We start from the raw sequence: 72,089 nt of genomic DNA, 5'->3' as shown, positions 1-72,089 counted from the left end.
CATTAAAACCAAAGTACATACATAGTTCTCATCTAACAACATATATATATCTCTCCAGAGCATCTAATTAATTAAACCATACATTGAAACTATGTAAAACATTTCAATGCGAAAACAAATGCGATCATAATCGCAACCAAGGTAACAATTGATCCAACGGCATAATGATACCAAGCCTCGGTATGAATGGCATATTTTCTAATCTTTCTAATCTTCAAGCGCATTGCATCCATCTTGATCTTGTGATCATCGACGACATCCGCAACATGCAACTCCAATATCATCTTCTCCTCCTCAATTTTTTTTATTTTTTCCTTCAAGAAATTGTTTTCTTCTTCAACTAAATTTAACCTCTCGACAATAGGGTCGGTTGGAATTTCCGGTTCACATACCTCCTAGATAAATAAAATCTATGTCACATTGGTCAGCATAATTTTCATAAACAATAAATGAACCAATAGTTATAAAGATAATATATACCACATTCGAATCATAGACAGGACGAGGGCCGACGGGGGCGGATACCAAAACCATCGCACTATATAATAAGAAGGAATAATAAAAGTAACAAAATTAGACAAGTATCTATCTAAAGTAAGATTTTTTTCTTTCTTTCAGAAAGAAGATAAGAACAAGAGGCTCACCACGGTGGTGCTGGCGACGAGATCGGCACGGGCGATCGACGGCGGTGAAGACGGGGACGGGACATGACGGATCGCTAAACCTAGACAAATCTCGGGGAAAATGGAGCTCGGAGGTCGAGTTTCGAGAGGAGAAAGATTAACTAGTGTGGCTCAGACATTTCATCGAACACCTCATGTGCATAGGAGGTGAGCTAGAGCACCCAAATGCCCTCCCCTCGCCGGCCAGAAAAAACAGAGCACTGTGGAGTGCTCTGCCGTGGTGATGGGGTATATATAGGCAACTCATTTGTCCCGGTTCGTGGCTGGAACCGGGACTAAAGCCCAGCCTTCTGTCCCGGTTCATGCCAAGAACCGGGACCAATGATTGTGGGCCAGGAGCGAGGCCCATTAGTCCCGGTTCGTGCCTCGAATCGGGACAAATGGTTCCATACGAACCGGGACCAATGCCCACGAGGCCCCGGCCGGCCCCCGGGCTCACGAACCGGGACGAATGCCCCCATGGGTCCCGGTTCGTGACTGAACCGGGACTAATGGGCTTGCCATGCCCAAACGAAAGCCCTGTTTTCTACTAGTGACTCCAGTACTTTGACCATGAAAATTATTTTTTGTATGAACCATGGCAATTTTAAGTGCATGTATCATGGCAATTTTAGTTTATGGTTCATGGCAAGTCTAGTTTCTTAATTCCCCCTTTTATAAATGTCAAAATTTATTTTTAAATGTAGAAAAAAATAGCTGAAACATATCATGGCAACTTCAGTGTAAACACCATGACAATTCATGTGCAATAGACATGGCGACTTTTAACCCAATGTTTTTTTCGTCGAAACATGTCAACATGGGATCTAGTTTCGAAGATTTCATCGCGAGGGATTTAATGGTGAAGACGAATCTTCAATCAGATTTTTCATTTAAGAGATAAAATATTTTAAAAACTGAAAATCCAAAAGATTCCCACATGCATGCATGCGGTGATGTGGCGTAGTCTGTGTGTTATAGGGCATGTGGACGGGTTTTGCTCCCACCACACGTGTGGGCGTTAGCGTTGTCCTATATTTATAGATCTGGGCGATGAAGTAGGCGATAATTGTTTGAGAGAGTACTTGGAAAATTTCTATTATAGCTCAAAGACCATATACGCCCTCCTTGCATCTCCTGCCACGGTCAACATGAGTTTTGTATGCATTCATCATAGAAAAATGTTTCCAATTTATGCAAAACAAAGCAAGTCCTTACAAGGTAATTGTGACTAATATAATTACTTACATGTTGCGAAAGTATCTGACTACCGCTCCCCCAGTCTTCATGTCACTTAGCTTCCTTGGAGGAAACCGATCATACTATTCGCAAAAAAAAAAAAGGAAGCCAATCATACTGCCCGGTTCCACTTGGGCATTTCCGTTCCTGAACATCATTAGCTGGCGTTGAGTGGTCACATTGGCATTACGTGATCATTCAAGCCTGCATTTCTACTAAGGCATGTTTGTAGTCCCTAAGTGTTTAGGTTAGGTTGTTGAAGCATCGTCACCTCGACGAGATGGCAAACACACTAAGGATATGTGTAGTTCAACTCGTTGGTAAAAAAAGGTGTGGCTCAACTCTTCATCTCGGACTTGTAGGAAAATATGAGCCTCGAGGACCATGGTTTATAGTTAGTCAGGATCCTGAGATTGGTAATCTTTTTGGTGAAATGTTTAGGGTTGGTTCAAGGAGTATGTTGGTGTTTTGTCGTTGCGAGGTACCCCTTTTGTACTATTATGGGAGACAACGGGAATGGGACACTTCGATAGACCAAGGAAGTTGTACTACAGAGTGTGTTACTCTGGTGAGACATTGTTTGCTACTCTCCCGAAACCGTCAAAAAATCATGTGAAATCACGTAGGCGGCAACAGTGATATTCATGTGGAAAAGATGTACAACAACTTGAGGACTTGCAGATCTCTCGAGTGTTTATTCCTCATTGCAATTTTCTCCCAAAAAATAGGAGATGCTTATTTCTCGTGAGCACGTACGCCAAGTGCCACCGGCCCAGTGACGCGCGCATGGTATTCGACAATATGCCCGTCCAAGACCGTGTTGCCTGGAACGTGCTCGTTGTGCAGTACGTGAGGAAATGGCTCATTGGGGCGGCCATGCTAATGGTGGTTCAGATGCAGGATGACGATGGGGTGTGGCGTGACTCCGTCATGCTTGTGTCCGTGCTGCCCGGCTGCGCTGACACACAGAAGCTTGGGGTCTGGCGTGAGGTGCACACTTTTGCTTTCAGCAACACTAAGGCTCTGTCATAGTTCAAGACGATGGTGGGGGAAGGCGTGGATGTGATTGACATATCACCTGCTAGGCATGCTCGCTAGCATGTCTTTCTCCACACCTTCACCTCCCTTCTCAAGCTCTGCACACAAGACGCCTTCGTGCCAGTTACAGTGCAAGCCCCCGCGTCGGGGCGCTTGCCAAGAGAGAACTAGATGAGTTGGTGACAAACCTAAGTCTGGACTATGGAAAAAGAAAAGGCGTCCCTTGCCCTCCATATATAAAGCATTGGTTACACGTTCGTAAAAATCATCCCACAAAATCGACAAGTGATAAATAGTTTCACCAACCACATCTTTTTTTTTGCGGGGGAAATAGCATTGTATTACTCAATCACAACATCATTACAATCCATCGATGCTATCTCCACTACTTCAACTGGACCATCTCCTAGCCAAGTCATGGTCCTACCTTGGGTTCTAGCAAAACTAGCTAAGCAATCACCAACCACATCTTACATGACTCACAACTCAGTTTTAACATGTGCATATATACGCAACCATCATGGTGAGCGGTTCTCTTCAGGCTACACGAGTCATTCAGTATAACCCTCATAACAAAATTTTCTCGTACACCCTTTAATAGCAACAATGCAAGAAAGAAGAAATAGAAAAAATAATGAGAGGCTTGCTTAGCTTGAGAATAGGAGACACCAGGAATGAAACACTTTGGATCAAACTGGAGAAGCTTGCTCCTATCAGCAATGCTTCAGCATCACACCATTCTTTGCTCACGAGCTGGATGAAAAACACTTGGAGATACATGCAAGAAGGAGTCGTCGTAGACACATGCATGTTTTTGGTCATCCCCTCGTGAGAAAAAGAGTCAATTACACCATCGTTGCTAAAACTTGGCACGAAAAATCACTTTAGTGCCAAAACTTGCGGCATACATTGAACTGGTACTACAATTTGGCTCTGACATGCATATACGATGCAAATGATGGTTGTATACTGACACAGTGCTGACTTTGCACGCCAAATGGTGAGAGACCCAATGTCAGCGAGTTGATTTGGCATGTGGCCTGCTATTTTAGGGAAAACCAATGAGAATTTTTTTTCCCCCGCATAAAAAGGCCCTGATGCCTGTCGGCCCGTCTGTCAGCGACCAAATTATTATGTGCATTTTTCCCCCGCATAAAAGGCCCCGATGCGCAGCGTGAATGACCAATTGCCTAGTCAATGCAAAAAAAAGCTGTTTTTGATCAACCAGCAAACGTACGCTGTCTATCCTTGGTCTACATTTCAATGGGGTGGTAAACTGGAGACCATACGCCCCATTTTTCACTATTATTTTATTTAAAAAATATATCTATATAATCGTATGTTATAAATAAAATATATAGAAAAAAATCTTGAAGCATATTAATGTAATATATAAAAGTGCTCATCCTTTAAGAATTTTTTGAAAGGATATAAATGTGTTAGTGCTTTAAGACATTCCTATATGTTTAATAAATGCTTATATAAGTTTAAAAATGTTCACAATTAAAAAAAATACTCATGTAGTTATAAAAGTGTTCATGCTTTAAGAAACATATATTCACATGATGTAAAATAGTTAGTTTCGATTCGAACCAGCAGCATGTAGCCATCAGGTGCACGTGGCCACCACCCCACCCAACAGCGTTACTTTTCAGAAACTTATAAAATACATGTAAATTACAATATTTTGTTTAAATTAAATATATAATACATTATAGATCTATTAACATATTATTTCATAATTTACCCATATAATAAAATTATAATTAAAAAATATGCATGTAATAATTTTCATATATAATAAAAATTAAAGGTAATTATATATATAAGTAAATAAATATATATTTAAAATGATCATGCTTTTAATAAAATAATTATTTAATATATAAAAGTGTTCATTTTTAATTTAAAATTTATCATATTGATACCACGTGATTACAATTTACATATAATTTATAATTTACTTTAAAAATTTACAGTGCAAAATGGGCTGTATGGTCTCCATCCTGCTTAAGGCCTGCTAGGAATGTTATAATTTATATACATTATGTATCCAGGTAAAACAAAATGTTCTTCTTGGTACATTTGTTAGGCACACACCGCTCCATGCTGTAAGTCACGTGTTCGAATCCCAACGGCCATCAATTTTGTAAATAATTCGTGGGTCACGCATCAACGGCTTTTTTTGGAGAGAAAAAATTGTAAAGGATTTTCTACAAAATAACTGGTCACACGGCCTATCTCAATCGTTTAGAGGCTGATAGCGGTGCCGTGCCACATGGCGCGCCTAGTCAGCATCATCTCCATATACAAACGTGATTTGCACCGTATATGCACATCAAAGCCAAATTGTAGCATCAGTTTAATGTATGCCACGAGTTTTGGCACTAAAATAATTTTTCGTGCCAAGTTTTAGTACTAGCGGTGTAATTGACTCTGAGAAAAATTATGACGGGATAATAACCCGAGAAAAAGGGGGAAAAGATGTTGTTCCCGGCCTCGTCGCCATCCCCTCCCGGCGGCGGGCAGGCCGCGTCCGACCACCACACGCGCCTGAGGTCCACGGCCGCGCGTTCTGACCTGCCGGGAGCGCTCCCCGCGTACGCTGCCATGTCTTCTTCCTCAACGTCCATGTCCACTCCTGCCCCATCCTCCGCACCTTCACCTCGCTTCTCAAACTCTGGTCGGCGCACGCGGTCTCGCCATGGGCCACGCTGTCCTCCACGGCCAGCTCACGGCACAGAGACCAGCGGAGGCGGTCACGGCGATGGCGAACACGTACGACAGGTGCCGCCAGCCTGGCGACGCGCGCATGGTGTTCGACAATATGCCTGTCCCAGACCGCGTTGCCTGGAACGCGCTCGTTGTGCAGTACGTGAGGAATGGGATCACTGTGGCGGCCATGGCGTTGGTGGTTCAGATGCAGGATGAGAACGGGGAGCGGCCTGACTCCGTCATGCTCGTGTCCCCGGCTGCGCTGACGCCCAGGAGCTTGGGGTCTGCCGCGAGGTGCACGCTTTTGCTGTCAGCACCACTGAGGCTCTGGCATAGTTCAAGACGATGGTGGGGGAGGGCGTTGATGTGACTGATGTGTCTGTATTGTCAGCATTGTATGCTTGTGGCAAGCTTATGTATCTTGATGAGGGGAGCTATTTGTGAGAATTGGACTGGAGCCAAATGTGTCAGTGATGAACCATGTGCTCCCAAGTGCAAGATGATCGACCTTGCTGTCGGCTGCCCAGGTATTTGATGAGTTGGGCTACAATTCACGGATCTCATGCCGTATTCTCGGCTTCACGCGGAATGGAAGGATGGATGATGCGTGGAGGCTATTCTCCAGGATGCAGATGTAAATGTGAAACCTGATTCGTTTACTCTCGCCAGTCTCATTCTCGCCGCTGCAGACATTCCAAACCCATAGCAGGCGAGATGCCTATGAATCCTGACATTAGTGTTTATGGTGCAATCTTAGGCAGTTGCAAGTTGCACATGAATCTAGAATTGACAGAAGAATCAACAGAGAGGATCTTTGAGCTAGTGTTAAGAAGAGGGTGTGTATCATGACCTCCTAGCTAACCTTTATGAAGATGCTTCAATGTGGAAGGATGTTGGAAGGATGAAAACTGCTATGGAGAAGAAATGCCTCTAAAAGACTCCTGGATGGAGTATTGTGCAGCTCAAGAATCAGATCTGTGCCTTCTATTCACGAAGCACAAATCACTAGCAGACAAAGGATATTTATGCAAGGTTTGCAACGCTATAGAGGAAATTAAAGTGTGATATGTGCAAGACACTGATTTGATACATGATGTAGAAGATGATGTCAAGGCGCAGTTACTCAGTATTCACGTAAAAAGCTTGCGGTCGAATATCGGCTCATTCGCACAGCCGCTAGTACAACAATTCACATAAGGAAGAACCTTCATTTGCACAGCTCCTGGTACAACAATTCAGATATGGAAGAACCTTCGAGTCTGTAACGACTGTCACAATGCATTGCAACCCAGCTAACAATCTCAAGTGACAGGATGGGAAGTAATCATGAGAGTTATTCAATGATTTCACCATTTAAAGGATGACAAATGTTCATGTGGTGACTGCTGATAGTGAAGTGTTGAAAGCAGTCCGAATATGGATTTTGAGATGATACAACTTCACACAACTAATATACAAGTAAGACTAAGATTTGACTATCACACTGTCAGGTGAAATTAACTACTTCCTCCGTCCCATAATGTAAGACGTTTTTTGACACTACACTAGAGTCAAAAAACGTCTTACATTATGGGACGGAGGGAGTAGTTGTTATATTAGGGTACTTACCTTATCCCTTGCCCTCCACATGTAAAGCATTGGTTACGTTTTTTTTTTGGGGGGGGGGGGGGGGGGGGGGGGGGGGTTGGGGGGCATTGGTTACGTTCTGTAGAAAGCATCTTATAAAATCAATGGTTGATAAATAGTTTCAACAACTTCACCTTATACGACTCACAACTTGTACACATGATATATATACACACAACCATCAGGGTAAATGGTTCTCTTCACAAGTCATTGAGTTACACCACATTGGTTACGTTCTGTACAAAGCATCTCATAAAATCAATGATAAATAGTTGCACCAACTTCACCTTGTATGACTCACAACTTTTATACATGATATATATACGCAACCATCAGGGTAAATGGTTCTCTTCATGCTTCACGAGCCATTGAGTTACACCCATAACAAAGTTTCTCCTACACCCTTTAGTAGCCAAAATGCAAGAAAAAAAGATAGAAAAGGAGAGCCTTGAGAATAGGAAACACCAGGAATGCAACACTTCGTATCAAACCAGAAAAACTTGCTCAATTAAGTGATAGTTCAACGCCACACCTGTCTTTGCTCTCGGACAAGAAAAGTCGAGGTTTTTTTATGAGGAAGAAATGCAGCAATACATGTAACTTATTATTCCTTCTGCAGTATGCCCGTGCGAGACATTGTTGCCTGGCGACACACACAGGATATTCGAGAATATGCCCATGCGAGACCGTCTTGCCAGGAACGTGCTCGTTGTGGGGTGCAGCTTGACTCCGTTATGCTCGTGTCCATGCTGCCTGTCTGCGCTGATGCCCTGGTGCTCCGTGGTGCTGTCGATGAACTCATGAATGCCACCACGACGATCTTTGACGTGTACTGCAAGCGCAGGCGGTGTTTGATTGGAAGCTGGGCAAGGACGCTGTCCTGGAACGGGTAGTTGCTCAATACCCACAGTGGGAATCTTGCGGTTGCATATGGGCTCATTCACACAAATCCTGGTACAACAATTCAGATAAGGATGACTCTGTAATGACTGTCTCAATGTAACCAAGCTAATAGTTCTAGTGACAGGGAGGGAAATAATCATGAGAGGTACAACTTTAAGGACGGTAAATGTTCATGTGGAGACTACTGGTAGTTAGGTAGTGTTGAAAGTAGTCCGAATATGGATTTCGAGATGATAGTGAATACAAGTAGGATTATTAGATTAGACTATCACACTGTCAGGTGAACTTAACTAATTGGAACATATATTAAGGTAGTTATTGAGTTTTATCAATGGCACACATCTATTCTTGATGATCACACTTTTAAGCTGCTGATGAGTCTGAATGGGATTGTACGGTGTACTTTAAATCTAAGGATCCCTTCCCACTCTTAATTTAGTTTCCAACTACTATTTTTTTCAGATGTAATTGATGGATATGGCATCTCTCTTTGGTTCAGATATTAGAACTTGGTGCTGATGGCGTTGACTTCTGCCTGATAATTGTGGCGATGAACTCCAATGCCACTTTAATACAGAGTATCTCTCACCTTAAATCCTACTATTAGTTTGAACCATGCCAAATCGACAGGTGGCCAGGAAACTTCTTTCATAGGTTTACCAACTGAATATAGCTCCTCATTTTTGTATTTCAGAGACCCTAGCATGTTCTCTCCTGCATTCAGGACGCTAAATTGTCCAAAGGTTACTTTGGTAAATGATTCTTTTTATGATTTGAAATTTTGAAAAAAAGAAGTAAAATCAGTATAGTGAAATCGTGAAGTCGTGAGGTTGAAGTTGAGATGGATGGAAAATATCTTCTACAGTTGATTGTAATGATGCATGGTGGTTCATAAAAAACTTTTCTGTCGAGTCCAGCCGTGTGTTTCATTTTACTAGTGTGATTCTCTTGTTTAGTGTACACCATAGTTTAAACATGCACATATTTTCATATATGTAAAGTGTGCGGGTGGGGTGGCATGATTTGCTCGGCCTCGTCGGCGTCTCCTCCCACGAGCGGACATGTTACATTCGACTGTGCCCCACACTTTGACCAGCCAGGCGTGCTCGCCAGCATGTCTTCCTCCGCACCTTCACATGCCTTCCAAGCTTTGCCCACAAGACGCCTCCATACCGAGCTGCAGTGCAAGCTCTCGCGTCCGGGCGCGCTTGCCAAAATACATAAGTTAACCAAGAGTTAATTAGGTGAGCTGGTTCTCAAATCTGAAATGACCAGCATATGCCTGGACTAAGCTTAAAATAAAAGGTATCACTTGCCCTCCATATAAAGCATTGGTTATGTTCTGTGAAAAACATCTCAATAAATCGACTAGTGCTAAGTAGTTTCACCAACCGTACCTCATATTACACACACGCGCACGCGCAACCATCTGGGATGAATGGTTCCCTTCATGCGTGGCGAGTCTTTGAGTTTCACCACATAGCTAAATTTCCCTTTAATAGCAACAAAGCAAGAAAGAAGAAACAGAAAAGGAGATCCTAACTTAGTTTGAGAATAGGAGACACCAGGAATGAAACACTTTGGATCAAACCAGAAAATCTTGCTCACACGAGGGATGTTAGAACGCCACGCCATTCTTTAATCTTGAGCAAGAGAATCCCAAGTTCATGTCTGCGCAGGAAATGTAGTATAGCATGCAGGAACTGATTGTGGAGACACATGCAATGTAACTTGGAGATTCGTGGATTCATGTGTGTGCCTTGACAAGTTCTGATGCGATCGTATACCGATGGCAGCGGATCATCCGATTTACCCCAGCAGTATTGCTGAATGGAAGATCTTCGTGATTTCCTGATCTTGTTCACAACTTGGGTAAATCTGGTAGCATCATAATGTCGCCATCCTCGACAACATGCATAGAGTTGGTTACTTAAACGCGTAGAGTTGCATTTTAGGGTGTTGAACCGATGTGAGGTTTGTACAAAACATATTTTTATCTATCTAGTATCAAGGCATCAAAAGATCCAGACGCAAGTTTCTTTTGCTTTATCTGGGAAGAAAAAGTTGTAAAACGATAACCCGAGAAAACTGAGAAAAAAAGATGTTGTGCTCGGCCTCGTCATCTTGTATGCTGTAATGGAAATGAAGAACTGTAACAACATTCCATGTTTTTCTGTATGATATTTTTTCATTCCCCATTTTGTTCAAGGATTATCTCAAAATAAAATGGGTAGACATTGGCATGTTTATAATTGAGTATACATTGAACACTTAATTGTTCTATTGGAAAATTAGTCTACTTGGAAGCCAAGGATCGCTTTTCTCTGAATGTAGTTTCCAACTACTGTGCTAAATTTTTTTTCAGATGCGATGGATATGGCAGCTCTCTTTGGTTCAGATATTATAATTTTTGGTACTGATGGCGTTAATTTATACCTGCCAATAGTAGCAATGAACTCCACTGCCACTTTGAGTGTATTAATAGATGTAGTTCATCAGGCTTTTTGATGGCCATGTTGGCTCCCCTCCAGCCAAATCAGATACTCCACGGAACATAATGATAGGTATGCCAGGAGGCGCGCTGTTGTCTGTTAAACTAGTTAGCAAGTTCACTTAATTGTAGTGATATCTTAAATTTCGTGATTGAACCGAAATGATGCAGCGAAAATGTTGGCAGATGTCTAAGCAAAACCTGTGAGAGATAAGATATAGAACCCACCATCACCACAACTGCGCTCTCCTCATTTAACGTTGACACCCCAATTTTTTTCTGAAAAGGAACTACCCGTATGCAGCATTGCCTAAAAACATGTCGGTTGGCGCTCCTTTAGCCCATGAATCACTTGTGGGGTTTTTGGTAAGCAGAAAGTGTCATTACATCTTTCGAGGTTGACCTACAGAAATTTCACAATTGGTACAAGTTTTCGGAATAAGCATGTACTTGCTATACTGCTTAAATACAGACTATCTCTCACCTTAAGTCTGCTATTTTGAATCATGCCGAATGTACAGGTAACCAGAAAACTTCTTCCACAGGTTTACCAACTGAGTATAGCTCATCATTTTTGTATTTCAGAGAGACAGAGACCCTAGCATGTTTCCACCTGTATTCAGGTCGCCAAATTGTCCAAATCTTAGTTCTGTAAATGATTATTTCTATGATTTGGACTTCTGAAAAGAAAGTTAAATCAGATTGGAAAATATCTTCTACTAGATTGTAATGACACTGACACATGGTGTTTCTTATAAAAATATTCTGTGTCGAGTCCAGACGTGTTTATATTTTACTAGTGTGATTCCCTTGTTTAGTGTACACCACAGTTTAAATATGCACATTTCATATATGTAAATCGTGCTGGTGGGTGGGATAATTTTCACAGCCACATCGTGTCTCCTCCCACCAGCCGGCATGTTGCATCCGGCCCCTCGACTGTGGCCCTGCACTCTGACCTGCCAGGCATGCTCACCCTCATGTCTTCCTCTGCACCTTCACCTCCCTTCACAAGCTCTGCCCGCAAGACACCTCCATGCACAGCTGCAGTGCAAGCTCTCGTGGCGGGGCAGTTGCCAAAGTACATCAATTAACCAAGAGAGAACTAGGTGAACTGTCTTGACTAAGCTTAAAAGAGAAGGCATCCCTTTAACTTCATTGGTTACATGTAAAAAACATCTCATAAATCGACCAATGAATTACAACTTATGTACTCCCTCCGATATATATTAATTGAAGCACATTTAGTATAACTTTGTACTAAGTGTACATTAATTAATTTGGATCGGAGGGAGTACATTATATACACACGCATCCAGCAGGCTGAGCGGTTCTCTTTCATGCTTCGTGAGTCATTGAGTTTCACCAGATATATAGCTAATTTTCTCCTATACTCTTTAGTAGTAAACATGCAAGAAATAAAAAATAGAAAAGGAGAGGCTAGTTTAGCTTGAGAATAGGAGACAGCAGGAATGAAGCACTCTGGATCAAACAAGAAAAACTTGCTCGAAGTAGTGCTGCATCCACGGCACACCATAAGAAATGTAGATAAACAAGGGGAATACGTGGAGATATGTGCACTATAACTAGGAGATACGTAGCAAAATCGCCATCTTGGTTGACACGATCAAGCCTTGCCGGGCTCCGATTTGCTGCCTTTGTCTGACCAAGTCCCAGCTACAATAGTCTGACTTAGCCACTGCAAAGCATTCGATCGGAAAAGAGTGGCCCAGATCAATACTTCATCGGCTCAGCAGTTCACCCTTTGCTTCTGTAGATGATGCACTGTAGCGGCATACTGGTGCATCGATCTGGAGCGTTGGTTGGGAATCTGACGGCTCGCGGGTGGGCTAAGGTAGCGGCGCTGTAGCGTGGCTGACTTGGCCACGGCAAGTCAGCAAATCCGGAGCGAGCCTTGCCACACTTGTTCGGAACAAGACGTTGCGCTGGGCTGCATCGCCTTCTCTTCTCGGTGGCAAGCATACCGCCTTACTCAAAAAGGCTTTCGTCCCGCTTTATAAATAAAGCAAACCACCAAAGCACAACGTCCAACAACAGTCACAACACACATTCACACACTCACACACGTCGCACGCAAAGTAGCACAACATAAGGTTCAAAGGTTCCGTTGATGGCACAACTCAACAAGCCCAAAGAAAGAAGAAAAAAGCACAGGCGGCGACGATCTGAAGTGAGGACACTAATCCGGCTCCGGTGGTGGTGGGAGTGGCGGCGCCAAGCGAAGAGCCATCGCACGAAGATGGGAAATGATGGTGTTGATGGCTTCTCGATCTCATGGGCGGCTAAGCGGTTGCCAAAGCTGCAAATAACCACACATTTTAAACACCGCGTCAGTAGCACGTCGAAAAGGTACCTGCTGAATGACAAGCTTATTCCAAATTGTCCATAGTGTCCATGCAAGCACCCCAACCATCAGCCACCTAGTGTGGCGCATAGATGGTGGAAAAGCCTGGAGTTCGGAGAAAGGTCGGGGGAATTGGTGTGGCACCAAGCGTCGCCGACCACTTCGCGGAAACAACTCCAAAGGAATTGCGCGGACACGCAAGAGAAGAAGATGTGGTTCGACTCTTCCTCCGTCGCACAGAGCGGACATATGCCATCCCCAGGGCCATTTCGTTTGAGCACCTCGGCACCGGAGGGGGTGCGGCCTCGTATCCATTGCCAGAGGAATATTCAAATCTTCAGAGCGGCTCGGGTCCTGGAGTCTGCGCGATGGCCTGGTAGAGGGATTTCGTGGAAAAGCTACCCGATGGCACTAGACGCCACGAGAGTCGGCCAATCGACTGTTCCACATCCGCCTCATGTAAGGCGATGAAATCTAGGACGTCCTGCCAGGCGATCGCATCCATAGGCCCAAATGGCCTCCAGAATGCGAGGCACCCTACGTCAATAAGGGCCACCTCAACCGAGATCCTAGGCTCGACCGCGATGGCGAACAGGTCCAGGAAACGCGCAGCAAAGGGGGCCTTTCCGGCCCAGCAATCAAACCAGAACAAGGTGGACGCGCCAGAGCCAACCGTGATAGAGGTCCCGATGCGAAGGACCGGGAGAAGCTGGATGACGGACTGCCAGAACTGTGATACGCCGGACCGCTGGTAGAAGGCGAGGGGTTGGCCATGCAAGTACTTATTCTGAATTATGCGCAACCAAATGCCAACCTCCCCATTGGCAATCCTCCAAAGCCAGCGGGTGAGCGGAGCGATATTCATGCGTTTGGAGGACATGATCCCAAGCCCACCCTGCTGAAGAGGCTTGCAGACCTTGGTCCAACGAACCATATCGTATTTCTGCTTATCACCCTCGCCTGCCAAGAAGAACCGCGCCTGGACCATGGCAATCTCATGATGAAGCGTCTCGGGCAGGCTATAGAAGCTCATCATGAAGAGGAGTATGCTGGACAGGGAAGAGTTAATCAGGACAGTCCGGGCAGCCTTAGACAGCCATCTACCCTGCCACGGCTCAATACGATGTTGAAGCTTGTTGACCGTCGGTCGCAACTCCGCTACCGTGAGGCGTGTGTCGCTAATGGGGATCCCCAAGTAGGCAGTGGGAAGGTGTCCACCTGACAATCGAGGCGGTCAGCTATGCTCTGGGCCTCGGAAGGGGAGTAGCCCAAAACCATGACCGCACTCTTCTGGAAGTTTATCTAGAGGCCCGACATCGTGCACCACGCGCGCCTGAGGTCCATTACCGCGCACTCAGACCTGCTGGGAGCGCTCCCCACACTTGCCGCCATGTCTTCCTCCACGACCCCATCGTCATCTCTCCTAAATTCCTACATAGGCAGTCGCGGCGACAGAGGTGGCCAACATGTACGGCAAGTGCCTGCATGGCGACGCAAGCATGATGTTCTACAATCTGCCTGTGCGACACCAGGTTGCCTGGAACACGCTCGTTGCGGAGAGTGTCCTGACTCCGTCATGCTCGTGTCCATGCTGCTGGCATGCGCTGACGCCCAGGCCGTTAGGCCCTTGGGGCCTGCCGCGAGGTACACGCCTTTTTGATTAGTGGTGGCTTTGATGAGCTCGTGAATGTCTCACCTGCGATCTTTGACGTGTACTGGAAGTGCAGGGCGGTGTTTGATCGGATGCCACTATGACATCCTGGAATGGCACAGTTGTTCAATACCCACATTGAGAAGCTTGCGGCTGCAATCTGCATACAGGCCCAGTCACACATCTCCTGGTACAGCCATTCAGGTAATGAAGAACCACCGTCCGTCACCATTTGAAGGATGGGCAATAATCATGAGAGATATTCAACGATTTCACCATTTCAAGGACGGAAAATGTTGGTGTGGCGACTACTAGTAGTAGTGAAGAGTTGAAACCAGTCTGAATATGTATTTTGAGATGATACACCTTCCCACAGGTATATACAAGTAAGGCTATATAAGACTGGAGCATCTCACTATCAGGTGAACATAATGAATTGGAACATATATTAAGGTACTTGCGGAGTTTTATCTGCGGCACACATCGTGTGTCTATACTAGAATGGATTTTCTAATGATCTTTGAATGGGCTTGTACCACACTTTGTTGCAGGTCTAGCGGTTGCTTTTTTTTATCGACACTTCATGGCTAAGATTATGAAGTATTCCTTATGTTCGGGTTCTTTGGTCCTGTTAAGAGTTTAGTTGCTAAGTTTTTTCAAACACCTAGCACCTCATCTAAGTACTTATGCATTGAAAGAGGCCTAAGGGCCACTTCTATTGGACCAAGGCGCATAGTAATTTCTCACATTAATCCTCCCATCCCACTCCCAGTTCGGCTAATTGTTGGCTTCATGCATTGTGAGTACTCTTCGGGCCGGCCTCACCCTCCTACTGCTCCGACGATGGGAGCCGCCACGACCTCTCTGGCTCCTCCTGCTGCCGGCGTTGCTCCCGCCCGTCGGCCGCCGCCATCTGCGCGCGGCCTTGTCGCGCCCTCCCTCGCCTACCGCAAGGCTGACCCAACCGTGCAGGGACGAGTGGTCTCGCGCAAGATTGCGTCTACGCCCGAGTTGCCGGCATGAATACCCATGGTCTGCGTCTACACCTCAAATAGAATAAAATGTATGTACTTGACCGGGTTCACAATGCATGAACACCCATGGTGTGCGTTTCAGTATTCAGCCATAAACATGTTGTCAACCATTCTTTCGACTGACTAAGAGACCATGTTTGAGGGGCGGTCAGTGGCACCTCTATATGCTCAAATTCACTCAGATCAACCCCAATCTCATTTGTTTGGACAATACCAGGACCATTGTAAAATATGAACGTCACTACATCGGACATCTCGGCTCACCTATAAAATTATTTAACATGGACATACAATTGTTAAACAGCATGACAAACTTAACATATTCACACTCCTAAATTTTAACAAGTACATATATTACGTAATATTAAATGAGCAACTAAAAATATTCACACACCTAAAAATATTTACTGAACTAAATATATTACGGGTATTACCAGAACAACTTCAAATATTGATACAACTACATGTTTGACATCTAAATATACTAGTAAAACGCCCGTGCGTTGCCACAGGCTTTAAAAAAATACTTGTTGCATATACAAAAGATAGGTAACACCTGGACGCCCTTTTATGCAGGTGCTAACTAAATAGCATGTCCGGTCGTCTCACGGAGCATGTCCATTGTTATTATCCATTAATTGTCCCTAGTTACATGGTATAAGGAATACTTTCTCACAAGATGCCATGTACACAACAAAAAGGAAACGAAGTAGGTACTATTATGCATCTGAACCATATTGACTACTAACGTGACCTGTGTTAATGAATCTGGAAAGGCAGCAACTTGTTCAAAAATTCAAAGGGCGTTATAACAAGCTTGACGGTCGGGTGCACACACTCTCGAAGGCGACCTGGGAGACGTTGATGCAAGTGATGCCGCCGCCGGCCACGTCCTACGGGGGAAGCTCCACCATGTGTCGCTAGTTATCACACCTAACCTCAAGGATCTACAACATATCAACACACAACATATACTCAAATCAGTAAATCGAAGATCAGGAGCCCACATGAGTGACCTCAAGAATCGGGGGCGATGAAGAGTATGCATATCCAGTTCAGGTGGATCCAACTTCCAGAATGCTAAATATCTAAAAGGTCACTAATATCAAAGTTCATCAATCAAACATGTATCAAGTGACCGAGTTCCAAATCATCTACTCCCTCCGTTCCTAAATATAAGTGTTTTTAGACATTTCAAATGAACTACAACATACAGATGTATGCAGACATATTTTAGAGCGTAGATTCACTCATTTTGCTCTGTATGTAGTCAATTATTGGAATCTCTAAAAAGACTTATATTTGGGAACAGAGGGAGTAATCACTTGCAAACTCTACCATGTGACTGAATACCATGTCTCAAAGATGCACAACTGGGCACAGTCACAAGTAAAGGGTGAAGGCACCGTTGTTGATGCCCCAAGCTTGAAGTCGTGGAACGAGTAATACTCTGCTCCTCAACACTTCACACACCAACATAATCTCACCATGCATGCTAAAGAACTAGCACCAGTCTCTCTAATGGGCTAATGTCATTTTTATTCAGACTATATGTTGTTCCTCAAGGCGATGGGATACTATCCCCAAAGGAATTTCAACTTCTGACCACGCTATGACAAAAGAGTGATGGGGAACTAGGGACACAAGCAAAGGCGTTTAGCTAAATTGAAGAAATCAAACAAAAATCATTGGGTGGGGAAGTTAATCTGGTCTTGTAATGGAAGATATTTACCTAATCAAACTAAAAAACCATTTTCAAAGATAATTAGTCAAATCCTAGATTACTTTCGTCAACCAAATCAAGAAATGCATGTTTGCAGGAGGACACAAGAAGGGAAGAAGAATGTCATACCTTGTAGGGGAAGAGCAACGAATCGACAAGTTGTCATCGGTCTTGGAGGAGGACCAGAGCACGTTGTCTTCTCCACTCCTTCGCAAGGTTGCGCCTCACCCTCCCCAAAACAAAACAACCTACGTACTCCCCTTTAATAGTATAGATTAAACTGTTGATTATTCCAAAGAGTAATAATCATAATAAAAAATACTAACCAGAAGGAAAAACAACAAAAAATAATCTTATATAATGCATTGCATACCTGGTTGATATGGAGCCGCTGGCAAGAACAGTCTAAGAACTGTGATATTTAGTTTTCACTCATATAAAACTTATAGGCTAACAAATAATAAGTAATACATCATGTCCAAAATAATTGGCAAATCATGTCAATTTCAAAAGGGAGCACCGTCAATACAATACGGACATTTGCATTTGCGCTCTCCATATGCATGACTGGCATGCCACAGAACATCCATCAAAGTTTGGTAATTATATTCAACCATTTTCATATAAAGCACATTATTATTGTTGGAATTTATTATTAATGTCAGGTTCCATTGGATAAAATAATCTCAACACAGTCAAAAAGAATATGTTTAGAATGGGTAGCCTCTATTAAGTAACAATATAACTTCCAGCACATAGTAGTGGGCTAGTTGGTGAAATAAGCGGACCAAACTGCATGGAGATTAGCCATAACTGAGAAGTGTTAGTGGATGTGGTCAAAACTCAAGAAGGCCCATCTTCGCATTCCTTTAATCATTTTGAAGGTAATTCTCTGGTACATCAATCCAGTCGCCCTAATAGAAGCCCATATATAAAAGTGTGTTCTTGTAGATATGAGCAGAATAACTGGTTAGTAGTTGTAGCTAATTCCAAGAGGGAGATTTAATAAAAAAACAGAATAAATATATCTAAGTTTTTTCCCTTCAGATATCTAATTTTAGCTTGACAGTGAGCAGTATGGTAGGCTTCTTGCAAATCTCAAATCCGTGCTTTCAGCATGAAGGATTACATTGATGTAGGCAAGCCAGCAAATAGTTGGTTATATGTGGCTTCAAAAATGAAAAATCATGACAAGCATTGCCTAACCTCTGAATTAGCTCCCCAGATGCTTCTTGTAAAACGCATCAGAAGCCTTCACAATGTCCTGGATAAGGAAAACACAAACCCTACAGTATTTCCTCGATAAAAGGAAATGAAAAGGGAAAAGATTGTGGGTAAGGTCAGTTCAGGGAGGGACGAAACGAAAGAAACGATATACGGACTGCCCTTTAATAGTACATATAGAACATGATTACCCGCCCGTCTTTCATTAGACTCAATCTGGCTTCATGCGGTGCACATCATAGTTTACTTCATGTTTCCAATCTAAAATCACTAGTAGGAAAAGAGGCTTTTACCCCGGTTTGTAAGGGCCTTTTGTCCCGGTTCTCGAACCGGGACTAAAGGGTCGTTACTAAAGCCCTAACTCTTTAGTCCCGGTTCTTACACGAACCGGGACAGAAGGTCCTCCACGTGGCCGCTGCTGCCAGCCCAGGCAGGGGGGCCTTTGGTCCCGGTTGGTGCCACCAACCGGGACCAATAGGCAGGGCCTTTTGTCCCGGTTGGTGCATCAACCGGGACCAATAGGCATCCACGCGTCAGCAGCTGGCAGGAGCTGAGGTTTTTGTTTTTTTGAAAGGGGGTGGTTTTGGGGTTTTGGGGAGTTAATTTAGGTGTTTCATATATTGTGTTAGCTAGCTAATTAATAGAGAGAAGTGTCCTCTCTCATCTCCGTGCTTGGTCGCCGCTACGTACTATATGCGTATGGAGAGGAGTAGACACGCTAGCTAGTAATCAAATGAAGGAAACAGAAGATCGTCATGGACATATGCATACAGAGAGAAGTGATATCGACCACCTCTCCTTCTCCGAGATATTGGTTGAACAACAAGTTCTCGTATATCTATCCGACACTACCGGCTACATATATGTTGGGGAACGTAGTAATTTCAACAGTTTTCCTACGCACACGCAAGATCATGGTGATGCATAGCAACGAGAGGGGAGAGTGTTGTCCACGTACCCTCGTAGACCGACAGCGGAAGCGTTATCACAACGCGGTTGATGTAGTCGTACGTCTTCACGATCCGACCGATCAAGTACCGAACGCACGGCACCTCCGAGTTCTACACACGTTCAGCTCGATGACGTCCCTTGAACTCCGATCCAGCCGAGTGTTGAGGGAGAGTTTCGTCAGCACGACGGCGTGGTGACGATGATGATGTTCCACCGACGCAGGGCTTCGCCTAAGCTCCGCAACGGTATTATCAAGGTGTAATATGGTGGAGGGGGGCACCGCACACGGCTAAAATATCGTATATCAAGTGTTTAAGAGGTGCCCCCTGCCCCCGTATATAAAGGAGCAAGGGGGAGGCCGGCTGCCCTAGGCGCGCCAAGGAGAGAGGGGGGAGTCCTCCTCCTAGTAGGAGTAGGACTCCCCTTTCCTAGTCCTACTAGGAAAAGAGGGGGGGGGAGGAAAGAGAGGGAGAGGGAAAGGGGGCTGTGCCCCCCTCTCCTAGTCCAACTAGGATTCCTCCTGGGAGGGGGCGCACCACCTCCTGGCTGCTGCCCTCTCTCTCCCCTCAAGGCCCACTAAGGCCCAATACTTCCCCGGGGGGTTCCAGTAACCCTCCGGCGCTCCGGTTTAATCCGAAACTTCTCCGGAACATTTCCGGTGTCCGAATATAGTCGTCCAATATATCAATCTTTATGCCTCGACCATTTCGAGACTCCTCGTCATGTCCGTGATCACATCCGGGACTCCGAACAACCTTCGGTACATCAAAACATATAAACTCATAATATAACTGTCATCGTAACTTTAAGCGTGCGGATCCTTCGGGTTCGAGAACTATGTAGACATGATTGGGACACCTCTCCGGTCAATAACCAATAGCGGGACCTGGATGCCCATATTGGCTCCCACATATTCTACGAAGATCTTTATCGGTCAGATCGCATAACAACATACGTTGTTCCCTTTGTCATCGGTATGTTACTTGCCCGAGATTCGATCGTTGGTATCTCGATACCTAGTTCAATCTCGTTACCGGCAAGTCTCTTTACTCATTCCGTAATACATCATCCCGCAACTAACTCATTAGTCACAATGCTTGCAAGGCTTATAGTGATGTGCATTACCGAGTGGGCCCAGAGATACCTCTCCGACAATCGGAGTGACAAATCCTAATCTCAAAATACGCCAACCCAACAAGTACCTTTGGGGACACCTGTAGAGCACCTTTATAATCACCCATTTACGTTGTGACGTTTGGTAGCACACAAAGTGTTCCTCCGGTAAACGGGAGTTGCATAATCTCATAGTCATAGGAACATGTATAAGTCATGAAGAAAGCAATAGCAACATACTAAACGATCGGGTGCTAAGCTAACGGAATGGGTCATGTCAATCACGTCATTCTCCTAATGAGGTGATCCCGTTAATCAAATGACAACTCATGTCTATGGCTAGGAAACATAACCATCTTTGATTAACGAGCTAGTCAAGTAGAGGCATACTAGTGACACTCTGTTTGTCTATGTATTCACACATGTATTATGTTTCCGGTTAATACAATTCTAGCATGAATAATAAACATTTATCATTATATAAGGAAATATATAATACTTTATTATTGCCTCTAGGGCATATTTCCTTCAGTCTCCCACTTGCACTAGAGTCAATAATCTAGATTACATAGTAATGATTCTTACACCCATGGAGTCTTGGTGCTGATCATGTTTTGCTCGTGGAAGAGGCTTAGTCAACGGGTCTGCAACATTCAGATCCGTATGTATCTTGCAAATTTCTATGTCTCCCACCTGGACTAAATCCCGGATGGAATTGAAGCGTCTTTTGATGTGCTTGATTCTCTTGTGAAATCTGGATTCCTTTGCTAAGGCAATTGCACCAGTATTGTCACAAAAGATTTTCATTGGTCCCGATGTACTAGGTATGACACCTAGATCGGATATGAACTCCTTCATCCAGACTCCTTCATTTGCTGCTTCCGAAGCAGCTATGTATTTCGCTTCACACGTAGATCCCGCCACGACACTTTGCTTAGAACTGCACCAACTGACAGCTCCACCGTTCAATGTAAATACGTATCCGGTTTGCGATTTCAAATCGTCCGGATCAGTGTCAAAGCTTGCATCAACGTAACCACTTACGATGAGCTCTTTGTCACCTCCATAAACGAGAAACATATCCTTAGTCCTTTTCAGGTATTTCAGGATGTTCTTGACCGCTGTCCAGTGATCCACTCCTGGATTACTTTGGTACCTTCCTGCTAAACTTATAGCAAGGGACACATCAGGTCTGGTACACAGCATTGCATACATGATAGAGCCTATGGCTGAAGCATAGGGAACATCTTTCATCTTCTCTCTATCTTCTGCAGTGGTCGGGCATTGAGTCTTACTCAATCTCACACCTTGTAGTACAGGCAAGAACCCTTTCTTTGCTTGATCCATTTTGAACTTCTTCAAAACTTTGTCAAGGTATGTGCTTTGAGAAAGTCCAATTAAGCGTCTTGGTCTATCTCTATAGATCTTAATGCCTAATATATATGCAGCTTCACCGAGGTCTTTCATTGAAAAACTCTTATTCAAGTATCCCTTTATGCTATCCAGAAATTCTATATCATTTCCAATCAGTAATATGTTATCCACATATAATATCAGAAATGCAATCGAGCTCCTACTCACTTTCTTGTAAATACAGGCTTCTCCAAAAGTCTGTATAAAACCAAATGCTTTGATCACACTATCAAAGCGTTTATTCCAACTCCGAGAGGCTTGCACCAGTCCATAAATGGATCGCTGGAGCTTGCACACTTTGTTAGCTCCCTTTGGATCGACAAAACCTTCCGGTTGCATCATATACAACTCTTCTTCCAGAAATCCATTCAGGAATGAAGTTTTGACATCCATTTGCCAAATTTCATAATCATAAAATGTGGCAATTGCTAACATGATTCGGACAGACTTAAGCATCGCTACGGGTGAGAAGGTCTCATCGTAGTCAATCCCTTGAACTTGTCGAAAACCTTTCGCAACAAGTCGAGCTTTATAGACAGTAACATTACCATCAGCGTCAGTCTTCTTCTTGAAGATCCATTTATTTTCAATGGCTTGCCAACCATCGGGCAAGTCAACCAAAGTCCATACTTTGTTCTCATACATGGATCCCATCTCGGATTTCATGGCTTCAAGCCATTTTGTGGAATCTGGGCTCACCATCGCTTCTTCATAGTTCGTAGGTTCGTCATGGTCTAGTAACATGACCTCCAGAACAGGATTGCCGTACCACTCTGGTGCAGATCTTGATCTAGTTGACCTACGAGGTTCAGTAATAACTTGATCTGAAGTTTCATGATCATTATCATTAACTTCCTCACTAATTGGTGTAGGTGTCGCAGAAACTGATTTCTGCGATGATCTACTTTCCAATAAGGGAGCAGGTACAGTTACCTCATCAAGTTCTACTTTCCTCCCACTCACATCTTTCGAGAGAAACTCCTTCTCTAGAAAGGATCCATTCTTAGCAACGAATATCTTGCCTTCGGATCTGTGATAGAAGGTGTACCCAACAGTCTCCTTTGGGTATCCTATGAAGACACATTTCTCCGATTTAGGTTCGAGCTTATCAGGTTGAAGTTTCTTCACATAAGCATCGCAACCCCAAACTTTAAGATACGACAACTTTGGTTTCTTGCCAAACCATAGTTCATAAGGCGTCGTCTCAACGGATTTCGATGGTGTCCTATTTAGAGTGAATGCAACCGTCTCTAAAGCATAACCCCAAAACGATAGCGGTAAATCAGTAAGAGACATCATAGATCGCACCATATCTAATAAAGTACGATTACGACGTTCGGACACACCATTACGCTGTGGTGTTCCGGGTGGCGTGAGTTGCGAAACTATTCCGCATTGTTTCAAATGTAGGCCAAACTCGTAACTCAAATATTCTCCTCCATGATCAGATCGTAGTAATTTTATTTTCTTGTTACGATGATTTTCAACTTCACTCTGAAATTCTTTGAACTTTTCAAATGTTTCAGACTTATGTTTCATTAAGTAGATATACCCATATCTGCTCAAATCATCTGTGAAGGTGAGAAAATAACGATATCCGCCACGAGCCTCAATATTCATCGAACCACATACATCTGTATGTATGATTTTCAACAAATCTGTTGCTCTCTCCATAGTTCCGGAGAACGGTGTTTTGGTCATCTTGCCCATGAGGCACGGTTCGCAAGTACCAAGTGATTCAAAATCAAGTGATTCCAAAATTCCATCAGTATGGAGTTTCTTCATGCGCTTTACACCGATATGACCCAAACGGCAGTGCCAAAAATAAGTTGCACTGTCATTATCAACTCTGCATCTTTTGGCTTCGACATTATGAATATGTGTATCACTACTATCGAGATTCATTAAAAATAGACCACTCTTCAAGGGTGCATGACCATAAAAGATATTATTCATATAAATAGAACAACCATTATTCTCTGATTTAAATGAATAACCGTCTCGCATTAAACAAGATCCAGATATAATGTTCATGCTCAACGCTGGCACCAAATAACAATTATTTAGGTCTAAAACTAATCCCGAAGGTAGATGTAGAGGTAGCGTGCCGACGGCGATCACATCGACTTTGGAACCATTTCCCACGCGCATCGTCACCTCATCCTTAGCCAATCTTCGCTTAATCCGTAGCCCCTGTTTCGAGTTGCCAATATTAGCAACAGAACCAGTATCAAATACCCAGGTGCTACTGCGAGTATTAGTAAGGTACACATCAATAACATGTATATCACATATACCTTTGTTAACCTTGCCATCCTTCTTATCCGCCAAATACTTGGGGCAGTTCCGCTTCCAGTGACCAATCTGCTTACAGTAGAAGCACTCAGTTTCAGGCTTAGGTCCAGACTTGGATTTCTTCTCCTGAACAGCAACTTGCTTGCTGTTCTTCTTGAAGTTCCCTTTCTTCTTCCCTTTGCCATTTTTCTTGAAACTAGTGGTTTTACTGACCATCAACACTTGATGCTCCTTTTTGATTTCTACCTCCGCTACCTTTAGCATTGCGAAGAGCTCGGGAATTGTCTTATCCATCCCTTGCATGTTATAGTTCATCACGAAGCTCTTGTAGCTTGGTGGCAGTGATTGAAGAATTCTGTCAATGAAGCAATCATCCGGAAGTTGAACTCCCAGTTGAATCAAGTGATTATTATACCCAGACATTCTGAGTATATGCTCACTGACAGAACTATTCTCTTCCATCTTGCAGCTATAGAACTTATTGGAGACTTCATATCTCTCAATCCGGGCATTTGCTTGAAATATTAACTTCAACTCCTGGAACATCTCATATGCTCCATGACGTTCAAAACATCGTTGAAGACCCGGTTCTAAGCCGTAAAGCATGGCACACTGAACTATTGAGTAGTCATCAGCTTTGCTCTGCCAGACGTTCATAACTTCTGGCGTAGCTCTTGCAGGAGGCCTGGCACCTAGCGGTGCTTCCAGGACGTAATTCTTCTGTGCAGCAATGAGGATAATCCTCAAGTTACGGACCCAGTCCGTGTAATTGCTACCATCATCTTTCAACTTAGCTTTCTCAAGGAACGCATTAAAATTCAACGGAACAACAGCATGGGCCATTTATCTACAATTAACATAGACAAGCAAGATACTATCAGGTACTAAGTTCATGATAAATTTAAGTTCAATTAATCAAATTACTTAAGAACTCCCACTTAGATAGATATCCCTCTAATCATCTAAGTGATTACGTGATCCAAATCAACTAAACCATGTCCGATCATCACGTGAGATGGAGTAGTTTCAATGGTGAACATCACTATGTTGATCATATCTACTATATGATTCACGCTCGACCTTTCGGTCTCCGTGTTCCGAGACCATATCTGCATATGCTAGGCTCGTCAAGTTTAACCTGAGTATTCCGCGTGTGCAACTGTTTTGCACCCGTTGTATTTGAACGTAGAGCCTATCACACCCGATCATCATGTGGTGTCTCAGCACGAAGAACTTTCGCAACGGTGCATACTCAGGGAGAACACTTTTATCTTGAAATTTTAGTGAGAGATCATCTTATAATGCTACTGTCAATCAAAGCAAGATAAGATGCATAAAGGATTAACATCACATGCAATCAATATAAGTGATATGATATGGCCATCATCATCTTGTGCTTGTGATCTCCATCTCCGAAGCACCGTGTTCGTGATCTCCATCTCTGAAGCACCGTCATGATCACCATCATCACCGGCACGACACCTTGATCTCCATCGTAGTATCGTTGTCGTCTCGCCAACTAATTGCTTTTACGACTATCGCTACTGCTTAGTGATAAAGTAAAACTATTACATGGTGATTGCATCTCATACAATAAAGCGACAACCATATGGCTCCTGCCAGTTGCCGATAACTCGGTTACAAAACATGATCATCTCATACAACAAATTATATCACATCATGTCTTGACCATATCACATCACAACATGCCCTGCAAAAACAAGTTAGACGTCCTCTACTTTGTTGTTGCAAGTTTTACGTGGCTGCTACGGGCTTAGCAAGAACCGTTCTTACCTACGCATCAAAACCACAACGATAGTTTGTCAAGTTGGTGCTGTTTTAACCTTCGCAAGGACCGGGCGTAGCCACACTCGGTTCAACTAAAGTGAGAGAGACAGACACTCGCCGGTCACCTTTAAGCAACGAGTGCTCGCAACGGTGAAACCAGTCTCGCGTAAGCGTACGCGTAATGTCGGTCCGGGCCGCTTCATCTCACAATACCGCTGAACCAAAGTATGACATGCTGGTAAGCAGTATGACTTATATCGCCCACAACTCACTTGTGTTCTACTCGTGCATAGCATCAACGCATAAAACCAGGCTCGGATGCCACTGTTGGGGAACGTAGTAATTTCAACAGTTTTCCTATGCACACGCAAGATCATGGTGATGCATAGCAACGAGAGGGGAGAGTGTTGTCCACGTACCCTCGTAGACCGACAGCGGAAGCGTTATCACAACGCGGTTGATGTAGCCGTACGTCTTCACGATCCGACCGATCAAGTACCGAACGCACGGCACCTCCGAGTTCTACACACGTTCAGCTCGATGACGTCCCTCGAACTCCGATCTAGCCGAGTGTTGAGGGAGAGTTTTGTCAGCACGATGGCGTGGTGACGATGATGATGTTCCACCGACGCAGGGCTTCGCCTAAGCTCCGCAACGGTATTATCGAGGTGTAATATGGTGGAGGGGGGCATCGCACACGGCTAAAATATCGTATATCAAGTGTTTAAGAGGTGCCCCCTGCCCCCGTATATAAAGGAGCAAGGGGGAGGCCGGCTGCCCTAGGCGCGCCAAGGAGAGAGGGGGGAGTCCTCCTCCTAGTAGGAGTAGGACTCCCCTTTCCTAGTCCTACTAGGAAAAGAGGGGGGAAGGAAAGAGAGGGAGAGGGAGAGGGAAAGGGGGCTGCGCCCCCCTCTCCTAGTCCAACTAGGATTCCTCCTGGGAGGGGGCGCACCACCTCCTGGCTGCTGCCCTCTCTCTCCCCTCAAGGCCCACTAAGGCCCAATACTTCCCCGGGGGGTTCCGGTAACCCTCCGGCACTCCGGTTTAATCCGAAACTTCTCCGGAACACTTCCGGTGTCCGAATATAGTCGTCCAATATATCAATCTTTATGTCTCGACCATTTCGAGACTCCTCGTCATGTCCGTGATCACATCCGGGACTCCGAAAAACCTTTGGTACATCAAGACATATAAACTCATAATATAACTGTCATCGTAACTTTAAGCGTGCGGACCCTTCGGGTTCAAGAACTATGTAGACATGATCGAGACACCTCTCCGGTCAATAACCAATAGCGGGACCTGGATGCCCATATTGGCTCCCACATATTCTACAAAGATCTTTATCGGTCAGATCGCATAACAACATACGTTGTTCCCTTTGTCATCGGTATGTTACTTGCCCGAGATTCGATCGTCGGTATCTCGATACCTAGTTCAATCTCGTTACCGGCAAGTCTCTTTACTCATTCCGTAATACATCATCCCGCAACTAACTCATTAGTCACAATGCTTGCAAGGCTTATAGTGATGTGCATTACCGAGTGGGCCCAGAGATACCTCTCCGACAATCGGAGTGACAAATCCTAATCTCGAAATACGCCAACCCAACAAGTACCTTTGGAGACACATGTAGAGCACCTTTATAATCACCCATTTACGTTGTGACGTTTGGTAGCACACAAAGTGTTCCTCCGGTAAACGGGAGTTGCATAATCTCATAGTCATAGGAACATGTATAAGTCATGAAGAAAGCAATAGCAACATACTAAACGATCGGGTGCTAAGCTAACGGAATGGGTCATGTCAATCACGTCATTCTCCTAATGAGGTGATCCCGTTAATCAAATGACAACTCATGTCTATGGCTAGGAAACATAACCATCTTTGATTAACGAGCTAGTCAAGTAGAGGCATACTAGTGACACTCTGTTTGTCTATGTATTCACACATGTATTATGTTTCCGGTTAATACAATTCTAGCATGAATAATAAACATTTATCATGATATAAGGAAATATATAATACTTTATTATTGCCTCTAGGGCATATTTCCTTCAATATATACAATAATTATCTCTTACAATACAATCTCCTAATTAAATTGTAGGAACACAGGGTCCACATAGTATTCTCCGTTTTCAGCGATCACGTGGTCAAGGAAGAATGCCGCCAATTCCTCTTGAATTCCTCGCATACGATCTGGTGCTAGGAGTTCATCCCGCTTCCGAAACATCTAATTTGAAGAAGGGGGTCAATACATATATATATGAATAAATGAAACTCAACACAAATGATCGTAATAAAATAAAATTGTGAATATTATTGCTTACGCACTTCATATTGTTCTTCAGTGTAGCCCCGCTCACAGGTCGTGTAGCGGATGGACTCGCAAACGTAGTATCCACAGTAATTATTCCCGGGTTCCTGCCACAACCACTTTACAAGAAATAGAGGTCAATCAAACTGATAAGCAAGCATGCTAAATGGTGATGAAACTAGCGCTTGAATCACTAGGATATGCGCGGAACATGCTACTATAGTACTTACTTTCGGGTGATTAAATTGCAGCTTCTTCGGCAGTTCCGGAGCTTTTGTGGTGAATTTTCTCCAAACCCTGCCAGACAAAGAAAACAATTACTTGATATTAGGAAATGAACAAAGTTGCTGATATGGTGGATAATGATCGATTTAACTTACTTCTCGAGCATTTGAGTCATGTTCGCATAGTCCTGGGGATCTTTTCGTCTCGAGTCTAAGACGGTTACTACTCCCTGCTCAAGCTTAATCTCTAGGAGAATATAGTGGAAGCTGCACATGCATGCATAAGTCATCAATTACATTACCATAACCTGGACTAATAAGGGAAACCGAATATGCACAAGACAGTAACACTCACTTGAAGTTGTAAGGAAAGAGTATTATATCTTTGTTTTGATTTAATACCAACGATTGTAGCAAGTTGGCCTCGGCTTCTTTGGGATGTTTTTCAACCGTATATGCATCTATGAGATTTGTGTTAATGAACCCAATATCACCGATTTGTCTTTTCTTCAATTCGGCGATCTTCAATCTGCATAATATAGTGAGGATAATTATAAATACATGCAATGAAAGAGCTGACCTATATAGAGAGACTTAATGACAGAAGTAGTACTACTTACAGACAGTAGCATGTGATCGTTGTTTTATCGAGGGCCTTTTGATTGTAAAACTGGAAGAAATCCTCAAATGGAACATTCAGCAGATCAATTCCAACGAGGTCATGCTCCGGTTTAACTCTCAGCGTCAAAGTATTCATCCCATCAGACTCTCTGCAGGTTTTCATGTACCAATCATGTAGTCTTCGCATCATCGTTGTTAGAGATTTTTCATCTTTGACGAGAGGCTTCCCGTAATGGTATTTGTGTTCGTCCACCTCCATGATTTCATAATGTACATCGTCGGGCAGGTAATCTCCAAGATTGCTATAACCGGGCACCATACTCGGATCATTAGCGACGATGTCTTTTGACACCTTGAGCGGGGGCACGATTGGTCGCTTGTTCGCCGAGCTAGGCAATTTTTTTCCCAGCTCGTCGTTCTTTTAACTTTGATCACTGACAGTACTTCCCGATCGCTCCGCTTCGGCATATGTCTTTGCAAGAATGCGCTCATAGTTGCCTCTCGGCGGAGACTTTGGTGGTTTTGTCAGGGCAGCCAGAGTGCGCTTTGCTTTCACCGGATCTACCTTCTCCTCCGGAGGTGGATGTTTCTTTGCTTTCGCCCCTTCAAAGAAGTTTGTCACTTCGGCTCGCACGATCTTCCTGGTTTCCTCCTCGGTCCTCTCGTATGGTAACTTCTCTGGAGTCTTCAGAGAAGGACCGAATCTGTATTGCCTCCCGCCTCTGGCAGCTGTACTGCTAGACGCCGGCAGAGCAGACGGAGCGGCTGCGGCTATCTTCTTTCCTTGCTTACGAGGCGGAGGAGAAGGACTACGACGCGCCGGAGCAGCCGTAGCGGCGGCGGGTCTCTTCCGCCCTTGCTGATGAGGCGGAGAAGGAGGAGGCTGGGTGCTCTGGCGCGCCGGCGCTGGCGGAGAAGGAGGCGGAGTGCCGCCACGTGCCGGAGAAGGAGGCTGAGTGCCCTGATCACTCGCCGGAGGAGGAGGCGGAGGAGGAGGCGGAGTGCCCTTACTCGCCGGAGCCGTCCAGTTCGGAAGCTTGATGAGCTCCTTCCGCCATAGGCATGGAGTCTTCAGAGCAGAACCCAGCCGAGTCTCCCCTTCACCGGTAGGGTGGTCAAGCTGGAGCTCCTCAAATCCCTCCGTTATTTCATCCACCATCACCCTAGCATATCCTTCTGGAATCGGCCGGCAGTGGTAGGTTGCGCCGGGTTCAGGAGGTAAAACAGAGCCAACAACCGCCTTGACTTTGAAGTTCTGCCATTCCGCCATAAGGTGGCAATGTTGAGACTCCGTGATAGCATCCACGGGGTAGCTAGCAGGAGCCGCATGCTCCAGCTGAAGCAGCTCGGTGGAAGCCACGCTGCTTCTCCGCTGAGATGGCGGTGTAGCTTCGGGGGCAGTTTCGGCATGTCGATTGCCGTCTCGTTCCTCTAGCGCTTGAACCCTTTCGTGCAGCTTCTGAATTTGGATTTGCTCCACTTTTTTCCTCCTCTCCTGGCTTTTGTAACCACCCGCGTCCGGAAAACTAGCCTTCCACGGAACGGAGCCTGGCGTGCCTCGTGTCCGTCCAGGGTGCTCAGGATTCCCGAGGGCCATTGTGAGCTCGTCGTTCTCTCTGTCTGGAACGAACGTCCCTTCCTGCGCTGCACCGATATATTGCTGAATCTTCTTGACTGGTATTCTCAAAAGCTCGTTCGTCCAACGCACCTCCCTGATACAGGGTCCAAGGTTCCGCCAGCCCCGAAGAACCAAGTCCGGCAAAGGTCTGTCCAGTTCATTGTCTGTGGTTCGATCCCTTTTTCAAGCAGATCATTCTCAGCCTTGGCCCACTTAGGTCGGGCTTTGAGGTAGCCACCTGACCCCGTGCGATGGTGAAGCTTCTTCTTTGCAGCATTCTTCTTGTTTGTCGCTGACATCTTCTTACTCTTTTTCGATGTCTTGTGGGCCACAAATGCGGGCCAGTGATCTCTGATCTTCTCATACCGGCCGATGAATTCTGGTGTCTCTTCTTTGTCGATAAACGTTTTCAGCTCATTCTTCCACCTCCTGAATAGGTCTGCCATCTTCTTAAGAGCATGAGACTTGATTAATTGCTCTATAACTGGCTTCTCCGGATCCTCCTCTGGCGGTAGGGTGAAATTTGCCTTCAGCTCAGTCCAAAGATCATCTTTCTGCATATCATTGACATAAGACACCTCAGGGTCTTCCTTCTTAGGCTTATACCATTGGTGGATGCTGATCGGGATCTTGTCCCTAACTAGAACCCCGCACTGAGCAGCAAATGCATCCTTTGTCCGGATGGGTTCAATCGGTTGGCCGTCGCGCGCGATTGCTGTGATCTCGAACCTTTCATCCGAGCGCAACTTTCTCTTCGGGCCTCGTCTCTTTACCGCAGTTGTGCTCGATCCGGAGGGCTAGAAAAAAGAAGAAAGACGAGTGTTAATTAATATGTGTACATACCAAAACAATGAATGCATCAATTAGCTAGTCAGCACAGGCTTAACTAATATATTTACCTGGCCGGACTCTGTTCGGTCACCGGAGCCGTCACCACGGGCTCCTTCTTGCACCAGCATTGGGTCACCGGAGCCATCATAATCATGTCTTTCCTCCTCCACTCTTCGATCACCGTAGCCTGCTTCTTCACCCTGTTCTTCCAGACCATCATTGTCGTTAAGATACGACAAGATATCACCTCCGGCTAAGATTATGTCCCCCAACACCTCTTCTGCTTGCTCGTCTCGTCCGTGCTCCATTGTTTCTGCAAATATTACAACATGGCAATTATTACACAAACATGACAGCAGGTGGATATATTAGTGCAAACATAGACCTAGCTTATTCCGGATTTGGGGTGGCCTAGGCAACGCTTCAAGGGTAGGGGCGCGACGGGAGGGGGTAGGAGACCGACATCGTTTTTTCTAGGGTTTGGGTGTCCTCGAGAGTTTTGGTCGAGCGAGAGGGCCGGGGGGTGCTCCCGTGGTATAAGTTATCACGGTCGAGAGGGGGTATAAATATCGACCGTCCATCATGTCGAAGTTATCTGGGAGGGAGTTATATATATCGACAACGACGACATACATACATGGGAAAATAATGTTATCGGGGAGGGGGTATATCGACCCCCCCCCACGTGTTGAAGTTATCGGGAGGGGTTTATATCGACAACGACGACATACGTACATGGGAAAATAATATTATCGGCGGGGAGGGGGTATATCGACCCCCCTCGTGTTGAAGTTATCGGGAGAGGGGTATATCAACGATGACAGACCCGATAAAACATAAGAAAACGAAGAAGAAATAAAAAGAGGAGAAGAAGAAAAGGAATAGAGGAGAAGATCGAAGAAAAAAAAGAAGAAAAAAAGACTATTTTTTCTTCTTCTCTTCTATTCCTTTCTTCTTCTCCTCTTCTTCCTCTCCTCTTCTTCTCCTTTCTTCCTCTTCTTATTTTCCTTTTTATATGAACATATCATCATATATATGAACATACATTTTCTTTGCATATGCATATGAATATACATTTTCTTTGCATATGCATATGAACATACATACATACATTTTTCTTTCATATGAACATACATACATACATTTTCTTTGCATATGACCATACATACATTTTTCTTTGCATATGACCATTCATACATTTTCTTTGCATATGCTTTGCATATAAACATACATACATATGAACATACATACATACATATAAACATAACATACATACACAAAAAATTCTAAAAATCTGCCTAAAAAATTCTAAAAATCTGGCTAAAAAAATTATATGAAAAAAAGCATACATCATCCATCCATCCATATAATGAACATATACATCATCCATCCATCCATATAATCAACATATGCATATGAAAAAAAATTATATGAAAAAAATTATATGAAGAGGATCGAGGGGACAGGGAGGAAAGGGGGTCGCCGGAGCCGGACCGAACGGGGAGGAGGGGCGGCGTCGAGGCAGGGGCGGCAGTGGGGGCGGGCGCCGGCGACGACGACAATGGTGGGGGCGGGCCGGGGCGCAGGGGCGCGACCGTGCGTGCTCGGGGACGGGGCAGGGGCACGGGGCGGCGGCGGCGTGGGCTCGGGCGCGGGGCAGGGGCACGGGGAGACGGGGATGGCGGCCGGCGGCGGCGACGGCGACGAGGAGCGCGCGAGCGATTTGGGCAGCCTAGCGGCGGGGGCAACTGGCGAGGGAGGCGAGGGAGATGTGAAATTTTCACAAGTCCTGGTTATATAGCAAGGGCATTGGTCCTGGTTCGTGGCACCAACCGGGACCAATGCCACCCTTTAGTCCCGGTTGGTGCCACCAACCGGGACCAAAGGTCCCTTTTCAGCAGCGCAAAGGGCGGGAAGCGGCGGCCTTTGGTCCCGGTTGGTGGCACCAACCGGGACTAAAGGGGGGCATTGGTCCCGGTTGGTGCCACGAACCGGGACCAAAGGCCTCTTGCTGCCCGCATCGCGGCCAAAAGTTTAGTCCCACCTCGCCAGCCGAGGGGCGCCCGCACCAGTTTAAAAGCCGCGGCGCGGCTGCTGTTTCGAACTCCTCTCTATAGCAAGCTTCTGGGCCTAACTTTGGCACGCTGCCCGTTTAGCCTCCTAGCCCTTCTGGGCCTGTATTTGCAAACCTGAGGGTTGGAAGGCCAAGCGGGCAACGCCCCAATATTTTTTTTTGCTGTATTTAGTTTTTTTGTTTTCTTTTTTGCTTTATTTATTTTGTTTTGTTTCTACTTACAACAAAAAATTTATTTATTTTATTTTATTTTGTTTCTAATTAATTATTTATTTTACTTTATGATAATTCTTTTTGCTATTAAAGTTTCTATCAAAAAAAGTTCTTTATGATTTGTTTTGCTGTATTTAGTTTTTTTGTTTTCTTTTTTGCTTTATTTATTTTGTTTTGTTTCTACTTACAACAAAAAACTTATTTATTTTATTTTATTTTGTTTCTAATTACTTATTTATTTTACTTTATGATAATTCTTTTTGCTATTAAAGTGTCTATCAAAAAAAGTTCTTTATGAAAATTCTTTTTGCTTTTAATGATTTTGAACAGAAAATACTTCGATAATTTTAGTTGCATCAATTTTATATGATTTTAGTTTCAATAATAATAGAGGTTTCTTATAATGTTTTGAACAGAAAATACTTTGTTAATTTTAGTTTCATAAATTTTATTAAAGTTTATTTTATTTTGTCGAAACACAAGAAGTCCGGAGTTGTGATAAGTTATTAAAAATAAAAAAGAGGCGCAATGCTCGTTGATTTGCTTCAAGCCTTTCAGAATAGTGTAGACTGCACTGCACATAGCTCCATGCAGTCTACCTTATTCCTCAAGGCTTGAAGCTAAGCAACGTGAGCATTGCGCCTCTTCTTCATCGTCTCTGCACTCAGGGCTTATAAACCGCTCGTAGTGCCTCTCAGCTAGCGAGGTGGGACTAAAAAACTGCTTAGTAAGAAACTCTAGTACCGGTTCATGCCACGAACCGGTACTAAAGGTACTCGTGGGGCCACAGCCTCATTAGTACCGGTTCGTGGCACCAACAGGGACCAAAGGGTGGAATTGGTCCCGGTTCGTGCCACCAACCGGGACCAATGGCCTTGCACAGCGGCGTGGTAGTGAGTTTAGTCCCACCTCGCTAGCTGAGAGAGAGCCGCACCTGTTTATAAGGTGCGGTGCGCCTGAGCTGTCGAGCTCCTCTCTAAAGCAGGCTTACGGGCCTAACCTCTCTGTACATGCCTGTGGGCCTACTGGGCCTTCTGCGGGCCTGAATCCTGGCTCATGGATGGGTTTCTAATCGTATTCAGGCCGTGGTGGCCCAGTAGGTGGCATAATTTTTAATTTTTGGCCTGTTATTTTTCATGCATTTACTAATTATTTTGAGCTATAAGACCCTAAAATTGAAAAGCATTTCAAATGAACTCTGAAAAGGTTGAAAGTTGGCATGGTATCATCATTTCATCCACATAGCATGTGCAAGAAAGTTGAGAGGGTTACGGCAAAAACTAGATGCACTTCTTGTACAAAATGGACAATGGTATCATACTCGTCTATTACAAAGTTGGCATGGTATCATCATAATAGTTGCGGGAGAAAGTCTTCACTTTTTCTTTGCTTGTGTCATTTGCTTATTGCGGCGTAACCATGGATAATCTTCATCGTTTATCAGGATGCTTGGGTCAGCCTTGACTTTGAAGGGAGGAATTTCATGAAACTTTTCATAATCTTCAGACATGTCTGTCTTGCCCTCCACTCCCACAATGTCCCTTTTTCCTGAAAGAACTATGTGGCGCTTTGGCTCATCGTATGATGTATTCGCTTCCTTATCTTTTCTTTTCCTCGGTCTAGTAGACATGTCCTTCACATAGATAACCTGTGCCACATCATTGGCTAGGACGAACGGTTCGTCAGTGTACCCAAGATTGTTCAGATCCACTATTGTCATTCCGTACTGTGGGTCTACCTGTACCCCGCCTCCTGACAGATTGACCCATTTGCACTTAAACAAAGGGACCTTAAAATCATGTCCGTAGTCAAGTTCCCATATGTCCATTATGTAACCATAATATGTGTCCTTTCCCGTCTCGGTTGCTGCATCAAAGCGGACACCGCTGTTTTGGTTGGTGCTCTTTTGATCTTGGGCGCTCGTGTAAAATGTATTCCCATTTATCTCGTATCCTTTGTAAGTCAATACAGTCGAAGATGGTCCCCTGGACAACGAGTACAACTCATCACAAACAGTGGTGTCGTCTCTAAGACGTGTTTCCAACCAACTGCTGAAAGTCCTGATGTGTTCACATGTAATCCAGTCGTCACACTGCTCCGGGTGTTTCGAGCGCAGACTGTTCTTGTGTTCATCGACATACGGGGTCACCAAGGTAGAGTTCTATAGAACTGTGTAGTGTGCTTGAGACCAAGTATATCCGTCCCTGCATATTATTGAGTCCCCCCCTCCAAGCGTGCCTTTTCCAGTCAGTCTCCCCTCATACCGCGATTTAGGGAGACCTATCTTCTTAAGGCCAGGAATGAAGTCAACACAAAACCCAATGACATCCTCTGTTTGATGGCCCATGGAGATGCTTCCTTCTGGCCTAGTGCGGTTACGGACATATTTCTTTAGGACTCCCATGAACCTCTCAAAGGGGAACATATTGTGTAGAAATACGGGCCCCAGAATGACAATCTCGTCGACTAGATGAACTAGGACGTGCGTCATGATATTGAAGAAGGATGGTGGGAACACCAGCTCGAAACTGATAAGACATTGCGCCACATCACTCCTTAGCCTTGGTATGATTTCTGGATCGATCACCTTCTGAGAGATTGCATTGAGGAATGCACATAGCTTCACAATGGCTAATCGAACGTTTTCCGGTAGAAGCCCCCTCAATGCAACCGGAAGCAGTTGCGTCATAATCACGTGGCAGTCATGAGACTTTAGGTTCTGGAACTTTTTCTCTGGCATATTTATTATTCCCTTTATATTCGACGAGAAGCCAGTCGGGACCTTCATACCGAGCAGGCATTCAAAGAAGATTTCTTTCTCTTCTTTCGTAAGAGCGTAGCTGGCAGGACCTTCATACTACTTCGGAGGCATGCCGTCTTTTTCGTGCAAACGTTGCAGGTCCTCCCGTGCCTCAGGTGTATCTTTTGTCTTCCCATACACACCCAAGAAGCCTAGCAGTTTCACGCAAAGGTTCTTCGTCACGTGCATCACGTCGATTGAAGAGCGGACCTCTAGCTCTTTCCAGTAGGGTAGGTCCCAAAATATAGATTTCTTCTTCCACATGGGTGCGTGTCCCTCAGCGTCATTCGGAACAGCTAGTCCGCCGGGACCCTTTCCAAAGATTACGTGTAAATCATTGACCATAGCAAGTACGTGATCACCGGTACGCATGGCGGGCTTCTTCCGGTGATCTGCCTCGCCTTTGAAATGCTTGCCTTTCTTTCGACATTGATGGTTGATCGGAAGAAATCGACGATGGCCCAGGCACACATTTTTCCTGCTTTTGTCCAGGTATATACTTTCAGTGTCATCTAAACAGTGCGTGCATGCGTGGTATCCCTTGTTTGTCTGTCCTGAAAGGTTACTCAGAGCGGGCCAATCGTTGATGGTTACAAACAGCAAGGCGTGCAGGTTAAATTCCTCCTGTTTGTGCTCATCCCACGTACGTACACCGTTTCCATTCCACAGCTGTAAAAGTTCTGCAACTAATGGCCTTAGGTACACATCAATGTCGTTGCCGGGTTGCTTAGGGCCTTGGATGAGAACTGGCATCATAATGAACTTCCGCTTCATGCACATCCAAGGAGGAAGGTTATACATACATAGAGTCACGGGCCAGGTGCTGTGATTGCTGCTCTGCTCCCCGAAAGGATTAATGCCATCCGCGCTTAAACCAAACCATACGTTCCTTGGGTCAGCTGCAAACTCAGCCCAGTACTTTCTCTTGATTTTTCTCCACTGCGACCCGTCAGCGGGTGCTCTCAACTTCCCGTCTTTCTTACGGTCCTCACTGTGCCATCACATCAACTTGGCATGCTCTTCGTTTCTGAACAGACGTTTCAACCAGGGTCATCTCGTCTGATCTTATACCGCAATGCACCGCATACCGGGCATGCGTTCAGATCCTTGTACGCACCGCGGTAGAGGATGCAGTCATTAGGGCATGCATGTATTTTCTGCACCTCCAATCCTAGAGGGCATACGACCTTCTTTGCTGCGTATGTCCTGTCGGGCAATTCGTTATCCTTTGGAAGCTTCTTCTTCAATATTTTCAATAGCTTCTCAAATCCTTTGTCAGGCACAGCATTCTCTGTCTTCCACTGCAGCAATTCCAGTACGGTACCGAGCTTTGTGTTGCCATCTTTGCAATTGGGGTACAACCCTTTTTTGTGATCCTCTAACATGCGATCGAACTTCAGCTTCTCCTTTTGACTTTCGCATTGCGTCCTTGCATCGACAATGACCCGGCGGAGATCATCATCATCGGGCACTGGTTCCTCTTGATCTTCAGCAGCTTCCCCCCTTGCAGCATCATTGGGCACATCGTCTGGTTCCTCTTGATCTTCAGCAGCTTCCCCCGTTGCAGCATCACCGTATTCAGGGGGCACATAGTAGTCATCGTCCTCTTCTTCTTCGCCGTCTTCCATCATAACCCCTATTTCTCCATGCCTCGTCCAAACATTATAGTGTGGCATGAAACCCTTGTAAAGCAGGTGGGTGTGAAGGATTTTTCGGTCAGAGTAAGACTTCGTATTCCCACATGTAGGGCATGGACAACACATAAAACCATTCTGCTTGTTTGCCTCAGCCACTTCGAGAAAATCATGCACGCCCGTAATGTACTCGGAGGTGTGTCTGTCACCGTACATCCATTGCCGGTTCATCTGCGTGCATTATATATAATTAAGTGTGTCGAAAACCATTACAGAACATCATGAATAGATAATTAAGTGACCAGATTAATAGAAGTTCATCATCACATTAAAACAAAAGTACATACATAGTTCTCATCTAACAACATATATATAGCTCTCTAGAGCATCTAATTAATTAAACCATACATTGAAACTATGTAAAACATTTCAATGCGAAAACAAATGCGATCATAATCGCAACCAAGGTAACAATTGATCCAACGGCATAATGATACCAAGCCTCGGTATGAATGGCATATTTTCTAATCTTTCTAATCTTCAAGCGCATTGCATCCATCTTGATCTTGTGATCATCGACGACATCCGCAACATGCAACTCCAATATCATCTTCTCCTCCTCAATTTTTTTTATTTTTCCTTCAACTAATTGTTTGCTTCTTCAACTAAATTTAACCTCTCGACAATAGGGTCGGTTGGAATTTCCGGTTCAACCACCTCCTAGATAAATAAAATCTATGTCACGTTGGTCGGCATATTTGTCATAAACAATAAATGAACCAAATAGTTATAAAAAGATAATATATATACCACATCTGAATCATAGACAGGACGAGGGCCGACGGGGGCGGATACCAAAACCATCGCACTATGTAATAAGAAGGAATAATAAAAGTAACAAAATTAGACAAGTAACTATCTAAAGTAAGATTTTTTTCCTTTCAGAAAGAAGATAAGAACAAGAGGCTCACCACGGTGGTGCTGGCGACGAGATCGGCGCGGGCGATCGACGGCGGTGAAGACGGGAACGGGACGTGACGGACCACTAAACCTAGACAAATCTCGGGGAAAATGGAGCTCGGAGGTCGAGTTTCGAGAGGAGAAAGATTAACTAGTGTGGCTCAGACATTTCATCGAACACCTCATGTGCATAGGAGGTGAGCTAGAGCACCCAAATGCCCTCCCCTCGCCGGCCAGAAAAAACAGAGCACTGTGGAGTGCTCTGCTGTGGCGATGGGGTATATATAGGGCACTCTTTGGTCCCGGTTCGTGGCACCAACCGGGACTAAAGGCCTTTGGTCCCGGTTGGTGCCACGAACCGGGACCAATGCCCCCCAGTTGGTGGCACCAACCGGGACCAAAGGCCTTTTGCTGCCCCGCGTCAAAAGTTTAGTCCCACCTCGCTAGTTGAGAGAGCTTGAGAGTGGTTTATAAGCGCTGCTGCGCCCACCCTCTCGAACTCCTCTCAACTGCAGGCTTTCGGGCCTAACTATTCTCTTTGCCTGTGGGGCCTACTGGGCCTTCTGCGGGCCTGAATCCTGGCCCATGGATGGGTTTCTAGTCGTATTCAGGCCGTTGTGGCCTAGTAGGTGGCATAATTTTTTCCTTTGTTTTTTTTCTCTTTTGCTTTATTTGTTTTGTTTTGTTTCTACTTACAACAAAAAACTTATTTATTTTATTTCTAATTACTTATGTATTTTACTTTAATTATTTTATTTTTATTTATTTTACTACTGCTATTTTTATTTATTTTACTGCTGCTATTTTTACTTAATTTATTAAGGTTTATTTATTGTAGTTACTATAGTTTATTTTATTTTATTAAGGTTTATTTAGTTTTATTTATTTTATTAAGGTTTATTTATTTTATAAATATAAAAAAATAAACATAGATGCGCTTATAGAGAAAATTCAACCTAAATTCATAATAAATTTCTATGAAATTTACTGTGAATTTAGGTCAAATTCCCTGTATAAGGGCATCTATTTTCACTTTAAGAGAAGCTCAACAAGGCATAGAGGGACGGGCTTATAAACTGGTGTGAGCGCCCTTCGGTTGGCGAGGTGGGAACACTGGCCGCAACTAGGACCAGCCCTTTAGTCCCGGTTTGTGGTAGGAACCGGGACTAAAGGGTGGTGGGCCAGGAGCATGGCCCATTGGTCCCGGTTTGTCCCACCAACCGGGACCAACGGGTCCGGACGAAACGGGACCAATGCCCCCACGAGGCCCGGCAGGCCCCTGGCCGCACGAACCGGGACCAATGCTCACATTAGTCCCGGTTCGTGACTGGACCGGGACTAATGTGAATATTGCCCTGTGACCAAAGCCTAGTTTTCTACTAGTGAATGCAGCCCTAATTCACTGGCAAGTGGCAGACTGAATACAAAACTTAAAAAATATAATTTTACATACAAAAAATGGAATCACAACTAAGGGTCATTTCATCCTAGACACCATAGTTAAAAACAATGTTGGGGATATCGTTATCGGGAACTTATCGGTCGACCCATGATAAGGGGTAAATCAACCAGTTTATCGGCATATCGGGCGATTTATCGACATATCAGTTGATTTATCGACCGATTTATCTTATCGGTCAGACAACGGTAAGCGATAAATCGGCCGATTTATCAGAAATATCGGAAGATATCTTGAACAGTGGTTAAAAATGAAAAAACATGACAAGCACTACCTAACCTCTGAATTAGCTCCATAGATGCTTCTTGTAAAACTGCATTAGAAGCCTTCACAGTGTCCTCGATAAGGAAAACACGAACCTACAGTCTTTCCTCAATAAAAGGAAATGAAAAGGGAAAAGATCGTGGGTAAAGTCAATTCAAGGAGGGATGGAACGATGAAATGAACAAAACGATATACGAATTGCCCTTTAATAGTATATGTAGAACATGATTACCCACATTTCCTTCATTAGATTCAATCTGGCTTCATGCGGTGGACGTCATAGTTACTTCATGTTTCTAATCTAAAATGCAGCCCTAATTCACTGGCAAATGGTGGACTGGCAACAAAATTTTAAAAATACCATTTTACGTACAAAAATAAAACACAACAAGGGGTCATTTTTTTAGTTGGAACAGAGGGCCAGTTCAGGGGCAAACATTCCACATAGTACACTAAGAAATATATCGTGGCCTTCTAGTTAATGCTCATATAGACTTCTACACAGATAATTTATTTTGTGAATGACAAAAATGTTATGGATTGATAATTTAATTTGCAAAGAACAAAAAACGATATACCATTTTTTCAGTAATGAACACAACTAAATGGAAAACAATCCACCAAGTTCTTGCCACGGATAACATACCTATATTCTACTTTCACCCCTATTTTACCAGGTTCGCCTCCCCATGGTATCCTCCTCCTCGCCAGGTTCCTACTCCAATATAATGCATGAGTGCACTCCATCCAAAACCTACATACATAATAAAAACACATCCCATTGTAGAATTCCACAGGGATCCACTCAAGTTGTGAATCAGTCCGCCAAGCAAAAGGAATTAACCGATGAAGGGGCAAGAGAAATCACCTCTGATGAATGGCAAGTTTGAAAATGAAAATCATGACCAGGGCGTAATCTTCAACAGCAACGATTACCTGAGACCCTCCACAATAATTTTGTACGTAACCAAGCTCATTTGGATCATGCAAGGAACAACGAGAAATGTTTGAGCACAAAAAGGACGTCAAATAGTGGCAGACCATAAGGAACAGAAAGTGACGTAGCAACACAGCTGCAGAGGGAAAACGCAGAAATGTATTTTTTATATCACTACTAAACCTGAGATCATCCTATAAGCGGAGGAACTAAATAATTACAGTACAGTAGGCGCATCAATGACAAAGGAGCATAGATAAACCAACATGAACACAAATTAGTTTCCTAATCAAAATTTCCAAAATGATTTACCAAAGTACATGAACTAACAATCCAATCTAGCAGAACTGGGGAGAATACTATATGCTGCATAACTAAAAAACAATCAATCTGTAGTTTTAGTAATACACTCTTGATTAATAGACAGATCCATTGTGTCAGTCAATTAATATTTTGCCGGAGTTAAGGATGTGAGACATTTATTATATTTGTTGCTTGTGTTGGGAAGGAAATCAAATCCAACTTTCAATGTTTTTTAGTTGTTATTCCTAATAGAGTAGCGCATGAAAATGAAAACAAAACAAGAAAGATTTACATATTTAGATCAATAAACTTGTGGCCATTTAACACTGAAACCAACAGGGTACTGAGAAACTGATGGCTCTAAACTTGTTATTGTCGTGCTTGCTGGCAAGAGGCAAAAACAGAAGCACAATTAATAATATGCAGTGATAAATTAACCCATGAAACTGATACTCATGCATGGATGAATGGAGGGGGGCGACACATGAGGTCTGAGAGAGAGGCGTTAATGGATAACACATCAATGGATAGCACACTGTTGGCTGTGTGAACATGCAATGTTGTATGAACTGTGTATAAACTACTCCCTCTGTTCCGGAATACTTGTCGCTGGAGAAATCCTGTACAAGTTCTGTTACGTTACGAATTTTCTGAACTTTCCATTTTTACCCACGCGCCGCCTCTGTTCGCCACTCGCTCGCCTCTGTTCGCCACTCAGTCGTCGCCTCTCTTCTCCCCATCGCCTCTGTACTGCCACCTCGCCGGCCACCACCTCGCCCACCTCGCCGGCCAGGCGGCCACCAGCTCTCCCCGTCACCGCTGTCTTTCTCCCGCCTCCACTCACACCCGTCGTCCACTCGCACCCCACATCCGAGGTCAAGCTTTGATGCGCCTGCTCTGGATCTGGCGACGGAGGCGGTGGATGCGGGAGATAGGGAGGAGGCCGTCGCGGTGGTGTGGCTGGACCACATCCTCAAGCACACCGATGGCGCCATGGAGGAGGCCGAGCGCATCTGCCGCTGCCACAACGCCGACGGCGCCATGGAGTACTGGCTCGAGCCGGACGAGCTCGCGGCCCTGCGCCGGGAGATCCGCGTCGACCCGTACTGGGTGCCGCCAGGGTGGAAACGCGGAGACCCCGTGTCCGCGGATGGCTACGCGCTCAAGGCAAAGATGCGGGTGGAGGAGCTCAGCAAGGAGCTCGCCGGATTAAAAAGGTCTCCTTTTCCCCTTCTCCTGTCATCTTCAGATCTTCTCTTGCGCTGCTTGCTTGCTTGGAGCAGTAGACCTTGTAGAGATTTGTGCAAGCAGTAGCAGACAGATTTGTGCAAGATTACTGCTCTTCTCTTCTCTTCTTGTTCTTGGAGCAAGCAGCAGCAGACGGATTTGTGCAAGTAGACTTCAACAAACAGATTGGAGCAGACAGATTTAGCTGAAAAATTGTTTGGTGTTTGCTTGCTTTAGACAGACAGGTTTAGCACACATGCTTATGTGGCATTGCAGACAAACAGTTTGTGCAAGAACACCCCAAAAGCAAGTAGACCTGCTTGCAGTAGCTCTTAGGTGAATTTTAGGTGAAGTACAGACGGATTCAAATCCTTTTAAAATTATGCAGTACTGCCTACTGATTGTGCTGAATTTTGAAGTGCAGACAAAGCAAGCAAAAATCAACTGATTGTGCTGAATTTTGCAGCAGTGCTTGCCTGTTGCTTTTGCTTGAATTACAGTTAATTTCTCTTCTCTGAATTCTCCTCCTTGTCTGAGCACACACACCCTTTTTCAGTTTCAGTTAACTGCTTGCTTGCTTGCTCTCTTCTTGTCTGAGCACACACACCCCCTTGACCACACACCCTGTTACTATTGTTTACTCCTGTCAAATAAACTACTCCATGTATTAATGTTGCTATTATCAGCAGTAATGCTAGTGTCAAATAAACTACTCCATGTCAATATTGCTAGTGTTTACTCATTTCAATTAGTGCTAATGTTTACTCCATTCAATATTGCTTTTACTGTCAAATATTGCTAGTGTTTACTCCTATCAAATAAACTACTCCATGTCAAATAAACCTTGCTAGGTGAATCTTTTCCATTAATCAAATTTGACGAAATTTAAAGCACTTAACTGAATTTATATTACTGCACCGTGGAGTAGTTCAATGATCTAGTAGTTCTTATTGGAGTAGTTCAATGGTACTCATACAGTACTTGGTGTAGCTTGGTGTTAGTACTTGGTCATTGGCAGTAGCTTGCAGTATTTGTAGCTATAGTTAACTGAAGAGATTACTGCTTTAAGTAACATCAGTATTTGTATCTTGGTGTACTACTGCTTTAAGTGACCTTAGTTGGTGTAGTACTGCTTGAAGTGACATTAGTTGGTGTACTGCTTGGAGTAGCTTGCTGTAGAGATTTGTGTATTCTGCAGTTGAGTGCCAAAATACTCCTTTTCATGGAGCTGCTTGCAGTAGTTTCTGATCTGCAGTCAGATTAGCTTGGAGCAGTAGCATTGCTTGCTCTGCTATTCTCTTCTCTTCTCTTCTTTTAATTAAAATTAACTAAAACTTTTCCTTTTTAAATTAGCTGAAACTTTCCTAGTTAATTAGAATTAACTGAAACTGTTCCTTTAGTGCTTGCATAAACTGTTTTAACGATGAATTGGAGTACTCCTTTAAGATTTTTGATTAATAAGTAAACTAAACTAAAGTACAGTAGCAGATGGAGTAAATCACAGATGTCAAATTACTCATACTGTTGACACTGTTACAACCATAGTCAAAATGGAGTAGCTCACCTAGATCTGCTGATTTGTCAATTGATCCTGTGTAGCTGATCTTGCTATTGCTGATTTGTGAATTTCAGGATACTGATCTTGCAGATGTGGCAGCTCCTGTTCCAAATAGTTAATTTTAGAAAAAGGAGGAAAAAGGAGTACATATAATACCTATTTCCGACTATAGCCGATCTTGGCGCCAGAACGTCTATACCGGCTGTGACCTGGATGGGGATCGGCGGCGGCTCCTCAAGCGGATCGTAGCGACGAGATCGGCGGCGGCTCCTCAAGCGGATCGTAGCGACGAGATCGGCGGCGGTTTCTCAAGCGGTCCTGGAGCACGGCGCAGAGGGGCGCGGTCCGCGCGGCCACGAGCCCGGCGCAGGCGCGGGCGACGGCGGCGAGAGCGGCGAGCTGGTCCTCGGCGGTGACGGAGGGGAGGAAGCAGAGCCATGAGGGAGGGAGGGAGGGCTCGTGCGTTCGGTCGTCCAGCTGCTGTTGCAGCTGCAGGTCGTGCGTCCAGATCCGGGGCAGTCGTCCTGCACACAAAAGAAAATAAACCAAGGAAGAAATCACGAGCAGGGGGAGATGATGAATTCGAGGAAGAACGTCCGCAGGTACACACTCACCATAGCCGTCACCGGAGATCCGCGGTCGCCGGCGCGCGTCCTTGAAGGTTGAGGCGTCGTCCTTGAGGGTAGGGATTGGAGCATCTCCGTCCGTCCATGGCTACTGCCGGGCCGGGTCGGACCTCCATGGCCGACCTCCCTCGAGGACGGACGCGGATCAGGTCGACGACGACGCGCTGATGCCGCCGTGGATTTGGGTGCTCCCTCTCCCTTCCCTTCCCTTGCCTTCCCTTCCCTTCCCTTGGGAGAGGAATAGAAGGTTGGGGGCGGCGGCGCAGGGGGGCGAGGAGATCGCCGGCGGCGGGGTTGGATTGGGGTGCGGCGGCGGCGGCTGCGACTGGAGATGGGAGACGAGGTAGGGCTAGCGAGGGATTGGTTCTGTCGCGACGGTAAAACCAGCGGAGGGGAGGTGGTGGACGGAACCAAAAAAACCTAAGGAAAAAACCGGACAAAAGTGGTGGGACGAAAATTGACCGGCGGAGACTACCAACTGCTCCATTAGGAGTAGAGATTACAAATAGTACCGTACCAACCAAAAAAATGACAGACCTAAATATTTGACATCCACATATAATACGAAATATTATCTATTGCACTGAATATATTCACACAACTGAATATTAGACATCTAAAAATATATCGGTTACTACCGGAGCAAATAGCAATATTCGTGTCAGGGTAATTGACCACGTATACCCCGAAGACAGCGAGACAATATTTCAAGACATCGGGGCTAGGAAGCCCCTCAGTCCAACTGCTCAGGCCGCCTCAGACGACCCCCTGTCTGACTACCCGGGCCGGCCCGCCACCCGGCTGCCCGGCCTGCTCTCCATCCGGCTGCTCGAGTCGGCCTGCTACGTGAAGTCAACTACGCGTCCCATCGGACACGACACGGACGAGACGACCATACCTCGCAGCGGTGTACTGTTGATGAATAGTAGTGGCGACATCATCTACAGTGTACTTGTCCCTGGGCACTGTTTTATAAAGTGCACCAGAGACAAAGAGGCATGCACATCACGCACACACAATCTCATGGGCATGGTGCCCCATACCCGCCTGCCCACCATGCCACTACCTAGCTTAGAAAGTAAGCTACCCAAGCCTATATATATGGGCGCACATCCCGAAAGTGCTAATCTGAGCTCGAGCTCACATGCACTGGATATCTCAGCCATTCCGTGGCGTCAAGATTCGCAACGCACTTCGTATATTCATATGTATTCCTAATTGTATATCTTGTCTATGTCTGTGTCAAGGCCCACCTACCTACCCCACGTGATGCCACTGTCGCCGTCGCGCTCGAACCGGCTCAGACGGGGCGGCTGTGTTCTGTGCCACGGCTCGGGCTTCATACCTTAACGGCCACCCTCCCCATCTTATTACTGTCTAACCAACACCCATCTCTGGATCCTTCCTGCTCCTCCTCTCTCCTTATCCCGTCCAACCTCGCAAGAAACCAGATCGGCGGCCATGTCCTCTCAGCTTCTTCCTCGCACCACCATGGGGAGACGCTTCCGCTCATCCCTTGTCCGCATTGCGGTGGCAAGGACGTCACCTTCGTCTCACGGTCGGAGTCCGGTTCAACAAGTGCGTAAACAAATATGTATGATTTCTCTTCCAATCCTAGATTTACTTTCATTTCCACCATCACCGCAGGCTTGACTATGTGGCTTCATGAGATCCAACGACACTGACCTGCCGGAGCTAAGTCGCCATGGCCTCTCCTCTCCCAGGGGTACGGATTGCAGCAGCCGCTCTCCGTGCATCCAGCCTCGTCTCTCCAGCACAGATCTCGCCGGGGGCAATGCTTTCCCTGGCGGAACACAGATCGACCACCAAGCCGCACATGTACGTCCCCAACCACAGATTCAGCAGTCGCCCACTCACCGTGGTTCTTCGCCGTGCTGCTCGTCTGACGCCCACCGCATTTTGGTGCTCCTGGCCGCACCAACCTGCTGCTTGTCATAGCGTTGTTGGTTCTGATTTTCGGGCAACACAACAATTAGGCTTTCTTCCTAGTTAAAAAGATCCAGGTGGCAGCGTGCAAGATGTACTACGAACCTATGTAACCCCAATTAGGTTTTGGTACTAAGCGCTCAGCCCTTTTAGCCGTGATGGTTCTTATTTCTGCCTGTGCTCTCGTGTTAGCATGGTTTTCAGTAATAAAATACTACTGCTGCCAGTCATGAGTACTGTTCCTTCCGTTTAATTACCAACCTTACTATGCGATGATGGGTGTCACTGTGAGGAACTGTACTTTTCGGCAAGTGATCATCCAGTACCTTCAGTCATCATTTCAACTCACCTGCTTCACCACATCTAATTAGATTTGTAATCAGGAGTAAGATCTACTGTTTTAGAGACTTGTATTATTATTTTAAAAGTTTTCTCTCGCATTACCACCATTTTTAGTGCCAGAGATTCCTGCAACAGTTACAATCAAGCCTTTCCGCATTTGTATAGCTGGATGTGCACTAGCGAGATCGTCTAATGCATTTACAACTAGAAAGATCTGATCAAACAATTATTGGTCAACCAAGCATTTTCTCACCAGAACTTGCTAAACCATTTTTCTGCTACCTTTGTTTGCTAGGCATCCATTTCTCTGCAACATTTTGTTATCCATCATGGCTATATGCTTGACTGTGCACTAAGTACTTTTGCCAAAATTATTGGAATATTCAGTTGTCCTACGACTGACGGAAACCTGTTTCCACATCCATGATTGCTCAGTCTTACCGTTCCTTTCTTCCCAGGGAGGTGTCTGACGAAGGAAGCTGCGAGGGGGACACGGCGGCCGATGACGGCGGCCGATGAAGTATGACATTACATCATCCCAAATGGTACGTAGCTGTGCACTTAGATGTTTACTGGACCAGCCGATCCTCAATCCGTAGCACCTTACAACTGTTGCCCAATTATCTTTCCTACTTGCAGTTCATTATTCCAGTGCCACGCCCAGAGGGCTGGATGGTGCGAATCTTTGACAATTGACATGGTGACAAAAATAACAAATGTTTTTGACCCACTGTACACGAAAATTTCTAATAGTCATCCGACCAAGGAACGAGATCAGGGCACAGACTGGGAGTTGCACAATGCATTGTTTTCATGTTTGAACGAATTCTATGCTGGATGGCCGACGAAGCAAGGAAAATTGGGGCGTCAAGCACAATCCAACCACTGATGCCATCTTCATACTGTAAGACCCCGCATCCCGGCCTCCATGTGTTTTCGGCAATATCTCACACACTATGTCCTGTGCCACATTTCCAGAGCCGAGACAGGGACATGCATGATCCACATCGCTTGTCACTTCGATGGAGAAAAGCTTAAGCTTCAGCTTACAAAGGTCAACTCTTTCTACATCCTTGTTGTAGTCACCTTCACATTCTTAAACTCCACAACTAGATATTTATTCGCACTTGACACGTGGATGCACATAATTGCACAGCACAACGTCTCCAAAACAAAGAAGGACGCCCTCCATGAGTGTGCTTGAAGCTTCAGGGCAACTTCTCTGCACTTGCGCACAATGCGTGGCATCTGATTCTGTGTTCAACAACTAGGAAGGGGCCTGCAACAGCGCCATTTGCGTTAGACTGATCATCAGACACTTGCCGCTATCTGCCTTCTAATCGTTATGTGCCAGACTGACTTTTGTAAATATCAATGATAATATCATGAACGACAACTATTTCTGCTTCGACTTACTATTTTTCTTCATCCTTTCTTTTTATGAAGCATGTTGAGCTCATCTATGAACGTGCGATCTATGGCGCCTATCAAGCTCCCACTTCCTATTTCATTCTTTTTCAGTCCTTGTGCGTGGTTACCTTTGTTTTCATGTCACATTTGATCATTTTCGGAAATGGAAACCAGAGGCTGCAACCATGTTACCTATATGTTTTGTATCGGCTCCCCAATTATTCCTCCACACCGCTATGTTGTCTATCGCTTTCCCATTCATTGTTCTGCAATTACAGCATTGCTATCTGAAACCCAGAGCCCTCCCGACCCCCCTGCCCCCGGGGCATCCAATACATCAAGCATTTCTGGAACGCAGCACATTTTTTTTCTGGAATACATGCCACAGGTTCAACACAGGCAGAGAGAACACATATTCTTTGTTTTCACACATAAGCCACAAATGTAAATTAGAAGTGACTGCTTACACGCTGGGCAAAATAGAACTGGGATTTCATGCACTTCCTTGCCACAACAGCTGGGATGGAAGCTAACATTCTCCTAATTTGATTGCCTACTAGTCCGTACCTCGGTTGACAACAAGGTACGAACACAAAATACATGCCACTAGTCCTCGACACTTTTTTGCACTTAACCAAGTGGGTATTGGGAGCACTCCCGAGCTAAGTAACAACTCCACCAAAATGCGGAAGACCTAATTACTACCTCATTGTCTTCGTTATAGTACTCATAGTCAATCAACACAACTGATCACCACCTTCAGAGTTCAGAACAACACTTCCTCGATCATGAAGCTTGGTAGCTCACCCTTGTTCCCTTTCGTCGAGGTCACTTTGTAAGCAATCTGCTTCTCAGATAAGCCAACTCGTTTTGCAATCACTTGTGCTACAATTGTTTTTTTGCAATACAGGAGTACATACTATGCTTATCGTTTCCCAACTCAAAATTCACCTCTTCCAGTCGTCGTTCAAGGTACAGACCATTGTATTCCCTGTAATAGTGGTCAAGCATGACCCATCTGTCCTCCCTGCATCACATGTTGTTTTTACTTGTTATCAGATGCTCCATAATTATGAAACCAACACAGAAACATGTCATCAATTTTTATGAAAGGATGAGGAATCTACTCACACTTCACAGGGCTCATTCATGATGTAGTTGTAGTTTCTGCAAAGACCTCCATTGCTTTCCTTACATCCGCACAGATTACGCAAAGACCTCTTTACAAATGACACATTTTTCATCGATCCAAAAATACTACCTACTATGCTATACACCTTAGCAAGGTTGACATTATTCTACCGCAACTGTTTTATCAGGTCCCTGTTGTACACATCAATGTGCTTTTGGGACGGCCAGTGGATAGTCTCACCGAAATTTAGTGAAAGTGAGTGGTTAGTCCGTAACAGGCTAATAGCCTTATCAACGCTGGGCATTCACACCGAAGGGACCTTGTGTTCTCCACACCAGCTTTCCCCCTGTAAACATAAAGATTGTGTTCAGAAATCGTATGCTTGACATAATCTTCGTCTAATTCTACGAGCATACACATTAATATCAGACATAGATTTCCTCACCGAACACCGGCAGACAATTTCCTGCATGCACTTCACCCTCTCCACATTTAACTAGCTTTTCCCATATCTTATACCAAATCCTTTCCTCCCAAGAATACAAGTTGTACAAATCATATGCTTCTCCAAGCGAGTCAAAGGTACCAGTACCCAGCACTTGAATGATTACATTATCTGCCGTCGGCTTTTCCGTGGACACCCCCACTGCCTTCTCGAACGTGCTTACACAGGTAGTGCAAGGTGCCTGTTGGGGCCAGCAGCACCAATCCGCAACCTGATAACTGATCACACATGGTTGCGTCAATCATTTTAATCCAGCAGTCAAAAAATTTGCATCTGAAACTACAGTAACTGATACATAAAACGATGGATTACTAGCTTGAAAATTGTAAACAATCAATGCATGGCCATAGTCATCCTGAAAGTTCAGTACTTCAAATTCTTCAGAGTAGTAGCAGTAAGCTTTCACTCTAAATCCAAAGGACACCATGCATTGATATGGGGCTCATAGATCAAACTAATAGTACAAACTAACCAGCAACCAGAGCAATTCGTATCAAACAATCATTTTCCACCAGTAAACAAACCACGTCTGAATTTAGTACTAATGCTGCTAAAAATGTATACTCAATTCCCCTCGCCTCTTATTCCAATCAGGAGCCTGGGGATTCATTTTCCCGTGGACAGCTCAGACGTGGGAGGCGAGCTGTACTTTCTCACCACTGCCGCCTGCACCACGCTGCATATTCGTCCTTTGCCGCTCATAGCCGCCGCCGGCGCACCACTACAGATTCGTCCTTGGCCACTCAACGTCGCCGCTCCTGACGCCGGGCAGACCCGCTCGTCCCCGCTCAAAACTATTCCCTCGTGCAGCACCACCTCAACCGCCGTTCGCCTTGTCCCAAATGCCGGCGAACCTTCCGGCACCAGGCTCTTCCCGACCTCCTCAAAAATAGTGGGTCTGTGCCATCCAAAGCAGAGAAAACTAAGCAGTCTGCCGCACAAACTTCAAATCGTGCTGTACGCTGGAAGAAATCGGATCAAAACGGCATACCTGTGGACTGGCTGCATTAGGAACTCCATGGCGCGTCGGGTCGCCTGTTCTTCTTCTCGCTCCCTCTCCCCTCTGCGGCGCTGAGGCAGAGGAGCCAGGGTTTGCATTCAAGACGAATCTGGCGTCCTGTGACGGAAAGTAAACTTTCTGGGCCACGGATCACATAGATTCTAGCGGTTCTGACCCACGGCTCAGTCCGTCACAGGTTGACGGGCGCCCATAACTTGGCCCACCTCACAGCTCTGACGCATACGTATTATCTTACCCCACGCATTTTCCCACAATCCAACAGGCATCGTATAAAAAATTAGTCCACATCCCAATGCCTGCACGGACGCACCTGATATCGCGAGCATATGAGCTCTAGCGCAATTACTCCGTGTCCCGCACATCCATCCATCCAGGAGGATGAACTCCCACGGCCACAAGAGCCTGTATGGCCATCTGGCCACCCGCATATACAAAGTCAGATGTCTATGGCACTGATCCCAGATACAGCTTCAGGAGCAACTCGGTATTGCTAGACATGTATACTATATATTTAGACATACAAGAGTAGGGGTATTGTCTTTCCGGACAGTCCCGAACCTGGGTAAATTAGCGCGTGCTACTTGCATACCTGTCCCCGGATATTCCACGACAGTCTTGCTCTCACCTCAAGCCACCCCGTGGCATCTGTCGACTCGTGATACCCCTGCGGACTGACGCGAGAATACTTTGACAGTTGACGCACACCATGGGGCAAGCTGCTGTTGGAACCGCTTTCCGGGAGGGACCCTTTTTTCTTCATCGCCTCCGCCGCGGCGTTACCGTCTCTCCTGTAGCGCTCGGTCCCTGTGCATACACGCGTTCGTGCATAGCTAGCTAGCGAACCCAATGGATTCAGCAGCAGCATTCGTACTAGCTCAGCTTGTGCGCGCGCCTCAGGCTCACCGGCTGCGTAAGCCTCGCCGTTGCTCTGGCTTGCAACTCCGTTCGCCTCGCCATCTGCTAACAGCGCCGCCTCGCCGTCCATCCTCTCCCGAGCGCCCCCGACGTCTGCGCTCCGCCGCCGCTCCGGCCGGCCGGTCGCGCCTGGCTCCGCTCCGCCGACGCCGCTGCCTCTGCTAGCGTGCTCCAGCTCCTCCCGCGCGCGCCTGTGGCTGGCGCTGCTCGCGCTGCTCGCGCTGCTGTTGCGCGTGCCGACGCCTGCAGTTCCCCTGCTGGCGCTGCGGAGCCACTGCCTCTGCTGCTACCTCCTACCGCCTACGCGCACCTCCTCCCCGCGCCCCGGTGACTCCCCAGTTCGGCTCCCGCGCCCGCCTGCTGCGCGCGCCCCGCCTTCGGCTCCCCTGCGGCCGTCCAGCCGCGCCCGCGCCTGGTGCTGCACCTCTCGCGCGTCGGCCCCGCCGTTCGCCGCCTTCGGCTCGCCGCTAGCCGGGTCCGCCTCCGCGCACCATCCCAGGCCGGCTCCCGCGCCCGCCTGATGCGCCGGTCTGCCTGCCGTGCTCCTTGCCGGCTCCGGCCCCCGCTCCCAAGCACCTCCGCAACCGGCTGCATCGCCCCGCGCCCGCTTGCCCTCACCCGCCTCTTGCCACGCACTCGCGCGCTGGCATCCTCCGCCTGTGGCCGGTTGTGGCTCTGGCTCCTTCCTGCCGGCTGCTGCAAGAAATAAATTGAGAAAGAGAAAAAAAGAGAGGCCGACTGCCTGCTAGCCGGCTGAAGAAAAGTCTTCAGGCCGGCTCTAAAAAGAAAAGAGAGAGAGAGAGAATATTGCGTCCGGCTACTTAGCCGGATGAGAAAAAATTACGTACAAAGTACGTGCGTACATGCACGGCCAGCTGCGCATCCTCCTGCATGAGCGGCTGCATAGCCGGCTGGAGGGCCGGCTAGGCCGCCTCCCGTTCCGCCGCCTGGTCGGATGGGCCTGACCGGCTGGGCATCCCTCGAGCGCCCGGAGGCTCGGGCCGCCTGCCGGAGATCATCTCCACCCGACCGCGCCAAAAGCAATGTGAGCTCCTCACCCGCATGATTTTGCACCACGCAAACATGGATAACCCTGAGCGACGCTCGGGTACCACCTCCGCCTTTATTATAGTTGCACCACTGTTCGCCTCGGCGCCAGCCAGAGTTGGCTCGAAGGCTGGTCGAATGGCCTGAGACGTTCGTTCCTGCAAACGGCTTAGTAGCATGCACGATATTGAAGCCTCACTTTTGTCTTGGCTACAGACCGCAGGGCGGCTGTCCGGTAAGCAAGAGCAAACGCTGGAGGCCACCCACGTGAAAAACGTCCGGGAAGAAAAATGGTTCGGGCGACCCGGCCGTTTTATAAGTATCTGCTCGGTCGAATCTGCTCCCAGAGTCTGAGTACTGTACACTCCACTCCGCGGCCCATTCTCAGCCACAGACCGCAGCGCGGCTGTCCGGCAAGCGAGAGCAGAAGCCAAAGAGTGGAGGGAACATGAAAAAGATTATAGGGGGCTCGGACGAAACCGAGTCGGCACTCTCTGCATAAAACTTGCAATGCTAAAAGCAAATATTTGATATATTTGCGCGGACTAACTTTGACTTTTGCATGATCATTTACGTGGGAAGCCCCCCCCCCTCGCTCGGAGGCTCAAAGGCTACACCCAGTGGGTGCGCTGGCGCGCCCCCACTGGAAGCAAGCCATGCCGGCTGTAGCCCGCAGCCGGCTTTTATCGACATCATCAGTCGGCGGACTCCGCGTCCGCGCTCGACAGCATCAGTCGGCGGACCCCGCGTCCGTGCCCGACAACATCAGTCGGCGGACTCCGTGTCCACGCCCGACAACATCAGTCGGCAGACCGCGCGTCCGCGCCCGACAGCATCAGTCGGCGGACCCCGCGTCTGCGCCCGACAGCCTCAGTCGGCGGACCCTGTGTCTGCGCCCAACAGCATCAGTTGGCGGACTCCGTGTCCGCGCCTGGCAGGATCATCATATTTGCCGTAGAGCTAGTTGGATCCCGGGATTGGTGGTCTTTTTGGTGACAAGTTCAATGTTGTCTCAAAGAGTATGCTGGTGTTTTGTCGTTGCGAGGTACCCATTTTGTGCTATTATGGGAGAAACAGGAATGGGACACTTCTATAGACCAATTAAGTTGTACTTCAACGAGTGCTGCTCAAGTGAGACATTGTTTTTCTGCTGTCACAAAACCATCAAAGAATCATGTGAAGTCTGGTAGGCAGCAACAGTGATATTTATGTTGAAAAGATGTACAACAACTTGATAACTTGCAGATCTGTCGCATGTTTCTTCCTTGATGCAATTTTTTCCTAGAAATGACCCCGAAGATGCTTATTTTAGGGTTGCCTTGCCACATTAGCACTCCTAAAAATAGAAAACAACGAATAGGTTTGCTTAGAAGTGTGCATTACAAACACACATACCATCTGAAATGCGACAACCAACCTCAATTTTCTTTAAATATAAACAAAAAGTTTAATGATGCATACATTTGTGCTTGCACAGGGAAAGTTTGCGGAAGGGTGAAGTGATTTTCTTTACCTCGTCCTCATCTCCTCCCGCTAGTGGCATACTGCGTTTGACTAACTCGATTGTGCCCGTTCACTCTAACCTAATAGAGGGTGCTCGCCACCGTGTCTTCCTCTGCACTTTCACCTCCCTTCTCAAACTCTACTCACAAGACATGTCCATGCCTAGGTGCAGTGCAAGCTCTCTCGGCGGGGTCACTTGTTAAAATACATCAAGCATAAGGACCCTGATAAGTACCCGACGTGTAGCATGATCACATGGCAGCTCCGAACGTTTTTATGGCAAGTTTAGTGACACGAGGATGGCAAGCTTAGTTGTCAAGCATGACAACTTTCGTGCTTCAATATATTTTTGATAGAAACTTTTCGTGTGCCACTAGAATTCGCAATCCTTACGTGATTGAAATTGCCATCAAAAAAGGTCATGGCCGAAGTGCCGCGTACTTGCCATGTGGCACTTATCATTTGGGTAAAAGAAAATGTGTCTCTCAAGGGCGGAGCCAGGAATTGAGATGGTGAGGCAGAAGATAGATTGTGTTAGCGCTCGTTGGAGCAATGGTACGAAACGTAGTGCCATCGGGCAGGGACGCTTGCTTGTTTATAGGAAAGCGATGGTACACGATAGGTCACAATTATAGACGGGAAAGTTTGCAATACAATAGGCGTTGTATTGATGGGGTGCTGGTGCACGTATATATAATACAAGGGAAGGCCTTTACCTCAACTATACAAGACTAGGAGGTGGGCCACAACTCCAATACACGTGCAATACAAAATACATACTCAACACCCCCCCGCAGTCGAAGCGTCGCCGGAGACACAGAGACTGGACCGAAACTCCTCGAAGACGGGAGTAGGCAATCCCTTAGTCATCACGTCAGCAAACTGTTGCGTCGTCGGCACGTGGAGAACCCGAACATGGCCAAGGGCAACCTGCTCACGCAAGAAGTGAATATCGAGCTCAATATGCTTCGTCCGTCGATGGTGCACCGGGTTGGCGGAGAGGTAGACCGCGCTGACGTTATCGTAGTAAACAAGAGTGGCCTTGTGAACATCACAAAGCAACTCCTGGAGTAGCTGACGTATCCAAGAGCACTCGGCCACGGCATTACCCACGGCGCGATACTCTGCCTCGGCGCTGGAGTGGGAGACCGTGGGCTGCCACTTAGATGACCAAGAGATCAACGAGGGCCCAAGGTAGATGCAATAGCCTGACGTAGAGCGTCGCGTGTCAGGGCAGCCAGCCCAGTCGGCATCCGAGTAGGCCACGAGGTCGGTGGAGGCAGAGGCTGTCAGGGTGAGTCCCAAAGACATGGTGCCGCGTATGTAACGGAGAATACGCTTCACCAGAGTCCAGTGAGAGTCACGCGGGGCGTGCATATGGAGGCACACCTGCTGGACAGCGTACTGCAGGTCGGGGCGAGTCAGCGTCAGATACTGTAAAGCACCGACAATAGAGTGATAAAACGCTCCATCGGACGCAAGAGACCCCTCAAGAGCAGAGACCTTCGCCTTCATGTCGACGGGAGTGGGCGCCGACTTGCAGTTAAGCATACCGGCACGCTCCAGGAGCTCGTGGGCGTACTTCTGCTGATGCAGAAAGAAGACGTCAGTCCGTCGGACCACCTCGATGCCGAGGAAGTAGTGCAGGGGCCCCAAGTCCTTGAGGGCGAACTCATTACGAAGACGAGCAGTCAGCCGCTGAAGGAGGTCGGGGGCAAACGCCGTGAGGATGATGTCATCGACATAGAGCAGCAGATCTGCAGTGTCAACTCCCTGATGATACACGAAGAGTGAAGCATAGGAGCGAGTGGACCGAAATCCGAGAGTCTGCAGGAAGGCTGCGATACGCTAGTACCAAGCCTGAGGCGCCTGCTTTAACCCGTAAAGAGAACGGGAGAGCAAGCACACGAAGTCAGGGTGCTCGGCGTCGATGAAACTAGTGGGCTGCTCACAGAACACCCGCTCGACGAGATGGCCGTGCAAGAAGGCGTTGGAGACATCCAACTGGTGCACAGGCCAGGCACGCGAGACCGCCAGTTGAAGCACGACGCGAATCGTGCCCGGTTTCACATCCGGGGCGAAGGTGTCGGTGAAGTCCATGCCCGCGCGCTGCCGAAAGCCACGAACCACCCACCGATCCTTGTAGCGCTCGAGAGAACCGTCCGGGCGAGTCTTGTGGCGAAACACCCACTTGCCAGAGATGATGTTGGCACGAGGGGGTCGCGGAACAAGCTGCCACGTGCGGTTGCGCTGTAAGGCGTCGAACTCCTCCTGCATCGCAGCTAGCCTGTGGGGATCCCGAAGGGCAGCACGAGCGGATGTGGGAACGGGTGATGGCGTCAACGTCGAGGCGGCGCACAGATACTCGTCGGCGGAGTAGCGCGTGCTGGGCCGAAGCACTCCTGCTCGGGCACGGGTAGTCATGCCAAGTGACGGGGCAGCAGGGCAGGCGGGTGCCGCGGCGGCAGGGCCAAGGCGGCGGGGGCACCCGGTGCGGCGGAGGGGGCGGCGGCGGCAGCGGGGGCCGCGGCGGCCGATCCGGTGGCGGAAGAGGCGAAAGCCGAGGGTGACGTCGAGCCCGTCGTAGGGGTGGCGGGCGGGGTGCCGGGCTCAACCTCGTATGAGGGAGACGGGGACCCGGGGGCCCGCTCGGACTCGACCTCGGGGGAGGGAGTCACGAAGCCAGGTGGTGGCGGCAGAAGGCGACGTGCCGGGGGGGCCGCCGGGGGCTGCCGCCGCGCATCGCTCCATGAAGGGGCCGCGGGGGCCGGCGCCGAAGGGGCCGAAGCTGGAGGAACCTGAAAAAAAGGGAACACCGTCTCGACAAAGTACAGGTGCCTCGAGGTGTACACATGATGAGTGACAGGATCATAGCACCGGTAACCTTTGGTGTTAGGAGGGTAGCCAAGGAAGACGCATGGGATGGATCCTGGTGCGAGCTTGTGTGGTGTGGTGGACACGGTGCTAGGATAACAGAGACACCCGAAGATGCGGAGACCATCATAGGACGATGGTGTGCCGAAGAGAAGGTGGTGAGGGGCGTAGTTCCACCGAGGGTGACACGGACGAATGTTAACTAAGAGAGTGGCGGTAGCAAGGGCATCGGGCCAAAACCGAGCGGGCACGTTAGAGTGAAAGAGTAACATGCGAACGCAGTCATTAAGAGTGCGGAGAATGCGCTCGGCGCGGCCGTTCTGCTAGGAAGTGTAGGGGCAAGTCAGACGGAAGGTGGTGCCATGAGAGGCGAGAAGTGTGCGAAGGGTGATGTTGTCAAACTCTTTTCCGTTATCAGTTTGGAGTGCGAGTACGGGGCGACCGAACTAGGTGGTGACATAGGAGTAAAAGACGGTGAGTGTGGCTAAAGCATCGGATTTACGACGAAGGGGAAAAGTCCACACATAATGAGAGTAATCATCTAAAATCATCAAGTACTAAAGATAGCCCGTGTTACTCGCAACGGGAGATGTCCAAACATCACTACGAAGTAACTGAAATGGAAAAGTGGAAACTGAAGAAGACGCACTAAAGGGAAGACGAATGTGCTTGCCTAAGCGACAACCCTCACAAGAGTGCTCGTCGAGCTTATCACATGAGAAAGAGAAACTCCTAAGAATTCGCTAGTAGAAAAAGGCCTTTTGTCCCGGTTCTAGAGGGCCTTTAGTCCCGGCTCTGGAAACGGGACTAAAGGATCGGTACTAAAGGCCCCTCTTTAGCCCCCCTTTAGTCCCGGTTCTTATACGAACCGGGACTAAAGGCCCTCCACGTGGCTGCTGCCTGGAGGTCCACCTTTAGTCCCGGTTACCAATTGGTACTAAAGGAAATTTTGTGATTTTTTTGAAATTTTTTCCCGATTTTCAAATTTCTGAATTATTTTAACCTCTAATCTCTAATCAACCCTCATCACTGCTCAATTTAACCTCTAATCTCTAATCACCCCTCATCATTCCAAATCATTTAACTTCCCGGACAGTCACCCATCCTCTCACTACCCCAGCCTGAGCACGCTTAACTTCCGGGTTCTATTCTCCCTCGTTTCCAAGTCTGCACTTGTTGTTTTCCTGACAATAGTAAGATGTCAATCCTATTAACCCTCAGGAGTTTAGCTTGAGCATGAAGTCACACATTTCACTGTTTGAGTTTGAAACTATTGTTCTAAAAAACAATAATTATTTAGTAACACTAATATTTCTTGAATAAGTAGTTTGACCATTGTTTGACCACAGTTTGACCAGATTTGACCAAAATTCAAAAAAACTAAAATTTGCAAACAGGTCGTAGGCTGTCAAAATCGGATGCGGATTTTCGTGCTGAACATTTTGATATATTATATGTTTTTTCTGACATCGTATGCAAAAGTTATAGCCGTTTTACATTTTCCCTACACTTTTTGCAAAACATGTCCAAACTTAAGTTTTTAAATTTTCCTAACCAGTAGATGTAGTAACATAACTACATCTGGAAGGATTTTAATTTTTCAAGTTTTTATCATTTTCTTTTGCTTTTTACAAAACTGAAAAGGCGATACACGGGGGGGGGGGGGGGTTGTAGAGTTTGAAAATGGTTGCACCCTTTAGTCCCGGTTCGTGTCTCAAACCGGGACACAAACCGGGACTAAAGGGCATTGCACCCTTTAGTCCTGGTTCGTGTCTCAAACCGGGACTAAAGGTCTAATCTTTAGTCCCGGTTTGAGATACGAACCGGGACTAAAGGGCATCCCACCCTTTAGTCCCGGTTCGTGTCTCTAATTGGGACTAAAGGTCTCAGTTGAACCGAGACTAATGCCTTTAGCCGCACGAACCGGGACCAAGGTTCACATTAGTCCCGGTTCGTGGCTGAACCGGGACTAATGGGCTTATCTGGCCCGAACAAAAGCCCTGTTTTCTACTAGTGATTTGACGTAAGACGGTGTGGTTGGGGTGACCTAAGCGAGCGTGCCAAAGGTCAACGCCGGCGGCAAGGGCGACGGGTGTGGGGGTGGAGGCGCCGGCGTGCATGGGGTAGAGCTCATCAGGACTGTTACATCGGTGAAGGACCATACGGGTACGGGCGTCTTTCATAGAAAAGCCAACACCGTCAAATTCAACAGTAAGTGGGTTCTCACGAGTAAGACGACGAACAAAAACTAGGTTCGTGACTAAATCAGGTGAAACAAGAACGTTAGACATAGTGATGGGTGTGGAAGTGGAGGGAAAGCTAGTGCTAACGCTATGAGTAATAGGTAAGGAGGAGCCATTGCCGACAGTGATACGAGTGGGTGTGTGAACGGGAGTGGAGGAGGTTAGGTTACCGGGATGAGCTGCCATGTGCGTAGTAGCACCTGAGTTCATGTACGAGTCGCCTCCACCGACAGAGCTACTCGGCGATGGCGCGTAGTGCTGGGCGGCGAGGAGGGTGGGGTCCCATGGCACAGGTACCGGCGGCGGCGGAAGGCCCCCGTAGGGGGGCGCCAGGACGGGCGGGCTATAACCACAGAGGGGCGGCGGCGGTGACAGCAAGTCGGCGCAATGGGTGGGAGCAGAAGCGGCGCGGCGGCACGGGGCGGCGGCGGCGGCGCGCGCGAGGAGGCGCGGCGCGGCGGCGGAGGCGGCGCGTGCGGGGAGGCACGGCGCGACGGTGGCAGTGGCGGTGGGAAGCGGCGGCGGCGGCGACGCGCGCGGGGAGGCGCGGCGGTGGCTGCGACGCGCGCGGCAGCGGCGGCGGCGGTGGCGGTGGGAAGCGGTGGCGGGGGCGGAGAGCGCGGGGAGGCGGCGCGCGGCGGCGGCGGCGCGCGCAAGGAGGCGCGGCGGTGGCGGCTTGCCCTTGGTCAGGACCTTCAAGATGATACCATGTAGACGGAAAAGTTTGCAATACAATAGACGTTGTATTGATGGGGTGCTGGTGCACGTATATATAATACAAGGGAAGGCCTCTACCTCAACTATACAAAACTAGGAGGTGGGCCACAACTCCAATACACGTGCAATACAAAATACATACTCAACAACAATCAACAGATTGGTCAGGCAACTAAGAATTCAATTATGAGCGATGTTTATTTGTTTTTTCAAAGAACAACCTAATTAGTAAATTAATCTATCAGCTTGCATGCTAGATTTGAGCAGCGTTGCCGCCCGCTGCTTCCTTCCTTCCTCTCCCCTTCTTGGCCCCCCTCCCCACCTCCCCGTGCGGGCGGCCAAGGGGCCCCAATCTTAGCCGCCGGTCACTCCCCCTCCCATCCCTCCCCTCCGCCGCCGCTGGAGGAAGCCGCCGGGCTAAGCCTGAGCGGCTGACAGCAGTGGCGGAGGAGTCTCTCCTTCTCACGAGCGAGGGTGGCGCGGGGCACCCGGGCGAGCGGAAGTGCGCCCCCGGATCCGAGCCTCCGCGACGGTGGCCCTAGCGGCGGCGCTGTTGCACCTTGGATCGGCGACGGCGTGAGGACTTTGGTGGTCTGGTCGGCTGTGAGCGTGGTCGGCCCTCCGATCAGATCAGATCTGTCCAGAATGGATTGCTCACTACGCGGCGACGGAGTTTGGTGGTGGTCCATGCGCACGATGCGAGATGGAGGTTCGTCGAGTGGATCTAGGTGAAAACCTCGTTCTCGGCTTGTTGCCAAAGCTGGCGATGGGGGCGCTCTATTGTGTCGTTACCTTCTGGAAGGCATCGTCGTGGAAAAAGCTCCAGACCTCTATCTGCTACCTCCGGGGGAACCCTACATCGATAGATCGGATGACGATGGCGGGCATTGTTTCCCCCTTGAGGGCGTCATTCTTGGAGGTGGACACGGGCTCGAGGGACCAGTGGACAGTTTTTTTGGGTGGAGTGGTGCTTCATCTTACTCATTGATGGCGGCGGATCTCGGCGGCGTGGCGCAGTGGAGACTGAGCGTCCGATGCGTGGAGATGGCCTCGCGTAGGAGGAGGACGCCGTCTGGCATCATGGTGGCGTCGATTGCAGAGAGGCCTGGTAAGTTCGGTGCATTATTTTCTGCTCTGAAGATGGATTGGTGGAAGACGGTGGCGACGACACATGAGAGTGCGTCCGACCGGTTTGTTCCCCAAACCCAGTATGTGGCTCGGTTGGGGTCTCCGGCTTTAGATGTTAGGCTTGGTGCGATGTCTGTTTGGTATTAGGCTCGGACTATCGGCACCCCTTCATCAAGTGGATAGGAGTAGCGATAGTTGTTACTAAGATGGTGGCTTCAGACTACCTGATGTACTACTTTGTAAGGTCTTATTGAATAATTAATAAAATAATCGCATGCATAGTTCAAATGCAAAGGCCAGGGGTAATCTTCTTAAAAATGCTAGATTAATTAGGCTGTTAGGTTATAATACATAGGAAATGTACCACTATACCAGCTAGCAGTAGAGGTAGTGTATGTCTGCGTATCTTTGAAATTGAGGTCTCCATCATGCACAGATACTCGCACTAGTAGAAAACTGGACTTTGGTCACATGGCAATATTCACATTAGTCCCGGTTCAGTCACGAACCGGGACTAATGTGAGCATTGGTCCCGGTTCGTGCGGCCAGGGGCCTGCCGGGCCTCGTCGGGGCATTGGTCCCGGTTCGTCCGGCCCCGTTGGTCCCGGTTGGTGGGAAAAACCGGGACCAATGGGCCTCGCTCCTGGCCCACCACCATTGGTCCCGGTTGGTGGCTTGAACCGGGACCAGAGGCTCACCCTTTAGTCCCGGTTCATACCACAAACCGGGACTAAAGGGTTGGTCCTAGTAGCGGTCAGAGTTTAGTCCCCACCTCGCCAACCGAAGGGCGCTCACACCTGTTTATAAGCCCATCCCTCTCTGCCTTGTTGAGCTCCTCTCAAAGTGAAAATAGATGCCCTTATACAGGGAATTTGACCTAAATTCACAGTAAATTTCTTTGAATTTCATAGAAATTTATTATGAATTTAGGTTGAATTTTCTCTATAGGCGCATCTATGTTCATTTTTTATAGTAAATAAAATAAATAAATCTTAATAAAATAAATAAAAATAAATAAACCTTAATAAAATAAAATAAAATAAACTATAGTAACTAAAATAAATAAACCTTAATAAATTAAATAAAAATAGCAGCAGTAAAATAAATAAAAATAGCAGCAGTAAAATAAATAAAAATAGCAGCAGTAAAATAAATAAAGTAAAATACATAGGTAATTAGAACAAAATGGAATAAAATAAATAAGTTTTTTGTTGTAAGTAGAAACAAAACAAAATAAATAAAGCAAAAGAGAAAATAAAAAACAGAGAAAAAAAATTATGCCACCTACTGGGCCACCACAGCCTGAATACGACTTGAAACCCATCCATTGGCCAGGATTCAGGCCGCAGAAGGCCCAGTAGGCCCCACAGTTAAAGAGAACGGTTAGGTCCGAAAGCATGCAGTTGAGAGGAGCTCGAGAGGGTGGGCGCAACAGCGCTTATAAACCACTCTCGAGCTCTCTCAACTAGCGAGCTGGGACTAAACTTTTGACGCGGGGCAGCACAAGGCTTTTGGTCCCGGTTGGTGCCACCAACCGGGACTAAAGGGGGGCATTGGTCCCGGTTCGTGTCACCAACTGGGACCAAAGGCCTTTAGTCCCGGTTGGTGCCACGAACCGGGACCAATGAGTTGCCTATATATACCCCATCGCCACAGCAGAACACTCCACAGTGCTCTGTTTTTTCTGGCCGGCGAGGGGAGGGCATTTGGGTGCTCTAGCTCACCTCCTATGCACATGAGGTGTTCGATGAAATGTCTGAGCCACACTAGTTAATCTTTCTCCTCTCGAAACTCGACCTCCGAGCTCCATTTTCCCCGAGATTTGTCTAGGTTTAGTGGTCCGTCACGTCCCGTCCCCGTCTTCACCGCCGTCGATCGCCCGCGCCGATCTCGTCGCCAGCACCACTATGGTGAGCCTCTTGTTCTTATCTTCTTTCCGAAAGAAAAAAAATTCTTACTTTAGATAGATACTTGTCTAATTTTGTTCCTTTTATTATTCCTTCTTATTACATAGTGCGATGGTTTTGGTATCCGCCCCCGTCGGCCCTCGTCCTGTCTATGATTCGGATGTGGTATATATATTATCTTTTTATAACTATTTGGTTCATTTATTGTTTATGACAAATATGCCGACCAACTTGACATAGATTTTATTTATCTAGGAGGTGGTTGAACCGGAAATTCCAACCGACCCTATTGTCGAGAGGTTAAATTTAGTTGAAGAAGCAAACAATTAGTTGAAGGAAAAATAAAAAAAATTGAGGAGGAGAAGATGATATTGGAGTTGCATGTTGCGGATGTCGTCGATGATCACAAGATCAAGATGGATGCAATGCGCTTGAAGATTAGAAAGATTAGAAAATATGCCATTCATACCGAGGCTTGGTATCATTATGCCGTTGGATCAATTGTTACCTTGGTTGCGATTATGATCGCATTTGTTTTTGCATTGAAATGTTTTACATAGTTTCAATGTATGGTTTAATTAATTAGATGCTCTGGAGAGCTATATATACGTTGTTAGATGAGAACTATGTATGTACTTTTGTTTTAATGTGATGATGAACTTCTATTAATTTGGTCACTTAATTATCTATTCATGATGTTCTGTAATGGTTTTCGACACACTTAATTATATATAATGCACGCAGATGAACCGGCAATGGATGTACGGTGACAGACACACCTCCGAGTACATTACGGGCGTGCATGATTTTCTCGAAGTGGCTGAGGCAAACAAGCAGAATGGTTTTATGTGTTGTCCATGCCCTACATGTGGGAATACGAAGTCTTACTCTGACCGGAAAATCCTTCACACCCACCTGCTTTACAAGGGTTTCATGCCACACTATAATGTTTGGACGAGGCACGGAGAAATAGGGGTTATGATGGAAGACGACGAAGAAGAAGAGGACGATGACAACTATGTGCCCCCTGAATACGGTGATGCTGCAACGGGGGAAGCTGCTGAAGATCAAGAGGAACCAGACGATGGGCCCAATGATGCTGCAAGGGGGGAAGCTGCTGAAGATCAAGAGGAACCAGTGCCCGATGATGATGATCTCCGCCGGGTCATTGTCGATGCAAGGACGCAATGCGAAATTCAAAAGGAGAAGCTGAAGTTCGATCGCATGTTAGAGGATCACAAAAAAGGGTTGTACCCCAATTGCGAAGATGGAAACACAAAGCTCGGTACCATACTGGAATTGCTGCAGTGGAAGGCAGAGAATGCTGTGCCTGACAAAGGATTTGAGAAGCTATTGAAAATATTGAAGAAGAAGCTTCCAAAGGATAACGAATTGCCCGACAGGACATACGCAGCAAAGAAGGTCGTATGCCCTCTAGGATTGGAGGTGCAGAAAATACATGCATGCCCTAATGACTGCATCCTCTACCGCGGTGCGTACAAGGATCTGAACGCATGCCCGGTATGCGGTGCATTGCGGTATAAGATCAGACGAGATGACCCTGGTGATGTTGACGGCGAGCCCCCCAGGAAGAGGGTTCCTGCGAAGGTGATGTGGTATGCTCCTATAATACCACGGTTGAAACGTCTGTTCAGAAACGAAGAGCATGCCAAGTTGATGCGATGGCACAGTGAGGACCGTAAGAAAGACGGGAAGTTGAGAGCACCCGCTGACGGGTCGTAGTGGAGAAAAATCGAGAGAAAGTACTGGGCTGAGTTTGCAGCTGACCCAAGGAACGTATGGTTTGGTTTAAGCACGGATGGCATTAATCCTTTCGGGGAGCAGAGCAGCAATCACAGCACCTGGCCCGTGACTCTATGTATGTATAACCTTCCTCCTTGGATGTGCATGAAGCGGAAGTTCATTATGATGCCAGTTCTCATCCAAGGCCCTAAGCAACCCGGCAACGACATTGATGTGTACCTAAGGCCATTAGTTGAAGAAATTTATAGCTGTGGAATGGAAACGGTGTACGTACGTGGGATGAGCACAAACAGGAGGAATTTAACCTGCACGCGTTGCTGTTTGTAACCGTCAACGATTGGCCCGCTCTCAGTAATCTTTCAGGAGAGACAAACAAGGGATACCACGCATGCACGCACTGTTTAGATGACACTGAAAGTATATACCTGGACAAATGCAGGAAGAATGTGTACCTGGGCCATCGTCGATTTCTTCCGACCAACCATCAATGTCGAAAGAAAGGCAAGCATTTCAAAGGCGAGGCAGATCACCGGAAGAAGCCTGCCATGCGTACCGGTGATCACGTACTTGCTATGGTCAATGATTTACACGTAATCTTTGGAAAGGGTCCCGGTGGACTAGCTGTTCCGAATGACGCTGAGGGACACGCACCCATGTGGAAGAAGAAATCTATATTTTGGGACCTACCCTACTGGAAAGAGCTAGAGGTCCGCTCTTCAATCGACGTGATGCACGTGACGAAGAACCTTTGCGTGAACCTGCTAGGCTTCTTGGGCGTGTATGGGAAGACAAAAGATACACCTGAGGCACGGGAGGACCTGCAACGTTTGCACGAAAAAGACGGCATGCCTCCGAAGTAGTATGAAGGTCCTGCCAGCTACGCTCTTACGAAAGAAGAGAAAGAAATCTTCTTTGAATGCCTGCTCAGTATGAAGGTCCCGACTGGCTTCTCGTCGAATATAAAGGGAATAATAAATATGCCAGAGAAAAAGTTCCAGAACCTAAAGTCTCATGACTGCCACGTGATTATGACGCAACTGCTTCCGGTTGCATTGAGGGGGCTTCTACCGGAAAACGTCCGATTAGCCATTGTGAAGCTATGTGCATTCCTTAATGCAATCTCTCAGAAGGTGATCGATCCAGAAATCATACCAAGGCTAAGGAGTGATGTGGCGCAATGTCTTGTCAGTTTCGAGCTGGTGTTCCCACCATCCTTCTTCAATATCATGACGCACGTCCTAGTTCATCTAGTCGACGAGATTGTCATTCTGGGCCCGTATTTCTACACAATATGTTCCCCTTTGAGAGGTTCATGGGAGTCCTAAAGAAATATGTCCGTAACCGCGCTAGGCCAGAAGGAAGCATCTCCATGGGCCATCAAACAGAGGATGTCATTGGGTTTTGTGTTGACTTCATTCCTGGCCTTAAGGAGATAGGTCTCCCTATCGTGGTATGAGGGGAGACTGACTGGAAAAAGCATGCTTGGAGGGGACTCAATAATATGCAGGGACGGATATTCTTGGTCTCAAGCACACTACACAGTTCTACAGAACTCTACCTTGGTGACCCCGTATGTCGATGAACACAAGAACAGTCTGCGCTCCAAACACCCGGAGCAGTGTGACGACTGGATTACATGTGAACACATCAGGACTTTCAGCAGTTGGTTGGAAACACGTCTCAGAGGTGACACCACTGTTTGTGATGAGTTGTACTCGTTGTCCAGGGGACCATCTTCGACTGTATTGACTTACAAAGGATACGAGATAATTGGGAATACATTTTACACGATCGCCCAAGATCAAAAGAGCACCAACCAAAACAGCGGTGTCCGCTTTGATGCAGCAACCGAGAGGGGAAAGGACACATATTATGGTTACATAATGGACATATGGGAACTTGACTACGGACATGATTTTAAGGTCCCTTTGTTTAAGTGCAAATGGGTCAATCTGTCAGGAGGCGGGGTACAGGTAGACCCACAGTACGGAATGACAACAGTGGATCTGAACAATCTTGGGTACACTAACGAACCGTTCGTCCTAGCCAATGATGTGGCACAGGTTATCTATGTGAAGGACATGTCTACCAGACCGAGAAAAAGATAAGATAAGGAAGCGAATACATCATACGATGAGCCAAAGCACCACATAGTTCTTTCAGGAAAAAGGGACATTGTCGGAGTGGAGGGCAAGACAGACATGTCTGAAGATTATGAAAAGTTTCATGAAATTCCTCCCTTCAAAGTCAAGGCTGACCCAAGCATCCTGATAAACGATGAAGATTATCCATGGTTACGGCGCAATAAGCAAATGACACAAGCGAAGAAAAAGTGAAGACTTTCTCCCGCAACTATTATGATGGTACCATGCCAACTTTGTAACAGACGAGTATGATACCATTGTCCGTTTTGTACACGAAGTGCATCTAGTTTTTGCCGTAACCCTCTCAACTTTCTTGCACATGATATGTGGATGAAATGATGATACCATGCCAACTTTCAACCTTTTCAGAGTTCATTTGAAATGCTTTTCAATTTTAGGGTCTTATAGCTCAAAATAATTAGTAAATGCATGAAAAATAACAAATGAAGTCAGAAAGGGTTGAAAATTGATGATGTGGCTTTGAATGGTGCATTTTGAACACACAAAAATTCAGGAGTTCAAATAAGTTTAAAAAAATGAAATCCCTTTGTAACAGACGAGTTTCCGTATGAAATCCTGATACTTTGAAAGAGATTGTCCGTTTTGTACACGAAGTGCATCCAGTTTTTGCCGTAACCCTCTCAACTTTCTTGCACATGCTATGTGGATGAAATGATGATACCATGCCAACTTTCAACCTTTTCAGAGTTCATTTGAAATGCTTTTTAATTTTAGGGTCTTATAGCTCAAAATAATTAGTAAATGCATGAAAAATAACAAATGAAGTCAGAAAGGGTTGAAAATTGATGATGTGACTTTGAATGGTGCATTTTGAACACACAAAAAGTCAGGAGTTCAAATAAGTTTTAAAAAATGAAATCCCTTTGTAACAGACGAGTTTCCGTATGAAATCCTGATACTTCGAAAGAGATTGTCCGTTTTGTACACGAAGTGCATCCAGTTTTTGCCGTAACCCTCTCAACTTTCTTGCACATGATATGTGGATGAAATGATGATACCATGCCAACTTTCAACCTTTTCAGAGTTCATTTGAAATGCTTTTCAATTTTAGGGTCTTATAGCTCAAAATAATCAGTAAATGCATGAAAAATAACGAATGAAGTCAGAAAGGGTTGAAAATTGATGATGTGACTTTGAATGGTGCATTTTGAACACACAAAAAGTCAGGAGTTCAAATAAGTTTTAAAAAATGAAATCCCTTTGTAACAGATGAGTTTTCGTATGAAATCCTGATACTTCGAAAGAGATTGTCCGTTTTGTACACGAAGTGCATCCAGTTTTTGCCGTAACCCTCTCAACTTTCTTGCACATGCTATATGGATGAAATGATGATACCATGCCAACTTTCAACCTTTTCAGAGTTCGTTTGAAATGCTTTTCAATTTTAGGGTCTTATAGCTCAAAATAATCAGTTAATGCATGAAAAATGGTGCATGAAAATAACAAATAAAATAAATAAGTAATTAGAAACAAAATAATATAAACTTTAATAAAATATATAAGTAGAAACAAAATAAAATAAACTTTAATAACATAAATAAAATTTATGAAACTAAATTATCAAAGAATTTTTTGTTCAAAACATTATAAGCAACCTCTAGTATTATTGAAACTAAAATTATATAAAATTGACACAACTAAAATTATCGAAGTATTTTCTTTTCAAAATCATTTAAAGCAAAAATAATTTTCATAAAGAACTTTTTTTGTTAGAAACTTTAATAGCAAAAAGAATTATCATAAAGTAAAATAAATAAGTAATTAGAAACAAAATAAAATAAAATAAATAAGTTTTTGTTGTAAGTAGAAACAAAACAAAATAAATAAAGTAAAAAAGAAAACAAAAAGACAGGCAAAAAATAAAAATTATGCCACCTACTGGGCCACCACGGCCTGAATACGACTAGAAACCCATCCATGGGCCAGGATTCAGGCCCACAGAAGGCCCAGTAGGCCCACAGGCATGTACAGAGAGGTTAGGCCCGCAAGCCTGCTTTAGAGAGGAGCTCGACAGCTCAGGCGCACCGCACCTTATAAACAGGTGCGACTCTCTCTCAGCTAGCGAGGTGGGACTAAACTCCCACCACCACGCCGCTGTGCAAGGCCATTGGTCCCGGTTGGTGGCACGAACCGGGACCAATGCCACCCTTTGGTCCCGGTTCGTGGCACCAACGGGGACCAATGCCCCCCCTTTAGTCCCGGTTGGTGCCACCAACCGGGACCACCGGGACTAATGCCCACCTTTAGTCCTGGTTGGTGCCACGAACCGGGACTAAAGGCTTTGCTATATAAGTTCACACTTAGGAAATTTTCACTCTCACCTTGCAGTTGCCGCCCCGACGACGCCGACGCCGCCAGGCTGCCTCGACGCCGCCCCCGCCCCCGCCGTCGCCGTCGCCGTTGCCGGTCGTCGCCGTCGCCCGCGCCCTCGCCGTCAGCCGCGCTCCTGCCCCTGCCCCGACGCGCGCCGCCCCGGCCCGTCCCCGTCGTCGCCGTCGCCCTGCCCCGCCCTTCTCCGCCGTCGCCCCTACCCCGAGCGCGCGCCCACTGCCCCGTCGCCATCCTCGCCGCCGACCCCGCGGTCCTCCTCACCTTGGTCCGGCCGGCGCCCTCCCTAGCATTTTTTCATATATATGATTGTTTTTTTCATATATATGCTTGTTTTTTTATATATATGATGATATATATGCTTGTTATCATAATTGTTTTTGTTCATATATATATGTAATGATTTTTTTATAGGATATGATGTTTTTCTCATAGATGATCACATATATGATGTATGCATGGATGTGGATGAAATATGATGGTTTTTTGTTCATAGAACATGATGAAATATGAACAATGCATTAGGCAAAACCTTTACTTTTTTTCGAAATTTTCTATTTGAACATTTCTTTATGAATGAGAGGAAAAAGGAAAATAAGAAGAGGAAGAAAGGAGAAGAAGAGGAGAGGAAGAAGAGGAGAAATAAATAAGAAGAGGAAAAAAGAAGAACAAGAAGAGGAGAAGAAGAAAGGAATAGAGGAGAGAAGAAGAAAAAATAGAATTTTCTATTTTTTCTTCTTCTCTTCTATTCCTTTCTTCTTCTCCTCTTTTTTCTTCTTCTTTTTTTCTTCGATCTTCTCCTCTATTCCTTTTCTTCTTCTCCTCTTTTTATTTCTTCTTCGTTTTCTTATGTTTTATCAGGTCTGTCATCGTCGATATACCCCTCTCCCGATAACTTCAACACGAGGGGGGGTCGATATACCCCCTCCCCGATAATATTATTTTCCCATGTACGTATGTCGTCGTTGTCGATATAACCCCCTCCCGATAACTTCAACACGGGGGGGGGGGTCGATATACCCCCTCCCCGATAACATTATTTTCCCATGTATGTATGTCGTCGTTGTCGATATATATAACTCCCTCCCAGATAACTTCGGCATGATGGACGGTCGATATTTATACCCCCTCTCGACCGTGATAACTTATACCACGGGAGCACCTCCGGCCCTCTCGCTCGACCAAAACTCTCGAGGACACCCAAACCCTAGAAAAAAACGATGTCGGTCTCCTACCCCCTC

At 46.3% G+C, this 72,089-nt stretch overlaps 1 protein-coding gene, 4 long non-coding RNA genes and 1 pseudogene across 7 annotated transcripts; 2 read left to right on the top strand and 4 right to left on the bottom strand.

The window, feature by feature from the left end:
- Positions 1 to 8,014: 8,014 nt before the first annotated feature.
- Positions 8,015 to 11,761, bottom strand: LOC109752752 (bark storage protein B-like; annotated as a pseudogene).
- Positions 11,762 to 38,586: 26,825 nt separating this feature from the next.
- LOC141026591 (uncharacterized) lies at positions 38,587 to 39,857 on the bottom strand. Its single transcript, XR_012188948.1, has 3 exons — positions 39,538 to 39,857; positions 39,377 to 39,434; positions 38,587 to 39,286 (listed from the first exon to the last, which is right to left on the bottom strand). It is a non-coding gene; the product is annotated as an uncharacterized lncRNA (long non-coding RNA).
- A 7-nt stretch (positions 39,858 to 39,864) lies between these two features.
- LOC109752734 (uncharacterized) lies at positions 39,865 to 42,374 on the bottom strand. The gene is made up of 3 exons (XR_002230335.4): positions 42,118 to 42,374; positions 41,896 to 42,003; positions 39,865 to 41,351 (listed from the first exon to the last, which is right to left on the bottom strand). It is a non-coding gene; the product is annotated as an uncharacterized lncRNA (long non-coding RNA).
- On the top strand, positions 42,248 to 49,604 carry LOC109752733 (protein AMEIOTIC 1 homolog). Of its 3 annotated transcripts, none has more exons than XM_073503396.1 (5): positions 42,248 to 43,706; positions 48,648 to 48,734; positions 48,829 to 49,093; positions 49,168 to 49,243; positions 49,346 to 49,604. In XM_073503396.1, exons 1-2 carry the CDS (start codon positions 43,483 to 43,485, stop codon positions 48,706 to 48,708), a joined length of 285 nt encoding a protein of 94 aa, XP_073359497.1. In that variant the 5' UTR covers positions 42,248 to 43,482; the 3' UTR covers positions 48,709 to 48,734; positions 48,829 to 49,093; positions 49,168 to 49,243; positions 49,346 to 49,604. The 3 variants fall into 3 exon arrangements, 1 of the variants encoding a protein (XP_073359497.1); XR_005763098.3 differs by lacking the exon at positions 42,248 to 43,706 and adding an exon at positions 47,312 to 47,494; XR_012188946.1 differs by lacking the exons at positions 42,248 to 43,706; positions 48,648 to 48,734; positions 48,829 to 49,093; positions 49,168 to 49,243; positions 49,346 to 49,604 and adding exons at positions 47,267 to 47,494; positions 47,625 to 47,983.
- LOC141026590 (uncharacterized) lies at positions 47,284 to 47,983 on the top strand. Its single transcript, XR_012188947.1, has 2 exons — positions 47,284 to 47,458; positions 47,548 to 47,983. It is a non-coding gene; the product is annotated as an uncharacterized lncRNA (long non-coding RNA).
- A 397-nt stretch (positions 49,605 to 50,001) lies between the features above and the next one.
- On the bottom strand, positions 50,002 to 53,895 carry LOC109752763 (uncharacterized). The gene is made up of 5 exons (XR_005763096.3): positions 52,228 to 53,895; positions 51,894 to 52,134; positions 51,177 to 51,454; positions 50,731 to 51,077; positions 50,002 to 50,626 (listed from the first exon to the last, which is right to left on the bottom strand). It is a non-coding gene; the product is annotated as an uncharacterized lncRNA (long non-coding RNA).
- Between the last annotated feature and the right edge of the window lie 18,194 nt (positions 53,896 to 72,089).

This window comes from Aegilops tauschii, chromosome 7 (genome assembly GCF_002575655.3).
Source record: "Aegilops tauschii subsp. strangulata cultivar AL8/78 chromosome 7, Aet v6.0, whole genome shotgun sequence".
Taxonomy (NCBI): Eukaryota; Viridiplantae; Streptophyta; class Magnoliopsida; order Poales; family Poaceae; genus Aegilops; species Aegilops tauschii.
The sequence above is the reverse complement of the archived record's forward strand: the minus strand, read 5'-3'. Positions and strand labels throughout refer to the sequence as shown.

Excerpts from the sequence above, each read along its gene's own strand:
- LOC109752733 (XM_073503396.1), top strand. The coding sequence starts at position 43,483 with ATGGAGGAGGCCGAGCGCATCTGCCGCTGCCACAACGCCGACGGCGCC. Across the intron at positions 43,707-48,647 it reads GAGCTCGCCGGATTAAAAAG|GGAGGTGTCTGACGAAGGAA; the intron begins GTCTCCTTTTCC and ends CTTTCTTCCCAG.